The sequence below is a fragment of the Lampetra fluviatilis genome, chromosome 30 (genome assembly GCF_964198595.1).
Source record: "Lampetra fluviatilis chromosome 30, kcLamFluv1.1, whole genome shotgun sequence".
Classification (NCBI taxonomy): Eukaryota; Metazoa; Chordata; class Hyperoartia; order Petromyzontiformes; family Petromyzontidae; genus Lampetra; species Lampetra fluviatilis.
The window spans coordinates 2,797,283-2,869,371 of record NC_136304.1 but is presented as its reverse complement, the minus strand read 5'-3'; the positions used below and the strand labels follow the sequence as shown (position 1 = coordinate 2,869,371).

Sequence of the window (72,089 nt, the reverse complement as noted above, 5' to 3'; positions counted from 1 at the left end):
TTTCGACAGAAGAAGAAACACTCATTAAACGACCCAAAAATATGCGGTGGCAGCAGAATACAATCAACAGATGTGTTATATATATAGCGGCAATAATAGTAACTGTTTCATTTACTGAAATCCTTAACCCGTATGGGAATATCTGCACTTTCTCATTCAGGATGTGCATTTCAGCAACAGCAATTGACAGATTAACATTTATAAAAATGCATGGCAATGCTCTTCGGGTCAGAAGCTTTATTCATACAAAAATAAAGCCCGTGCGTGCCTTTGGCTCCATTTTGCAATTATCATTCATGAATAATTCTTTACATGTTTTCCGAGAAATATCCGCAAAACTTCTTAGTGCTCATAAATTGCTCCCACCCTCTGCCCTACCCCCACCACTTTTGCTCACTGGTAATGTATTATGTAGGCCATGTCTCTACAGGTAAGTCAAGGGTCTGAAGATGAGAACCATCTTCTTAAGTAGGCATTAAAAGCATGTCATTCCTAAATTTGAGAGTTCACATACACGGTGGTCCATATATAGATGCCTCGTTAAAATTCAACAACCCGATGAGATTATAGAGAAGGCAGCAATTGAATAGATGTTCGAATCGATGTGTGTGAACCACAGATCTACAACGCTCCACCCGTGTTACCACCACCTTCCTTTGCGGTTCCTCTGTAAGATGCCGAGCCATCGCATCCACACGAGCCAATCACCTGCTGAGAATACAAAGGGCCATTATAAATCAGTCTGATGTCTATGAATGGATCACCATGTGTGTGTGCACCGGTATTGGTAAGCAGTAGAGCGTGTACGTATGTTGAACTTATTTCCCACCGTACGTAGCCAAACGTGCTAATCGGAGGTGTAGGGGAAGGACAACAAACTAAACACAAAAAGCAGTTGTAAAAAAATATAGTTTTCAATTTAGATTTAAAAGTCCATAGCTCTAGTGGTTTCCTAATATTGGAAGGAAGAGCGTTCCAGACGGCCACAGGAGCGCATCTGAAAGTGCGCGATGCAGTAAACGGCTTTGTTTGATGACACTATGTAACACAATTTTTGTTCCTGGGTAGTAAGTGTTATTTCGTAATTGCTTTTGCCTAAAAAGTACAGAAAATGGCTATGATTTCCCACAAACTTTGCTTTCGTGACCAGGACAGTGATATTTAGAAATGTAACTATTTTCAATGAGAAAACGGGCGAATTTGTGTCTTTTCGTTCACATAAAGTCAGAAAAAAACAACATATGGATGAAAATTAACATGTATTTATACGAAAGTAATACAAAATGTACTACAGTAGTTTTTTGTTATTTTCATAATTTTCTTTGAACCTATCTACGTGACTTTACCGAAAGACCCAAAGAATAATTACCACTAAAGATTTAGAAGTTATTTCGGTAAAGTCACGTTGGTAGAAAAATAAAACAAAAAGTAACACATCACGATGTTCGATCGCAACACAAGCGGTCGTCCTCAAGCGGAAAAATTATCCAGCAGTGGAACTGCTGAACCAGCGAGAGAGCTGTTACAACAAGATGTTATTAAGGTGGCGATGGGCAAGCAAGCGGAGTCTGAGCTGGAAAGGAATTACATCCCCGGACGCAAGCTCGTCAGTTGTGTTAATGGGGGAGATTAGGGGAAGAGAGATTAGGGAGAGAGATTAGCAGTTCCACTGCTGGATTATTTTTCCGCCTGAGGACGACCGCTTGTGTTGCGATCCACGTTCGTGATATATTATTTTTGTTCTTTATTTTTCTACCTAACAAAAAAAGATTCCTGCAGTCACGAAAGCTTCAAATCAAGATTTAGAAGTGAGTAGATTTTCGAGAATTACGATTATACTGTAAATCACTTTCACGAATCAGCCCCCAAATGTTCCCGTTATACCGCCGTTGGTAGCGGTGTTCAAAGTCCAGTATATCCTGGTGGAAGCACTCGCCTTGCTCCTCCGAGCACGCTCCCATGTTCTCCTCGAATTTATCAAGATGGGCATCAAGGATATGGACTTTGGTCACAAAAGCAAAGTTTGTGGGGAATAATAGCCACTTTCTGTACTTTTGAGGCATAAGCAATTAGTAAATAACGCTTACTACCCAGTAACAAAAAAATAGTTACACAGTGTGATTAGCCAAACCTTGCTGCGAGGATGACCATAATTAGCGTAAAATAATCACCACGTGACAACTTCAGTCAACAGACTTCGACTCCCGGATATGGATAACAGAGGCGGCATTTGTTATGAGCCCTAAACGAGTACCTGGCGTGGTGTGAAACTATCAGCACTGGGAAGACAAAAGTGGCCATGCACATTTCAGGCCACATCACTTTCTCTTGTACCACACCAGGCATGATCAGGGCCGGATTAAGGCACGGGCTTTAGGGGCTGCAGTCCAAGGGCCTCCGTCATCTGGGGCGCCCTCCAGAGATGAAGTGAATAGTTATTTAATTTGTGAATGCTGAATTTTATTTGTTGTTTGCCTTGTAAAAATTAATTTTATTCTTCTTTAACTTTGTTTTCCTTTTGAAAATATTACTGAGGGAGCCTCACAGTACCTGTAGCTCAGGGGCCTACACAATCTTAATCCGGCCCTGGCCATAGTAGAGTATTGCTATCAGTACATGCCTGTAAAGCTTATTATGGCTAAATTGAGGATCTTTACTTTGTTTGGCCTAGCGGTAATGCGTCGACTGCTTGTTGCAGAAGTTTATGGTTCGACTCCAGCGTCTACCCTGATTATTACTGCGAATGTAATAACCATAATAAGTGCAATGTGATCCACAGTGGATGCGAAAGATTACGTGATGTCATTCGCAAAAACTAGGCCATTATCACGGTCCAAATTTGGCAAATTGGAAAATTACCCTCAAATCATCACCCCCCTACTGGCAGCCTAATGCCTGTTTGCAATCGTACATGGCACTGTATCAAGAACAAATCATAATTATTTGACCTGGGGAGTGGTGTCACAATGGCTTGTACACACCGCTATGATCCCCGTGACCTGGTTCCTAAACCCCTCCAGGCACAAGTGGTAATTGCTATCTGAACCTGGCACAAACCTTCCCCAAGATTGGCTCAGCCGAAAATAAATGTCTTCATTAGCAATTGCAAAACAAAAGCAGCCGAGTGTGGTGCTGGTCACATAACCACATTGGCGTGATGGGCCAGTCTTTATAGGCCATTGCACACCAACATTCGTCTGCAGCAGTCTGTGTGGCTAAACGGGAAATCTTGCTGCTTTATGCGTGTAAAGTGTGGCCTGTAAAACTGCTGATGGTGAAGTGTGGTCTCAAAACCCCGTGACTGACATAGCGGGGAGTCGCCTTCATCCATTTTAAAAGACTCAAACGACGAACTACCAGGGGCCTGTTTATGTTGACAAAGTAACAACATGAGGTCGGAATTCCGTGATTGGTCTTGAAGCTCGTCCCCTTCCCTAGAACGTCCCCTTCCCCTCCTGCTCTCCCCTTTTATCTCTCTCGAGCACCCCCCCTCTCTAGAATCTTCCCTCACTGTTTTCCCCCCCAGCCAATCACCGTCCTTCTCCTCGAAAGGATCCCAACCATCGCCTCTGGGCTTCCGCTCTGGTTCCCGGCTATTCTCGTTCAAACCTTTTTCCTCCAATCACGTCGAAAGCCCCGCCTCCCCGACCAATCACCGTGGAAGCCTCTTTCCGCCAATCTGAGACCTTGGCCTAATTTTGAATAACCGTTAGGCTGCACATTGGCTTCAGTTTCATTTATTTATTTGGTATAGCCCTGTGAGCCAATCGGCTCTTGAAAGTGGAGTGAGTGCCTGTTAATTTCGGTCATTACACAGTGGTGGAATGAAAATGGCTGTAATTCGTTGTGTATGTATTTTATGACCACCAATGTAAATCCGAATCAAAGTGAGTTCCTGCTCAAATGAGCATTGAGGCTGTGCTCGTCTCCTGTTTCGAGCTCCCGGAGCTAGTGGTGGAAATTCCACATTCCTATGGCAAGGGGGGTAAGTCTTAAACTACGGACAACTGATGTTGATACAGTGATCCCTCGTTTATCGCGGTTAATGGGGACTGGAACCCCTCGCAATAGGTGAAAATCCGCGAAGTAGGATTGGCCCCCTAGGAATTTCCGTATATGTGTGTGTGGGTACCAGTTATGTTTAAAATATGTATATTTATACTTTATATATATATATATTTTACTTAAATCTATTTAGTTATAAAACCTTAATATTATACATTCACTCTCTCTCTCATACGATACATATTATGGTGTTCTACACTCACCAATGACAGTAGTATCTTGAGACTTGACTCCAGTAATGACGACGACGACGACAACAATGACGATGACAATGACGACGATGACAGACCTGTGCAGTTCGATGAATGTGATGATGAATGATGATGATGATGGTGTTACTGCACAGGTATAAATGAGGCCTTTAAATCAGTTCGAAAAATCCGCGATGCACTGAGGCCGCGAAACTTGAACCGCGAAGTGGCGAGGGATTACTGTACATCCAAATAAATGGGAGTTATTTTCTTGACCCCGAGGGTATGATGGGTCGAGTCAAAACCCCAGCAAGCATTTGAGCTCTCAACCTTCCCACGACTCGACTGCTGAGCAACTCGGTCCGGTCGTTGTTTATGAAAAATAATTTGTTTTACCCAACAGCCTCTGTTAGATAACAAAACAAAAATCACACCGTTTTCGATATTTCTTGTTTGTGTGTGCATATATATATTATATATGCATAATCGTAATCGACTGCAGCATTGTCATATAAATTCACCCGGACCCTTAAACAATTTTCACACGTGTAGAGCAGTTGAATTGTTTTGCCGGCTGCTCGCAGATTATGATTGCATCCTGCAAAGGACCCGTTGTTGCTAATACCCAGGACGCTTCGTCATTGTGTCCAAACGTGGCGTTGGCCTCGCTCTTGGTGAAGAATGCCAAGCAATGCTTCAATTGCTAATGTGAGCAAAATGTAAACCGGAGGCTTTGGAACACATGCATGCCAGTGGCAATCATTCTCCAACCAACACGGGCCGTTCTCATCGTGCATGATAATGCTAATGAGTAACGACTACATGAATATATTACCATCGTATTAGCAGCTATGCTTACAGAATTTGAAAAAAAAAATTGTTTGCTCCATTTAAAGGTGTCCTGTATAATCCCCAGAGGCTAAATAGTGTCTGAGTGTGTGTACAAAAGACGACCGAAATATATGTAGGAGCATGCTAGCGAAATAAAACATTCCCAAATGCAAATCGCACACAATGAATTTAATATAATTGTGCCTTGAATAATACTACTGCTCTATATTTAAAAGTGACAGACGTTTTTGAATCTTTGTGTAATGATTTTGTATTTTTTTATTAATTACTTTATTCTGCTTTGCAGGGCATTTGCATACAGAATGTCTTTTTTCTGGAATTTTTTTGTTCGCAATCTTTTCTTCATTTCCATTATGAAAACAACAACAAAAGAGAGATGCACCCCATGATGTTGGAGCGCATTAAAATATAATTGTGAGGAGCAAAATCCCTTTGTGACTCGCTTGCAAGTTTACGGGGATGGGGAAAATTAGTTTCAGGCTGCCGAATGGTATTTTAAGTACGCAGGCAAAAAGCAGACGTGACGCATCTTCAGAGAGTTCCCTTCAATGACGGGACAATGTTCTGTGGACCTCCGTGAAAGGCATTCTTTTGAACATGCTGAAGCTAAATTAATTTCGAAAAATTTGACGAATTTATAGCGACAACGGGAACACATTTGGGCAACTGTAATGTTTCAATCGCTGACATTAACCCAGTGCTCACTGCTCAGCATGCGACGAAGGATGAATATTAAATTTAGCCTCTTCTGATCTTGAACTTTTTGTTTTCAGAATAGCTCAGAGTATGATGACTGTGGCCACCAATCTCAAACGACACAGTAACACCACTAACAGCGACGATCATTCGCCAGCATTTCAGATATCCGCCTAGCTCTTTCTGAAGTCGTCTAATGGCTCACTTACCAAGCTCAACCAGAAACATGCAACCATTACTGATCAACTCCGCTCGCGAAATCAAAAAGGATGGATGCTCAGTAACGTCCACATTTACGTGTACTTACATTTCTCCGAAAACTGGCTTTAGACTATTGACGATAAGTGCATCCCAATGGGCACATAACCATTGTCTGTTCGAAATGAACGGACAATGTGCCACTCGAGTAGCTTAACTCCAATTGCGGTGGATAACAATTGGCAAAAATACATCGACATGAATATCAACTATTTACTTTCACAATACCTGGAGCTTTTCAAAATGCAGTAAAATTTGAAAATATAATAAAACCCCGAACGCAGAAAACAAATGACTCAATAGCTAAGCATACTGATAAATAGATGGCAATGAAGGGATGACTAAATTGCGTGTTTCTAGGAATCGCTGAGCTCAGAGCTGCGAAGAACAGGACGGGGAGGCATGGCCGTGTCAAGTGGTATTGATGAGATGGTTCGAGGCGGCGGGATGGAGGCAGTTGAATTAACACATTGGGTCAAAACAACCTGTAAGATGACGCCATGCGGTAGGCGCAAGCATGAGGCATAACAAGAAGCAGCAGCAGCAGCAGCAACGGCAGCAGAAGCAGCAAACAGCGGCATGCCATGCAGAAGCAGCCTCTCATTGTGAGATTAGATTAAATGTCCTCCTATTGAGGCCATGCCGGCACGCATCTTCCGCAGGAGCAGAGAGCAGAACAAATTGGATTTCCGCGTGCGCGGGGAGATTCCCCTAGGCCAGAGGAGGGGAGGGGGGGGGGAGAGAATCTTGACGCCGACTCCGAGAAAAATCCAACCATGACAAATAATCTGCAATTTCTATAAGCAAATTGTTTATTCCGTAGCCGCGGCGGCGCGCGAGTGAAACCGAGCAGTTGTAACGCGTTTTTTTTTTTTAAAGCCAGATACATACGTAATTGAAGTCCTGCATGCGTCGCGTTAACGCACGTGGCGCCAACGCTGGCGCGCGTAACACGTCGCGTCGCGTTCCGTGTCGCGCCGAACCGCGTTGTTGGAAAATCCGTCAAACGCGTTAAGAACCACACGCGATTGCCTGCCTTTGGGAACGGCGACGCACATTTCGGTCACGCACGCGGCCGATGAACGACTTACACATTTTTTGTGACATACTCGGCGAACGCATTCGATTCGCTGTTTGTGAACTATATTTGCCGCGCGTACTTTTGAGACTCGTGTCGATTATTAGACCACACGTCGTTATAACAATTGCGCCGTGGGGTCTCACCGTCGCCATGTAGATCAAGGCGAGATGCAGTCACACCAGTCGCGTAGCCCAATTGTACGCGGCCAAACTGAAAGGTTATTTAGAGCGCTAATGCCCGTCGCTGTTATGTAACGCCACCCCCATAACCTTGGGCAAACCAACGTTATTGCAATCATAACAAACGCCGTCCGCATATAAACGACAACGTATAAGTATCACGAGTCAAATGATTTTGACTCCATAAATCAAAGTGTAACCCGTGTGGGTTTAACAGCATGCAAATGAGCACTTTTAAAATGTAATGCCAGTCAACACATTAAGTGCCATTAAAACACACGCACGCACACATTCACATATTCCGGTACGAGTTATCACTAAATAAAAAGGGGTGGGGGGAATAAATCATAACATTAGCTTTAGCCTGACAAATAACCTCGCCTGACAGTATGTCCTGATAATTACCGGCACAGCGATATGAGATTTTCACAAAAACTCATCATCCGTGCGTTGCAGGCTGTGAGCGAGTAGTAATTCGATTCGTATAGTTATTGCCGGCATGCGCGGGGCATCACCATCAATTTAGTGGAAGGATGTCCAATATTGCTGCCATATTGCACAGGCAAGCGTCGCGTTATTGTCACTCTGCTGGATGGCAGGGCATGATTTGTTTTCGGGCGGACCTAATTTGTCATTTCAAAACGTGGTGCATGCATGCTTTTTTTAATCTCTGGGACTCCAGTTTTGAAGACGCATTTAAGAACGCCGCGTGTTTAATGCCACGTATAAGCGGTGGCGCTCTGTAACGCTGTACAGTAATTTATAAATCACATTTAGACGGATGGATAGATATATCTGTACACAACATAAGCTTGAGGCCCCCCTTCCTCCCCCCGCTGTAAGGCCCACGCAGACTGTCGTAGCAAACCGCAGTGAATTGAGCACCAATTAAAGACTGGCACGGTGCGTGAGGAGGTGTTCAGGACAGCACTACGCCGATCTGCCTTTGTCTCCCCCGGTGCTTCTAGATTTGAAGCTTTCGTGACTGCAAGGATTGATACTCTTAGTTCTTTTGCTAAAGTCACGTAGGTAAAAAAATTCAATTAAAATTAATAAAAAATTAAATTAAAATCACTAAAATGAGTATGAATCCCCCGGTGCTGTTTGTTTTAAACACTGCATCGGGATCTCATTCAACGCTGAGTCAACCGAGGGGAGGTCCAAGACCAGTTCAGATGTCCATTCACCACTGATATCAGCCGTAGCCTGGAATAAAAGTCAGGTCACATGCTTCGTAGCTCTAACCACGCGCTAACCACTGTGACACCACTCTCCATATGCCGTGCACACACGCACACAACGCAGATGCGCACATATTCTAGTACAGAAATGCAAAACCTGAACGATATTAACCCTGCCAGAATGTGTGCAATTGTAACGTAATCCATTAATTGTGAGGTACATCAGCGAATCTGGAAGATGCAATGCATCATCCGCACCTAGTTTACACAACAAAGGCTCATTCCTAACAGCGTGCTTCAGCCGCACCGAACCTCAAATAAGTATAACCCGTAAAAACAAAGTTTTTCACTATAAATCCTTTATATGCGTGGCAGCGAACTTAATATAAAGGATTTAAAAATATATTCGCCTGTGGAGGACGCGGGGATCGATCCCGCGACCTTTGGCATGGGAAGCGAGGGCGCTACCAACTGCGCTACTCCGCCACGGCCTGTGGAGGGGTTACGCTCTGGGCTCTTACACTGTGACGTTCAGTCAAAGCCATGAATGAGTTCTATTTGAATATATGTAAAATAAATTTTTTTGCCTAAAAAGTGTAAAATTTTGGGATTTTTTTTTCACGAACAATAATTGTCTCGCACAACGAGTCTGTGTGGAAAATGTCAGCTCGATTGGATCACGGGAAGTGGGTTAAAAACGACCGAAAGTTTTGCACGGTCGTAAGCAAGCAAGCAAGCACGCAAGCAAGCACGCAAGCAAGCAAGCGAACTTAATATAAAGGATTTAAAAAATAATATTCAGGGCCTACCTTGGCTCCTCCCACCCTCAACCAGTATATATACAAGGACTGTTTTCTTGGAATTTCTCTCACTTGATACAGCTATCGTGCTGTGACGGTTCCACCTGAAGACGGAAGCTTGTGTTGCCTCCGAAACGTCGTGATTTTTATTTTATTTTTATTTTACTTTTATTAATTATAATTTTTTTACCTACGTGACTTTACCGAAAAAACCTAAGAATATGCAATGCATCCTTGCCGTTGGCTTAGATGCTTAAGTTGTGCGTGTTACAGTAGCGACCCCCCAGGTAGTGTGTGAGTGTCATTATAAGTGAGCCAGTACGGCAGCTGGAGATCGGCTCCAGGGAACAGGTTCATTGCGATCAGTCAACAGGTGCACAGCAAACATAAAGGACGTTCATTACTAGAGCCTTCTTATGCTAATTGTTGCTGCGGGCTTGGTCTTGACGAATATCAAAGTACAGTGGCTCCACCTGTTTTCCCATGGAGAGCCTGCCAGTAAAGACTGCGGCCAAGCCCTTATGAATTGCTTCTTCAACTTCGACCGGCGAAAATCAGTAGAAAATAAGTAGTACCTTTTCTCAAAATGTAGATTTTTAAATAAAAAACGGCATTTCATATTGTCTGAGGCCTGTGTACTTGCCCCGTTGATATGTTTGAAATTACGAGATAAAGTCGTTGAGAATTCGTTGTGAGAAACATTTATAGTTTCAGAATATTGTAATTTCAAAGACAAAAAATTGTTCCCCATGGTAAAACATTCCCTCCCAAATGTTTTTTTTTTAAAGCAGGGATTATTTTTGATAATTATTGTTTTCGATGCGGTGTTAATATTCATAAAATAAGACAAACGGTGGCCTGATGATATTTTGGCAAAATGCTGCCTCTGGCACATTTCAAAGGATACCCTGGATACCTACCTCTCACCTACAAAATCGTGGCAACATTCTCGGGAGACACATCAAAGCACGCTGCGCTGCTATGCACCCCAGGCCATGGGCTGAAACACTGATTTTAGCAGCGGAGATCTTGTTAAGCTGTCAGATTCTGTCGGTGTCATGAAATAAAATTGTGCCTTTTTATTTTCACTGCATTTTTTTTATTTTCACAGACATTGTTGGCTTGTTATTTATTTATATTTTATTCACTCGCGCGCACATGCACGCACGTGTGTGCTGCATTTGACTTGAGAAATCTGCAGCAATGTACATACTTGTGCGAATTATACTTCAATTTCGATTTAAAGGTTTCGTGACTGCAGGGATTCATCTTCTTGGTTCTTTCGGTAAAGTCACGTAGAAGGGAAATAATAAAATAATATAAATAAAACATTAAATAAAATTCTCACGACGTATCGGCCACAATGCAAGCAGCCGTCCTCAGGTGAAGAACAGGGCTGTCAGAAAGACAGCGTCCGAATGAACACCACCAAGCTTGGCAGCATGCTCATTCGGACGTTTTATTTTATTATGTTTTATTTTCATTATTTTATTATTTCCCTTCTACGCGACTTTTCCGAAAGAACCAAGAAGATTATACTTCCATGCTACATCTACATGTATGTATTATTGATTTGCTTAACTCTTCTCTGTCTCATCGCTCTATCATTTCTTCTACTTTTTGTCGATGTAACTTGCTGACCCACCCCTCCTGGACATACGTGCAAAAAGAGCTGAATAGCTCGTCAGATTCCTCCAGTATGAATAAAGAGTTTTGATTCTGTGTGCGCCTGTGCGTGCTTGCAGCCAATTGACTTTGGGCCGGAGATGAAGGCCACACAGTTAATTACCATGTCGATAGTTCTATCCAGACATGAAACCACCCCTTCTCTGTCGGCTGCACCTGCGGACATTAAAAGCAACTTAATATATTCAGAAATGCTGGGGTATTAAACCGTGGCCAGCAGGGTAAATTTGAGGTCCTCTTCAAAATTATGAGACGGGTTAGAAAAATGACCGACACCCATAAAAGGTACATCGTATATTTTATTTGAAACAACCGAGCTAAAATAACTTTTACAACCTCTGTCACTTCATTCATGGGTCTTGCTTTACGTTTTACTTTTTAAAAAAAAAGTTGCCTATTAAATTGCAATTTCCTGTTCAAAAAACTCTTTAGGAATGTAATTAGCTTCGAGCTTGCATTACTGTGATGTAGCAAAGTAAATTTCACCTGATTGATTTTATAAAGTGTGACTTTTATGCCAATGTAATAATGCAGCTTGCAATTTTAATGTAAACTGGTAGCTAATGTTTAATTGAAATAATTATTAGTGTTTTATTGTATTGTAAGTTGTGAAGGATAATATATAAAAGGCATCGGAGGAACACATCATACCGTATTTGTTTCAGGATCTAAAGATTACTACAGCTGTACTAAGGTAATGCCTTTTGTATTTAAAAGTTTAAATTAGAAATATGCAAACAAATCTAAATGAGGCAAGTCTAATGGAAAAAAATATGTTTGTTTAGGATTACTGTAGGATTTTGCAGCATCAGGCTCTGAGCACCAAAGCAAGCCACATAAACCACATTCCTGCGGAGGGAGCTGGTAGGAACGTTGGGTTGCTCGGTAAATGGCCAGGGTCAACGGCGGCGTGGTGTATTCCGCAAATATGGCCGACTGTGAGGGTGGGCACAAGCCGGCGTGAGTAGGTTAAACGTTGAGTTTTATAAGGGCATCACGGGGTGACCAGCCCCTCCCCACCCAGCCCCACCCCTCCCACCACCTACCCAGCCTCACCCTCCCCACCCAGCCCCTCCCCACCCAACCCCTCCCCACCCAGCCCCACCCTCCCTCCCTCCCCACCCAGCCCCTCCCCTCCCCACCCTCCCGTCCCCACCCAGCCCCTCCCTCCCTGCACGACGGACGGACACAATAATCCCCTGTGGGCTGGTATAACCAGGAGGTTCCTACCAGTATAAAACAAAGCAAATGATAATTGACACTACGTAACATCAAGTGGCTAATTTTAAACTGGCCACTCTGAGTAGTGTGCCGTGAATGTTGTTTATTCTTGCTGATGTCATCGGGTTCTGGCCCTCAATGCTCAGGTCCCATCGAACGTTTGGCTAACCATCGAAAAAGGACATTCACTTAATCGTGCACTTTCAGGTGCGCTTCTGCGGCCGTCTGGAACACTTTTCCTTCCGATATTAGGAAGCCACTGGAGCTATGCAACTTTAAAGCTAGATTTAAAATGTATTTCTTTAGAACTGATTTTTGTATTTAGTTTGTTGTCCTTCCCCTGCACCTCCGATTACGTATCGTGCGAAAAAAGTCAACATACATACATCCTGTCTTCTGTTTGTATATTGAAGATCGAGTGCTGCTCTATGAAAAATAGCAGAGTTGTTAACTCCCCACCATGTCCTAAACCCTACGCCCTTGCCAAATGAGATCTACGTGGCAACTGCTGCAGACTTCTTACCTGAGAATGAGATGCCCTTTTAAAAGAGATGTATGAATATTAGCAGACCCTTTATATTATACATCTCGTCAAAGTAACATATTACAGCATCAACCTTTGGCTGTTTCTCCAACAAAACCTCGTATGTGCCTATTAATGTTAAAATTGCACGGCGTTTTAGTCGTGCATAATGTTCCGTTGGAAAAGCACGATTTACAGAAATGCATTTACTATTCGGGTGCTCGACTGTCACTTCGTTGCTCACAGATATAAATTACAACATCACATTGCCCTATTTGAATGTGGTTTTTTTTCATGTGTATACTGCCATACATTAAAAACAAAAAACAAATTACTGTGCCCAAAAGGGCATCTGAGAATCCATCTGTCACTGGCACAGTTCGTTGTTTTGTGTGTCCCCCAACAGCTAGTTTAATGGTTACTGTCACTTAATTTATGTTTCCGCCCCATCCATGTTTCGCTCTGTCCATCGCTCTACGTGTTAGCGTGCCATGCAACTTTTAGCAAGTATCATCGCTGGAGACAAAGGGCATCTCCTAGAATGCGTGTGTGGCATTTTCACACCGGCACCCACCGGCTCGTGTGGATGACGATCAGGGCCAGATTAGGTTTGAGGTGGGTCTGGGACTGCCTTTTTTATTTTTTAGGGGGGGGGGGGGGCGGCGGGGAGGCACTACTTTGCAAATTAAATTCATTCCCTTGGCTCTTTTGCCATCACACCCAATGCCTGAACCCAAAACACTGCAATTATTGTAATGTACCTCGGTTATTTCAGTTATATGAATTTTTTACGTGATATATGAATTGCAAAAGCTAAATCAAAAGGTTCACGAGAAAAACATTTTTTATGTTAATACAACAAATAACTGTATAGTGGTACAGAGTGATGTTATAATTTTTATTACCAGATTTTTTGACAGTATCTGATCTATCATTGTGCTACAGTGTTGTGTTTCAACCATTTTAAAGCAAAACAAATTTTTGGGGGCGGGGCTCCTGAAAAATCTGAGCACCTAAAGCCCCTTCGTGAATTGGGCCCTGAAAGTGATGACTATGTCCACACTCGTATTGTTGATTTAATGCCGGTGTTATTATCTGTGCAGTGACCATAGGATACCCATGTGCACAATCATCTACTGGCGATTGAATGTGCTTGTCTCATTCCCACGCTGCTTAGTGGTACAGCAGACACTTGAGTGAGCTTAAAAAATGTGATTATATTTTGAATAACCATGGTCAATATGTACAAATATATTTCGGATATGTATACCTCGCTGGCTTTATTTTTGTGAAAACTGCACTCACCAATATTCTGAGGAAGGATATATTTTTTAAAGCCACAGACTACTCTCATGTTCATAAAAAATGATGGCGTAGCATTCTGTAACAGCCACTGGGCTCTTTTAAGCTATCCATCCACCTGAATGTCACCATTGCGGCTGATAGTCGCTGTTTACGAATCAACTTTGGCAACCTGGCACATTATGACGGAAATAACATAACAACGGAAGGGACATTGCCTCTACCTGCTTGTCAATTGATCTGGCACGCTAATAGTTTGAGACTTTTCGCAATGTAAAAAAACATTGCCAACATTTCCATTGCAATGAATTTGCAATGTACATCACACGCTATGAACATGTGTAAGGAAACAAAGTCTCTAAAAGGTTTCACATTATTTCAGTGTATTCATTCACGACAGCTGTTTAGAAAAGGCATTCATTTCATGTCAATATTGACCGCTGGAGATTGTGTTCACAATGTTCTGGCATTCAATAAAATATGCATACTACCTTTTGATATTTGTCAAAATGTATAAAATATATCACCAATGTAGCATGGGAACTTTTGAGTCTAAAGCACAATGGGTACCCAGAATGCAATGCGTCATTTTCTTATTAGTTTACTCTAAACACAAATTAGTCTATGCTTATATTTTTTGACTGTGTTACTAAATATCTATAAATTGATAATTATTCCAAAATAAAATAAAGACTGTTGATGTATACACATTTTTGAAATAAAATGTTGATGAACGCCCAATGCTGTAGAGTGAAGTCTGCAACTATTAGTCATTGAATGTATCTGGCCTCTCAATCTCTGCTCTGAAAAAGGACCATGTCTTGAAACGCTGCCTATCACATATTTATTTTCCCTTTGGGGCAGTGTAATTGATTAATGTGTCGACTTTTGTTGTTGTTATTGTTGTTTTTGTTGTTCCTGCTTGTGCACCACTGCCAACGCAGCATCACGAATTCACTGCTGTCATCATTTACTTGACGCAATTAACGCAAAATAAATTCAAGCCAGTAAACTCAACTATGCGTACTGTACATGGCCGTTTTTGTGGGTGTGCCTTCAAATTGGTTACCACTGCCGCTGCAGAGCCCGGTTTGCATTGCGACACTCCACCTCACGGATCACTGCATGCAATTTCTGGACGTTCCAAACTGAATCCCAGCTGGGAATATGGAATTGCTGTTGAGCATCACGTAAGACAGACGAATAGAAACATGGAAAATTTGGAGCACAAAGGCTGCAAAGTGTTGGCAAAAGAAATATATGCTGTGGTTCATACGGATATCATACTTCGATGTAATAATACTGGTAAGAACCTCCTGGTTACACCAGCCCACAGGGGATTATTGTGTCCGTCCGTCCGTCGTGAATCCAGAAATGGGAGTGGATGGGCTGGGTGGGGAGCGGCTGGGTGGGGAGGGAGGGTGGGGAGGAAGGGTGGGGAGGGGCTGGGTGGGGAGGGTGGGGCTGGGTGGGGGGTGGGTGTGGAGGGGCTGGTCACCCCGTGGTGCCCTTATAAAACTCAACGTTAAACCTACTCACGCCGGCTTGTGCCCGCCCTTACAGTCGGCCATATTTACGGAATACACCACGCCACCGTTGACCCTGGCCATTGACCAAGCAACCCAACGTTCCTACCAGCTCCCTCCGCAGGAATGTGTTTAACCACTAGATTGATGTAGAACCCTTTGTCAATACATTGCAGGATGAATGCCTCCCCATGACATTTCAGTCGTGTGACTTGTCTGACTATACTTCGCCACGCTGGCCAGTGTTGTTTAGTGAAGGAGGGAGCACACTGATGTTAACCATGGCCACACATTGTGCTCAGGTCACCCGGTCCACACTGCGGTGCACGAACCACTGCGTCATCGCTCTTTAACTTTACATATTTTCCGCAGAGATATATATATATATGTTATTATAATTGTTTTGTTTTAATCAATTTCCATTACACGTTAAATAAAATAAAAATGATTGTTTTTATCTCACAACATTTAATTATTCATTTCCACGAAGCCTCCTCTTCTCGATTGCCATGCAAGACCCTTGTTACTACAGGAAAAGGAAAAGGCACAAAAATACAAAAAAACAAAAAACCACTCCACTCAAAAAAAAACCAGAGTTGCAATTTCATTATAAGATTTGAGAACGCTTGACTGGATTGATATTACGTGGCTGAGTGGCTCACGCTGCTGCTCATCGCAGGATAGTTACGCTTCGGTATTGGTACCCGGTGACATGCAGCCCTGCTGGTGGTGAGGTGAGACGGGTCAGAATCAGTGTTGGCTGTGCACACCTGCCGTTGTTATTTTCACCCTGCTGGGCCCGGCATATGCTGCTCGGGGTCCCCTAATCATAGCCCATCCCGAATGCTTATTGATTAAATGTGAATTACAAGGGATATGCAGTTAGCATCTTTGGGGGATTGGAAAACAACACTATTAAAACTGTATGAAGCCAAAACGATTGTTCACCAAATCTCGCTTGTACAGGCGCTACCAAGCCATGGATCCCTTGTTGTATCAACAGAGGGATAGAATGTTGAGATGAATCGGGCTTGATGCCTCTGGTTTATTACATTGTTGGATTCCATGCCAGGCATTACATTTCTCTAAATATTTTTGGGAAGAGCTCAGGTGCCACGATAAACGTTTGATTAGTGGATGCTGTTTCGAGTCACCAAAAAATATTAAAATAATCTGAAGGAAAAAAAATGCCTTCCAAATATGAATAATGCATTAGCTGCTTTTAATTCATGGTTATTTATGCTTTTGTTATAATTTTCATTAAGCGTGTCAATTTCGTCTTTTTTTAATATGCCCCTCTGTATTGTGCACTAGAGAATTTGGCTTTTCTAAAATGCAACTTTTTTTCTGAATGCTGCTTAAAATACACATGCTGATTTTTCGTAGTTTTAATTGGAATGGGTCAGATGTAATTTCGTAACAGGTGTTATGCACACTCAAATTCCCAAAAACCTAACCGTGCATTGAGGGTTATATTCCATGACAGTACTTTTAAAAGCATTGCACTTAGTCTTAGCAGTCATCCATTCTGACAATTAAAATGCATTTACCTTGGACAGCCAGTTAATAATTTCCAAAGCAAATGAACCTTTGATGCGCACATTAATTAGGGCTCCACTCTACTTTAATTAAATTGGATTAGCCACTCTTGGGGCTTCGTTACCGAATCGCAGGCATTTTATGCTAGGGTTTTTTTTTTCGCTCCCTCTTTTCTGGGACATTAACTCAGTCACGAGACAGGCGAGTGTCTGCTCTCTGGACCACACTGCTCAGAAAACATCTGCTGCTCCATTATATTGAAAAGAGCCTGGTATAAGAACCCCCCAATTATGAATTCTGATCAAGATAACAGCATGCACAGTAATAGTGTCATGGCCAATGAATGCCGCATTCTGTCAAAGAATTGGGCTTATTCCATTGAGCCATTACATGTAACAAAAAAAACACTCAATGTATCATTGTTGCAAAAAATATATACAGAATACATGAAGGGAAAATAATAGTTAATGTTTAAATTTGTGGGCCTTACATAAATCCTGCCCCATTGTACTCTCAGCCTATCTTAGCAAGATATGCAGTAACAATCCAATCATGCGTGCCACAATAATGGCAAAACATATTTAATCTCGAGCATTCTTTGGAGATAAGGCCAACGTAATTCATGGTGGATGATATTCCCATTCAGTTTGATGCCTCAGTTGCCCCTTCCCGTGGGTAATTATAGCAATATTACATACGTGGCCCGTGTATTACATACAACGTATCTGCCACACGACCGCCGCTTTTGACGTTCCGAAATCTTTTGTTGTTGTTGTTGTTGCAGGATGCCACAAATGGACTTGTCCACACGTGGGAGCTCTGTTAGCGGCAGTTAATTGAATTGGATGCATTCAAGCATTGATTAGTAAGTGATCCATATAAATCTTCCCGACAGCTGCGAACGTCCTTCCAGAAGCGGACAGAGTCCTTGTTTGTAACAAACAGCAGGGCAAAACAACTATTCAGCATTTTTCTCACTAGGCGGGCAAAAAAAAGATGTAAGCTTTGTCTCCCCACCCTTCATCAACTGATGTTTTTGTTTCACTGCGATGCTTGTGCATTCGTGCTGAGTTTTATATTTTCGTGACTCTTTGCTGGGAGACGAACACGATCAAAACAAAGTTTCACGCGCCATTTACCGTTCCGAAGAACACTCGCGCACGCTTTCGGCAAGAAAAACAAATGAGTACGGAGCCATCTGTTTCGCGACAGTTTTGGAGACCACTGGCTGCTGGCTTGTAATTCCATGTTATGTGCTGCTCAGGCCAACTTAAAGCTAAGCAGATAGATTCATTAGCAATGTTTGCAATAACTATCACAAATACCAGGAGGCCATGGAAAAAAAAATCTATATTTTAGTTCCCACCCCTCTCCCCAAGTGAACGTGTAGTCTGTGCTGGGGTCATTGCCAAATGCAGAGTGGCGTATTTGCTTACAACTCATTAAACGGCTTGGAAGTTGCAATGAAATAGCAACAACAACAATAAAACAAAATCTACTTGCCTTTTGGCAGTGATAAGCAACAAACTGCAGGAGCCGTGCAAGGGTAGAAAATGAAAATAAAGATATATATATAGAATAAAAAATATAAATATAAAATTACAAATATCGAATACATAAATAAATAAAAACATGCCAGCCCTTTCAACTGTGTCCTAGCATGCCGAATGACTAGATAAGGGAAATTGCAAAAAAATATATTGAGCTGGAAAAGTATATGGGCAATTACATCATGCTTCTTTGGTGGTGTTTTTTTTGCGGGGGGGGGAGGGGGGTGGTTTGACTCTCGTTGCAACAGAGCTTTGTAGTTTGTATTATGTATATTGATGACATATAAACAGCTCGTGGTTTTATTCCGAATTTTTTTTTTTAGGTGAAAAAAAAATCTTTAAATGGCGCATGCAGTCGTGTTATTGTTGTCCAAAAGGCTTGTATATTTTTGTTCTTTACAAGGTACGATTGTTTCGTTACTGGGAAACGATATGTTTTTCTTTTGGTGCTCAAGTCAAGTATTAAAAAGGCATGTTAAATGCGTTGGCAGCTCAGAGGATGGAGGTTAATAAATACAAGTTGGTTCGCTATTCTTGCCCTAAAATCAATGCACTTACCTGCACATTTGGCAGCTGCTGTTGCAGCATTTAAAGAATTTGTGCCAATCAAGAGCTGTGGAATGCACCGTTTGTATAGCAAAGATTTGTTCAATGTAATCTTACAAGGCCTTTAACCGTTGCCTCTCTCACCCACCTTTTACCTGACACCGTGAAGGCTGGATATGAGCACACCTAATATAAGCACAGTTAAAGTATAAGTGCCACAAACTTTAAACATAGGTTTTCATAGCCAATATGATGATCCAAATTAGTTTTTTTTTGGTTTGGCCACATGGTGGTGGCTTTATGACAAAATTGGTTGGGGGTTAATGCCAAGAAATTTGGCATGAAAAACAACACGTGGCCTCCTCCTAAAACAAAAATGGATCAACACATGGTTACATTAAACGGTTGAAGGAATCGTGAAGGGCACCATCTGATACAGGTGTAATGCGGGCGTAAGCGACCTTCCGGAGGTGACGTCACGGGGGGTGGAGTCATGTGACGTGGGGGTAAGGTTCGGGGCTTTAAGCGGGTAAACCGGAAGGGGAAGGGAGTCGGGGTGCGAGCGGAAAAGAGTGAGGCCACGCGGGCAAGTGTGGAGAGGGGGGGCGCCGACGGCGATCGGGAGCCAACCCCGAAGATAAGAGGAAGCTGCGGAGTGGTGTGCAGCTGGGGAGGAGACAGCCAGGAGGGCTGCGTGTTAGAGGCAGCGGTGTGGCTGCCAGGAGGAGCTGCGGAGAGAGAGAGAGAGGGGGCTGCTTGTTAGAGGCAGCGGTGTGGCTGCCAGGAGGAGCTGCGGAGAGAGAGAGAGAGGGCAAGAAGCTGTGAGAGCTGCGGAGGGAGAAGAGCAGCAGAGAGTACAGCCAAGGGGGGCTGTGTGAGAGAAACAGCAGCGGAGCTGCTGTTGTGGATCGGGCCGACATTGGAGTCAGCACCGTGGAGAAGCTACAGAGTAAAGACAGCCGTGTGGGTGTACAGCACGAACCGAATAATAAAGGACACTGGGACAGACATCGTGGTCCAGTCGTTTATTACACTGGTGTCGGAAGTGCAACGGCATGTCGAAACAAGTGAGGAAGAAAGTTAATCCGGCGCCTGCATCGGCTTCTTCGTCCGACGACGACGAACTCCCTCCAACCACGGATCCTGTTGGGGTGGTGGAGGAGAGCCAGGCTGAGGCGACCACGGGAACGGGTGTGGAGGATGTTGGCGCGGTGGCGGGTCCGTCGACATCATCAGACGCGGATCAACGATGGCAAGCGATGGCGGTACAACTGGAGGCACTTCAGGACGTCCTGGCGCATCTATGCCATCTCGTCGCGCCAGGGACGATGGATGATGCAAGTGGTGCTCCGCGGGCCGCCACGTTGCCTGTCCTGCCGCCGCCATTGCCCACGCGGCAAGAGGCCGCCATTTTGCGCGCTCCGTGGCGCCAAACCGCCATCTTGGCCACGCCGCGGGCCGACGCCATTTTGAATTTGCCATCACAACCACCACCATTGGAAGACGGCGGGAAGAGGAGTCGGAGTCGCCACCTTACAACAGTTAAAGAATTTTCCGTCGGTGGGGACTGGAGCGCGTTCGCCTGCCGCTTCTTGGCGGCGGTACGCACAGCAAGATGGACCGATGCGGAGGCTTTGGAGGTGTTGCCGACTCTCCTGGACGACGAATCTGTCCGATTCTTCCGTTCCATAGCGACCGATAAGAAGGCAACTTTATGTGGTGTTTTTCAAGAAATGGCCGATGCTTATGAGCCACCAGATGATGCGCATCGGCGATTCGCTCAACGACAACGAGCACCAGAGGAGTCGCCCGTGGCGTTCAGGGGTGCGGTGCTGGAGCTGGCCATGGCAGCTTATCCTGAGACGCCACAGGACCTGCTTGAGCCTCTCATATTAGGGAAGATGTTGGAGCTGTCTCGGGATCTAGGGATCCCCATGCCTGTGTGTGGGCATGAGAAGCTAACTTCCCGGATGGCTGCTAAGTGTCTCGATGCGCAATTCAACCTCCGTCGCTGGAAACAAGTGACGGCGTGGACGGGGGGGCCCGTCAAAGAAGGGGATGCGCTGGGGTGGAACCCTGCGCAGGCCGTCTATGTTCCGGATGACCGGGGCCCTCAACAACTGACGGCCGCCTCCGCTCCATGGACGGGACGCGGCGGGCCGAGACCGCGCGCGGTGCTACCAGAACGGGGCCGTCAGGAGGCGAGGCCTGCGCTTCGGCGCAACGAGGCCGAATGTTTCCGCTGCGGGCGTAGGGGCCACTACGCCAGAGACTGCTGGGCCCGCTTCCCGGCTCCGCCGCAGCAGGAGGCCTCGGCACCGGTCAAGTCGGCTAAAGATCCTCCGAAACAGGCATGTCGGCACGCACCAGACACTCGGCAAGGCTTTCCACCTCACCCACCACCTGTGTTGCGCGATCCTATTGTTGTTGTTAAAGAAAGGCCATCGACGGGGGGCCTTGTCATTCAGTTACGCAGTGGCGCAAATTGGCACGGAGAGTTGTCGCGGCCGCTACGGGTTCGTCCACTGTACCGGGGTCCATACAAGGTGTGGACGTGCGCATTTTGGTCGACTCGGGGGCATCTGCGACTATTATATCGGATGTCATTTTCCATCTGTTGGGCATTCCGTCGGGGGCTGTGCGTCCGGTTTATGGGTCGTGCGTCGCTGCGAACGGGGGTAGCATGGGCATCGTGGGTCAGGTGGATGCTAAGATATCTATTGGGGATGTGTCGGCCTCGGGTGTTGTGTTGATATCGAGATCTTTGGCGGTTCCTTGTTTGTTAGGCACCGATTTTTTGGCTAAGATGCCCATTTTGATCAAAATCAATGAGAATTGTATTGAACTGCCGGGGGGCCGTCAAATCTCGTTTCTGCCGTCGCCCTGGGGGCGACCTGCTTCGGCCGTACAAGTGCAGGCGCTGTCCGTCGCATCTGTGGACATTCCACCTGGTACACAGATGCTTATACCCTTGCGGTATCGGAAGCCCCTGCCTGATCGGCTGGGAGCAGTAGGGGTCTTGTTGTCACCGTCCGCCACGATAACAACCGGGTTGGCGTTAGTGGGGGCACAGACCATCGTCCGGCCGGATCAATTACCGTTTTTACAGGTGCTTAATGCGGGGGGAGAAAACGTCCGTGTCCCGGCCGGTACGGTTGTGGCACATGCCACTACGGCGTTTGCGACCCATGATTGTCCACATAGCCGGGGAGTTGTTGCTGGGGTTTCCGAGCCAAGGAGTTCGGATGATCGTTGGGTTGCTCAATTATGTGACGAAAATTCTTCCCTGTCCATGGAGCAACGTGGTGCGCTGCGTAAATTGTTGTTGACATATTCCGATGTGTTCAGCTCCGATGATTTGGATTTGGGCCGCACTTCCTTACTTTACCATCACATTGAGACGGGCGATGCTGCCCCTATTCGATTAAATTCGCATCGGATGAGTCCTGCGGAACGAGAACACGTAAGGGGGGCAGTGGAAGACATGTTGGCTGCGGACATTATATCGCCATCTAACAGCCCATGGGGCGCTCCAGTCGTCTTGGTTAAGAAGAAGGATGGCAAATTGCGATTTTGTGTTGATTTCCGCAAATTGAATAAGATATCGGTGGCAGATGCGTACCCCCTGCCGCGTATGGATGACTCCCTCGACGCATTGTCGGGGGCTAAGTTCTTTTCCACACTGGACCTCTCTTCGGGATTTTGGCAGCTTCCCCTTGACGAGTCCTCACGGGAGAAAACCGCCTTCCGTACGCCGCAGGGGTTATTTCAATTCAACTGTCTCCCGATGGGATTGAATGCGGCCCCTGCTACATTTCAAAGATTGATGGAGCTCGTTTTGACGGGGTTGCAGTGGGAGACATGTCTTATATATTTGGACGATATCATTGTCTTCAGCCGCACATTCGATGAACATTTGACGCGGCTGGAGACAGTGTTCACGAGGATGCGTTCTGCCAAATTGAAATTCAAACCAAAGAAATGTCACCTACTGCAACGGTCCGTCCGCTATTTGGGGCACATTGTGAGCGCTGAGGGAGTGTCCACGGATCCGGAAAAGACGGCGTGCGTCCGGGATTGGCCGACTCCGGCCACCGTGGGGGATGTTCGGCGGTTTTTGGGATTTGCCTCGTATTACCGAAGATTCGTGCCGGGTTTTGCGACGATTGCGAGGCCTTTGCATCTCCTTACGGGTAAAGGACGGAAGTTTGGTTGGGGACAGCCGGAGGAGGCGGCCTTTCGGAGTCTGCGTGATCTATTGGCCACGGCCCCAACATTGGATTATCCCGATTTCGATCACCCATTCATTCTTGATACGGACGCAAGTGACACAGGTATTGGGGCGGTGTTATCACAGTCTAAAGGGGGTGTAGAGCGTGTCGTGGCGTATGGTAGCCGAGTCTTGTCTCCTGCGGAAACCCGCTACTGTGTCACTCGCAGAGAACTATTGGCGGTTGTTTTTTTCCTACGGCAATTTCGACCATACCTCTACGGTCGTTCTTTTATTGTGCGTACGGATCATGCGGCCTTGCAATATGCCCTTAAAATTGACCAGCCATCCGGACAGTTGGCACGTTGGTTGGACACGCTACAGGAATTTTCCTTCCAAATTCAACATCGGAAGGGTGTGCGCCATGCGAACGCTGACGCACTTTCCAGATTACCGCGGCGCGCCCCTTGTAAATGTGAGTCGGGGACGCATAGGTGTTCGCCGATTCCAAACCCCCCTCAGCCGCTCACGTTGGCCGTCGAGAAGTCGGACACTCCGATGGAACCGGGACCGGCTGACGGGGTTTTGAATCTGCCGCGGTCTGTCTGGATCCGGGAACAGATGATGGATGAGTCATTGGTGTCCTTGCGGAAGCGGTCTGCTAAGGACAATGGGAGTCCGAGTACGGCTGTGGGGCCGCAAACCGCTCTCCGAGATGGTCTGCTTATGTGGCGGGAGGGGTTCCAGGAACGTTGGCGCCTGGTGGTACCAACGTCCTTGCGGTTCGAGTTGATTAGAACCCTCCATTGTGACACTCTCTTACATTTAGGGGTGCAGAAGACCTTGTTGACGTTGCAACGTCATTATTTTTGGCACGGCATGGCGACAGATGTCGTAGGGCACGTGCGCGCGTGCCCTGCGTGTGCACAACGTAAGCCGCCGAAACATCCTTACGTGCCGCCTCTCCAGTCGATTCAGGTGTCTCGAGTCAATGAATTGGTGGCACTGGACATATTGGGACCTTTTCCACCATCGGCGAGGGGTAATAAATATTTGCTGGTGGGGGTTGAGTACCTCTCCCGTTGGCCGATGGCCTGGCCGTTGCCTGATCAGTCGGCCGCGGCCATTACCGACGCCTTTTTGTTTGGGTATATTATGGATAAGGGGGCGCCTGAGAGACTCCTCACGGACCAGGGCAGGAATTTCTCTTCTAAATTATTGGCGGAAGTGTGCGCGGGCCTTGGGACTAAGAAAGTACGGACATCCCCATACCATCCGCAGACGGATGGTATGGTTGAACGACTGAACAGGACATTGTCTGCCATGCTTTGCCATACCGTGAGTGAACAACAATCAGATTGGGATCTGCACATCCCCGGGGTGCTTTCGGCGTACAGGATGACGCCTCATGCGGCTACGGGATATTCGCCGTTTTACCTTATGTATGGTCGGGAAAACGTGCCGCCGGTGGATGTGCAATTGGGAACTGGGGTGAAGGGACCTCGGAAACCACTTCCTGAATACATTCAGGACACGGTTCGCCGAGTCACGGAGGCGCGGGAGAATGCCCGCGTGGCTACGGCCAAAGCCCAGGCCCGGAACGAGCGATATGCGCGACGGTCTGAGGGGGAGTGCCCTTGGAAGGTTGGGGACCTAGCCTGGCTTCATTGTCCACAGGTACGTCCGGGGACCTCGCCGAAATTGCACAAACCCTGGCATGGTCCCGTACGCCTCATTGCGGTTCCCAACCCACAGACAGCACGCGTCCAGATTGGGTCTCGTCGCTGGGTTGTGCATACGTCGCGCTTGAAACCATATGTTGCTCCCTTACATGATGCGTCATCCCCCAATGTTGCCTTGCCGGGGTCTGTTGCTGCTGACTCTCCCCTGCCTGCGTCCATTGATTTTGCTAGAGCGCCTGTCGTACCTGTTCCAGACAGGCCGGCCGTGACATTGCGGGGGACGAGGGGCCCTGCTCGGAGGACGCCTGCCAGGTCTGCGGAACCTTCGAGCCCTGCAGCCCTTCCGACCCAGCTGCGGGCACGGTCACAGGACGAGCCCAAGACTAACTCTTTAGAGACACGGGACGGCGGTGGACTTCCAGCTGCGAGAGGGGGATTACCCCCTGTCGTTCCTCGACTTTCATCGCGTTCCCGTTCTGCGAGTGGGCCGCCGACCGTCCGGGACGGGCCGGCGACCCGCACACGTTCCAAATCGCTTACGTTTCGTTGATTGTTGCTGTCTTGTTATTTTCTTCTTACAGTTCTATTTATTGCATGCTTTTGTACGATCGTTGATGTTGATTGCGTTGTTGTTGTTCTTGCTGTTACATTATATGCTTAGTGTCCTTTAGGGGGGGAAGCTCGGTTCGCCGCATTACGATTGGCTATTGGTCAGCCGAGGTCGGCTGGGATTTTTCTACGGGGGAGGGTGGTGTAATGCGGGCGTAAGCGACCTTCCGGAGGTGACGTCACGGGGGGTGGAGTCATGTGACGTGGGGGTAAGGTTCGGGGCTTTAAGCGGGTAAACCGGAAGGGGAAGGGAGTCGGGGTGCGAGCGGAAAAGAGTGAGGCCACGCGGGCAAGTGTGGAGAGGGGGGGCGCCGACGGCGATCGGGAGCCAACCCCGAAGATAAGAGGAAGCTGCGGAGTGGTGTGCAGCTGGGGAGGAGACAGCCAGGAGGGCTGCGTGTTAGAGGCAGCGGTGTGGCTGCCAGGAGGAGCTGCGGAGAGAGAGAGAGAGGGGGCTGCTTGTTAGAGGCAGCGGTGTGGCTGCCAGGAGGAGCTGCGGAGAGAGAGAGAGAGGGCAAGAAGCTGTGAGAGCTGCGGAGGGAGAAGAGCAGCAGAGAGTACAGCCAAGGGGGGCTGTGTGAGAGAAACAGCAGCGGAGCTGCTGTTGTGGATCGGGCCGACATTGGAGTCAGCACCGTGGAGAAGCTACAGAGTAAAGACAGCCGTGTGGGTGTACAGCACGAACCGAATAATAAAGGACACTGGGACAGACATCGTGGTCCAGTCGTTTATTACACAAGCACATTACTTCAGACACAAAGACACCTCGCCTTGCTGAGAAGGGGAGTGTTTATATACAGCTTCCACTGTATATGCAAATACATCGAATGCACGAGTAAAATGTCTTGAAGTCTTTAACATCCGCAAGCCAGCAGCTAAATGTCACCTCCTAAAGATTTAGTGCTCCCATTGTGAAGAAGTTAAAAATAAACAAATATATACGCATACTCTTACTCTTAGTTTTCGGTAAAGTCACGTAGGTAAAAAAATGAAATTAAAATTTATATTTCATTTTTTTATCTACGTGAATGAAATTAAAATTTATATTTCATTTTTTTACCTACGTGACTTTACCGAAAAAACTAAGAGTATGAATCCTTGCAGTCACGAAAGCTTCAAATCTAGAAATATATACGCAACAATCCTTCAATTCCCTCCTGTACCGGTTATTTATTTTCCACCGCTGAAATAAATATGAAAAGCAAAAACGAAGATTCACCACGCGAACACGTGTTCAAATGTGGGCCGAGGTACCACTGAGCGTATCGTGTCAGGTTCCATTTTGTCGACGTTACATTTTTAAAGGGCCCTTCTCTTTTTGCAGGGCCCCTTGGCACTGCCACCTGTGCTGCTCCCAACATTTGACGGGCGTGCATCGCCAGGCTCCACAATCAAATCAGAGCGTCCCATTTGCTGTCGCCTGGGCTTTGCTTATCGCCCCCGTCCAGGCAATTTTCAATTACTTGCCGCTCGCGAGCGTCCCCCCCTTCTCATGGAAATGGACCACAAGTTGGGATCCGTCTCCTCACTATTCCCAGGTCAATAGAAGGTTCCATGGGATTGAGCGGACTTACCGCACCAGAAGATTTACCTAGCGGCAATAAATACCGCCAGGCAGGCCGATAACAATGACGCGGTGGACGATGTTTACCAACAACTCTAACGCTGGCTATGTTACCGAGGGGGGGGGGTCAAAATTGTATCGTACAATTGTGAGCTATATTTGGTGGACTCGCATTCAGTGCCATTTATAAATCCACTGCTGGATGAAGACCTTCCCATGGCCTTTCAGTTATAGGATTAAACAAAATCTCCATATTTTACCAGGTTGGTGAGTGCAGATTGGCGAGTGCAGATTGGCGAGTGCAGGTTGGCGAGTGCAGGTTGGCGAGTGCAGGTTGGCGAGTGCAGGTTTGGTGAGTGCAGGTTGGCGAGTGCAGGTTTGGTGAGTGCAGGTTTGGTGAGTGCAGGTTGGCGAGTGCAGGTTGGCGAGTGCAGGTTTGGCGAGTGCAGGTTGGCGAGTGCAGGTTGGCGAGTGCAGGTTTGGCGAGTGCAGGTTGGCGAGTGCAGGTTGGCGAGTGCAGGTTTGGTGAGTGCAGGTTGGCGAGTGCAGGTTTGGTGAGTGCAGTTTGGCGAGTGCAGGTTTGGCGAGTGCAGGTTGGCGAGTGCAGGTTGGCGAGTGCAGGTTTGGCGAGTGCAGGTTGGCGAGTGCAGGTTTGGTGAGTGCAGGTTGGCGAGTGCAGGTTTGGCGAGTGCAGTTTGGCGAGTGCAGGTTTGGCGAGTGCAGGTTGGCGAGTGCAGGTTGGCGAGTGCAGGTTGGCGAGTGCAGGTTGGCGAGTGCAGGTTTGGCGAGTGCAGGTTGGCGAGTGCAGGTTGGCGAGTGCAGGTTTGGCGAGTGCAGGTTGGCGAGTGCAGGTTGGCGAGTGCAGGTTTGGTGAGTGCAGGTTGGCGAGTGCAGGTTTGGTGAGTGCAGGTTGGCGAGTGCAGGTTTAGTGAGTGCAGGTTGGCGAGGCTGGGGAAAGGGGGTGGCGGCCCCGAACCCAGGACCGGTTCAGAAGTCACTCGTGACTGACGTTAGTTGTGGCCAGGAATAGAACTCATGTCGCAAGTGCAGCAGTGCTCAATTGTGCCAATGCTCCACCCCATTATGATTTGTAACACTAAATATGCATATAACACTGTGGATTATCATTCACCATCATGAATATCATCAGCCATGATTAATCTAATTCTGGTTGGAGGTCTTCCAACGCCACCATCTGCAACGAAAAGACACCTAAATAATACCGCGTAATAATATAATACTTTCAAATTGTAACGTGTACATTATCACTCTTTTTAATTTCACCCTCCTCTGAGAAAGAATGTATTGCTTACAAACATGCATATATGCATGTGCCCATTTATGAATGTATGCATGGGGAGTAATTGAATTGTAATTACATGGTAATTAGCATTCTGTGCTGTGATAAAAACCAGGATCAATTGCCGGCCGTACACATCAAGTAGAAATTGGTTTCTGCACCTGGCTTACACTTTTCTGGGTCGACATACCAAAGGGAGCAATGTGTCACAATCACCGCTGAGAGAAATTATCTGGGAAGCTGATCCCACCAGAACATCATATAATGTGTCATGCCAGTTGTAATGGTACATGCTGACAGTCCTTGCCCCAGAAGTTTAGTTAGGCCAAAAAAATGGCTCCACGTCTTTTTTTGCGGGTGAGATTGTACATTCTTGGGTACAATGCGGTTAACTTTCTATTCTCGACGCGAGGTTGTGGCGCTTATGTCTGCCAAAGATAGGACCCCATCTGAAGTTGTCGTTATTGTAACGTTTAATAAATGCCCATGCGGTGTTTAATATCCTGCTTGATATCGCAGGTAATGCCGAGACCAGCAGACATTTAACTTTTTGTGAAATTCCATGACAAATATGTGCCTTGGGTTTATTGGCACACGTTAATTTGGATTAATGTTTCAAGCTGCGTGTCGTTTAACATCTTCCGTTACTTCACAAACGAAATGTTATTAAAATAAATGTGCATCTCTCTTTGGCGTCTGCTGGCCTTTACAAAAAAAATTCAGTATCTCTCGTGACCAATGCCTGTGGCTTATCGCACTCCTTTGTGGATGTGACTGCTCTGTTAAGCAGCCCTCATCCACAATCTTGCAGCCAAAGTTTAGTCGAAACTCCCCCAGGCTCAAATGAGTATTCCATGGTGCGCATATCCGAGGCGCTATGAACCTCGTGATATTGAGTTCGATTCCCGACCATAGTTAATAATTATTATAATAATCAGTGGCGAGCGATATTTGAACTGGTTCTGAGCGCCCTTTTCACCAACCCACACTGATGCGAGTGGCAAAGTATGGTTGAACCCCCCCCCCCCCCCCCCCGTGACAAGACATCATGTGGGGAGTCCGTTATCTAGCAGTGGATTGCCAGAGGACTGTAATTGTTTTTGTTTTAATTATCTCCAGTGGATTTGTTTTCAGCCAGCAGGTGAAATTCTCCATTCCTATGGCAGAGACCACCTTTGACCTCCCACCCAAGTGATGCACCTTCACCAGTTGGTCCTCATTTGGTTGATACTAAATCGTGCATGAGTTTGTGGATCTTAGTAATATTTCATGATGAAATATTGCTAAATGTACCATCTATGCTATGAAAATAATGATCGATATAAAAAAATATATTATGGCATTAATTAAACACAGCAGTACCTGCATTAATTACTTATTCATGTCTTTCGTAAAGGATCTATATACAGAGCAAAGCACGTGCTTTAATGAAATTTAAACATCATTAATCACACCGCTTTGTAGTGTTTCCAGGGAATCAACTGCAGCCACAAGTGGTGCAGAGGGTAGATGAAAATTATTGTCCGAGTTGATTAGGTGGCCCTAGAGGTTAGAGCTCAAAGCGTAGCATCGGTGAGGTCCTGGATTTGAATCCGGGAAGCTACTCGTGACCAAAATCAGCTTCACAAGCGAAGTAAGTTGATAGCCATCACCAATTACTGGACACGTACACAATCCATGTAGGCAAATGTGACTCATATCCGTGTCAAGCAAAAATAGATTTACCTGAAAGATTTTATGGGGTAAGGCCCTGTAAAAAATGTATTCTGCAGCTATTCCCTGACACATGGGGCACACTGCTCTGTGGGATTTCCATTTCCAAAATGTATTCATTGTTCCATGAAACAATGCCAGTGGCTCCATTTTAACAAGTTGGCTCGGAAAAACCAAACAAAATTAAATAGAAATTTAATTTCAAATTAGATGTAACCGTACTGCAAATGTGATCAGCACCATTTTCTGTTAATATGTCATCAAAGCTACGGAACAAAAACCCAAAGACCTGGAACACACAGTGGCTAGCAAAAGAGTGTGCAAATAATAGCACAGCAAGATAAAACATAACATTGAGTAAGGTTATCGGAACTTGGCAAAAGCGACGATGGGAGGGATGTCAACCATGAAGTAGTGTGAGGACAGAAGGAGGAAGATATATTTATAGTTCTTTACAATACTATAGTCTTACAATAGGTAAGCTTCTTAAATCCCATGGCCCCTGTCTACTGTTCAGTATAAATGGGTACACCATGGTTAGTTTATCGTAAAGTTGCTTAGCGCTACGCTGCGCTACGAACCTGACGACCCGGGTTCGATTCCCGCTTACGGCCAACACCAGTGACGATTATATGAACCGGTCCTGGGCCTCCTCTAGGTCGACTCAGCCTCAAATTAGTACCGAGTACGATGTGTAAACATCGCCACTGGGGAGACAAAGGCGGTCGAGCGTGGTGCTGGCCACCAACCCCCTCGTGTGCCGTGCCGTGCCGGCCTCTTCATAGGTGCTCGCTAACAGCACTTGCCCCTACGGTCTGTTAAGGCGATACGGGGGGGATCTTTGTGGGCACTCCCTGCTCACCCGAGACATCTGACCAGCGTGAAAGAGGCCCAAATATCCTCTAAAAGGGGCCAGGTGGAGCTCCCTCCAGTGGAGTCCGCTTCTTCCAGCAGTGGTGTCAGAGGAAAAAGCTTTTGCAGGGCTGCGCCTTTACCTTCTTTATAATCCGGAGGGTGGGAGCAGACAGTCAATCTGGTGGAACGACTTCTTTACGTGTTGCTCGGAGAGCATTCGTGCCACATGTCCCGCGTCCCGTCGTGTTTGGGGAATGTGGCCTTGCCCCTCGCAGGACGTTAACGCATTAGCATTGCTGCCAGCGGGAATCAATGATGGAGAGAAACAACTCCTCGATGGCATTGCAACTAACTTATTGATTGTGTTGTGCTCCTGAAGTACACTCCAATAAATTAACTGTAAAATGCTTAATTACGCCAATGCCAGATGGTTGGAATACAAGATAAACTTTAATAGCACGATATAAATTCCTACATCACTGCTGTCTACCTGAGAGATGCCACGCGGCAAAGCGGAGTGCATAAAATTAATGAATTAACAAGTTAATAATGTGGAGTTTAATTGAATGCGCTGTGCAGTGCACTGCAAATTCCAACATGAATTGCCACAATAAATACAATACTTCATACCTTGTAAGAAATTAGCCCCGCATGAATAACAACACTCTGACTCGGTGAAAAACAGTGGTCCCATGTAGGATATAAAAATCAATGGATCTCTTAATTTTAAAGCGATGACTTGTACAACTGCAGATACATATTCATCAACAAAAATGTTCGGTGTAGTGTAGGTTTTTAATGATTGGAAAAAAACGAAAATAGAGTGTTATTATAGAACGGGATAATTCATAAACAGGAATAAGCGTAATTCAATTCTACTTCATTGGATACATCGTGAACGTTTAATCGCATATTTCTTTACAATGAAATGAAAACAATGGCCATTTTTAGCTTCTGGCAATAACCGCAGCCAGAAAATGATGTAAATTTATTCATGTGGGCAAAGTACTGTGCAAAGTTAATTTCTGAGAGTCATTGAAGTAGCTGTTATATACTATATTACATATAACATCAGTAGGGAACCATAAAATATTTTCAATAATTCAAAGAATTATACTACAATATTGGTCCTGAATATATTCTCAATACTTATCTTTAGATATATCATTCGTTTTGGGGCTAAATGCCCTATCACATCCATATTACGAAATATACAATAACTTTGTAGATAATTATTATCGTCATCATCAGCCATAGTTTATCCACTGCTGGATGAAAGTCTCCCCACTCCGTCACAATCTATTATGGCCCTGCGTTTCCACAGTCCTGCGCATAACTGCTATCATCACTCTCACGTCTTTGTGGTCTTCTTGGGTGTGTTTTATCCATTGGCTGCCGTTCCATGACCAGTCTTGTCCATTGGCCATACTCCTTTCGAAACGCGTGTCCTGCCCGAACCCATTTACTTATCTTAACAAATCAATATTGTCTCTGATAATTGCAGTTGTTCCCTGATCAAAGTGTTCATATTTCTGTCTCTTGGTGTGATCATTCGTGTATTTGCCACTTCTTCATGCAATTTTAAACCTTGACAGCGTTCAAAGTTTTTGATCCAAACAGTATATAGGTGGCAATATGGACAGATTGAAAACTTGCTGCTTCAGACGCCACGGCATGCTGTGACTCATTATCGCGCTCGCTTAAAAATAAAATACTTCCTCCTGCTCTTTTTCATCTCTTTTTTTATTTCATAATTTTGATTCCAATCATCTTTCAATAATTTACAACTGCGATTTCCATTTGCGCCTTTACAAAAAAAAAAACGTTATATTTGATTGGCATCGTAAAAATAGTATTCGTAGACATATTAGTATAGTACGATGACCTGCCGGGTTGCTGCTGTGTTGTGATGGTGATCACACTGCACTTGTCATACAGACGTCGCCGGCTCTATCTCCCGGCACGGCAGTAGAAACAATGGGTACGTTTCTTACCCCCCCCCACCCCCTCTCACGTCTGGCCAGCGAGAAGAGTAGGCCAAAGTATGAGTGGAGGACTCTTAAGAATATTCTCTGGTGGAGGCCGCCCCACCAGCAGTTGTGTGAGTAAACAATTGTGGGCCACAACTTCCTGGTTCTTTCGGTAAAGTCACGTAGAAGGGAAGTAATACAATAATAAAAATAAAACATAATAAAATAATTCTCACGACGTCTCGGCCACAGACAGAGTCTGAGACAGACCTGGTCTTCACCTGAGGACGGCTGCTTGCGTTGTGGCCGAAACGTCGTGAGAATTATTTTATTGTTTTATTTTTATTATTTTATTACTTCCCTTCTACGTGACTTTACCGAAAGAACCAGTAAGATTAATCCATGCAGTCACGAAAGCTTAAAATCGAAAAATGTGGGCCACAACTTTACTTTATTACCCGAGTACAATGGATATCTGTGAAAAAGCGCTTCCAAGCTCATCGCATTCTTCTAGTGTAAATACATATTCTGATGAACACACGTTGCGTATTGCGACCGTGTCTTTGCCTCCTAGTCATGCTGCTTGCACAACATCTGGAGCATTGTTAACAGATAGTCACGTGTCAAACATTGCATGGAAATTGTCAGTGCAGCTATTCTCACCTAGTCTGGAAAATTACTCGATTATCGGCTTCGCGTTGAAATGTATGCTGTACAATACATTGTTTGTGCTTTACGTTGGTTGCATTCAAGAGGAGCGTGTGGAATATTAACCATCTGGCTACCAACGTGTTGTGTTCTCCCAACTTAGAGGGATTATAATCGTTTATAACGCCTCAGGATTCGTGATCAGCGTATTCAATGTCACCGCTGATTTTAACTGGTGCACATCAATATTTCGATTTTTTTTTAAAAGCGATATTTAGAACTCACAATACACATCCGTATGAGCCGTATACACCATGTTGACAGTGATGTTCAACCACCATAGGGGGCAAAATAAAATGTTTACAAATAAGTCACGTGACGGGAATTTGGAAAAGGCAGGAGATCCGATTGAGCTGTAGTGAGATTTTAGCCAGAAGGCTAGGGTTAACCCCCCTGCTCTATTGAAGCAGCTCACATGATCTGTGATGTTCATACTCTCTATTGGGTGCACATATCCTCGCGTCGCATTGCGTATCGTCTGTAAGATGGTTCCTTCTGGAGCGTGGCACCCACCCCTTCAGAAGTGCAAACACCAAACAATGAAAAGCAAAGTACAGAGGCCATACTGGGCAAATGGAGGAACGTGAAACCTGTGAGCGGGTAGCACACACACTCGCAAGACTAACTCCACTTTACACCAACTCAACGCATCCATCAATAAGAATGCCCCCAAAAAGGAAAACAATTATAGAATAGGTGACGTTTCAGGCAATGCCCTTCTACTTAGCATGATGGCGAAACGTTATTTTTTATGAGGGCAGTGTTATTGACGGATGTGTAGAGTTTTGGTTATATGTGCTGCTCCCTGTGCAGGATGACAATACCAGCTATTTTACACATATCAAAGCAAATTATATAACCAGCTCATTATCTCCAGCCTTACCCATAACTCTCGCCCCACGTCTGGGGCTTAACACTGCCCTGTTTTGACTTTGTGTTTGCTTTTTAATTTATGTAAACGGAACAGTGCTGGGAAATTGGTTACATCGGAGCAGATGCAAGAATGTGCAGCATATTAAGCATCGCATGCCGTTCAACCACAGCAGCTTAACACAGCATTAACACTACAGCTGGCCGGCATAGTATAATGCACACTTTAATGGATTAAAATCGATTATCGTATGCAAGATACATTCGTTAAATTAAGCATGTAGGTATATTTTTGTAGGGTACAGGCCTAACCTCGCCGAACGCGGTGGTTACATCCCTAAAAGATGCTGCGTTGGGCAAAACCGCGTTCGACGAATAATAGACCTTAAGGGAAAAGCAGGGTTGCGGTCCTGGGTCCGAAATGATCACCCCCTCCCTCTTTCTTTAACTAATGTTATTGTACAAAAAAATGTAGATTCGCTCTCCATTTCTTCTATGTGTGTGTGTACACACTTAGTTTTCAATTTCACCGCAGCACAAAACCCCCGTCTCTACTTCTATTACACATCGCGGTACTCAGGGCCAGCACTCTCCCCTGACACTGAATTCTCAGCCTGACTATCGTTCCTAACACAGTCACTTGCACGTTAATGATTCGAAATCTAGACGTCCGTATGACTAACGTCCTCATTCGTCAATGTGTGAACATTTGCGTACATTTGCGTTCTTGCTGTTGTGTCGTTGTCTTGAGAGCGTGTTGATGATTCGCCATCTAGGTGTAGTGGCATAGAATAGTAATGTAGCAGCATAGCGCTGGCTGCTGGCAGGGAAGGGGATCTGCGGCTTACGGCAGCCCTGACATCAGCAGGCCACGTGATACACCAGAGGATCTCGCGGAAAGGTCACAGAAAGGTCACAGAAGGGGCACACCCAGAACCCGCCGGTAGATTCTAGAAAGGGGGCGTGGCCGGGGGCGGAGCCAGGCCACGTGACAGTATGAGAAAGGCCCCTGTAGGGGACCTCGGGGCTGTTGATTGTAAGTGGGATCCCGTCGTGCTGCTCAAGTCCATCGTCACCATTCTTCTCTTAGTCGCCGCAGTCGTCGTCGCTTGATATTGCGCTGTTATACGGTTGTTGGCGGTATCGGTCAGCACCATCGGTATTAGACGGCTAGTGTTGTGTATAGGCGAGGGTGTGTGTAGCCTATGTAGGGTGTGTGAAGGGAGATTGTGAGTATAATAAAAGTGGCTCCAAGAATTACTGCCTCCGAGTTGAACCACTACATAGGTATCCATCTGACGTCTGCAACGAGTGGACGGCTAGATGTGTTCGCCAATGTGTAAACACTTGTGTTGTGCGCGTTGAGTGTTACATTATCACGCAAAAACATGCACAAGATACACATGGTAAATAAACAGCTCTCACAGTCGATTCATTCACAGATCCCAACAGATGCACCACTCTGGGGGTCTTACTTTTTGACGCGGAGATGAGATTAGCCACATTAAACCGCGTGGAGTGGAAACATCGCCCCCATGTTCCAGAAAACAGACCTCACTAGGTAAACCGTATATAGCCGAAACACGCGTTCAATGAAGCCGCATCGGGCAAGGCTTTCCTGTATATGTAAACCATATAAAACATATTTCATATTACTTCTAGGACAATCGAGCGAACAAATTATAGATAAGAAACAAAAATGAGACGCGTTACAAACCAGATAATTACACGAAAAAGTTTAAAGCCACAAAAAGCAATGTGGTTTAAATTGAACCACGACCCTGGATCGTGTCCGTGTATTGAACTGCTGTAGAGGTGAATCATCACGTGTCAGACAGCCATCGTTCTTCTTAGGTTCCGCGTTGCACAGCAATATAGGATGTCTGGACATTTGGCTGCAGGATATTAAAAATTGTAATCTCTGATGATGAAAGTGCAATTCTTAGTGGCATGACGGTGACTCCATGCTAAGCTGATCACCAGTCTGACACTTCTAATATTACACCACCTTAGTGGGGCATTTTAAGGTGGGTAAAAGTAAGCATTACTTGTCAAGTACTGCACTTCAATTTTCCTAGCTAATTAGCCGAGATAGTAAGGTTATTATGCAGGCCGTCACAGTATAATTGCCTTTAATGCCATGCTTGCCTAATATTTCATTTATATATGCCACCAGTGGAGGCAGTGGTACATGCTGGGGCCTCAATATCCCCAAGATTGCCTCTGGATACCAGTCCTGTAATTATGCCATCTCACATTGTTTTTAACGTTATCTGTATTGTCCCATTAGGTCAACCCTGCAGTCAAATGTTCCAGATATATATATTTTTTTTACACAGCCTAGTATTACTATGGCAACATACATTTCTGCCCAATGAGGTGAGCTGCGTTTGAAAATTGAATCAACGCTCTGGATAAATTATCTTGATGATGCCCTCAGAATAATATCCATTTTTCATGACATATGACCACCACCGCCGGTGCACTGAATGCGTCGCAAAACTTAATCTTGCATTTCATGAGAAGACATGGGGCTAATATTAAATGCTTAACCTGACGAGGTTGGCATTTGCACCATCATACACCCGAACTTAAAGCAATTATTGCATCAAGTTCGATGCGATTGAGAATCACAGCAATTTAATTGTTCATTAATATCATAATTACCTTCATTTCTGCAGAGAAACCTCTCAGCTTGGTGCCTTACGAATTGAATTACTCGTAATGTAATGTTGCCTAAACTGCACACTGTGTACCAAATTACTGCCCTGGGTCTAATGCTCCCTTTCCATCGATTAGGTGTACACTGGCCCTTTAACAAATCTGAGCCTGTTTCAATCATTACAGCTCGGACAGAGGTGGTTCTGGGGGCCTTCGACGAATACAAATGAGACGCTGACGCCACCTGCAAGGCTAGTCCGACCAACACACCAGCAAGTGCATATCTCCTGATCGATGCAATAACGAGGTTACATCACAGGCACGACAGACTGTCAAAGTATTGATCAGAGTGACTGACAGATAACAGACATACACATTCCGTGCATGGTGGCCTCTTGGATTCCGAAGGTTACTCCCTTTCATAGAAATCTCCGACCGTGGCCACATTGATTTTGTCAATGTATCCGAAGGCACGATCACCCTTTTTTAAGGGCCCATTCATTATTTAGTAGTTAATATTTCATTTATTTAAAAAAACAAAAATCTTTGTCTATATGCTACGAGTGCTTTCGCATTCTAGCAGATTAATATTTCATGGCATGCTGGAATATTAACCTACAATACACTGGTGCGTGAAAAACCCCACATGTTGGAAACTGCCAGAGCGTGGAAGCAAATAAAGGTTATGAAGTAGTGTCTGTCGACAAATATTTCACACAAGATAAAGGGACTAAGTGTAACTTAGAGAGGGTTTTAGTTGAAAGCTGCTGAGTAATGGCTTTAGCACTCAAGAGCATTGTGAATAAGGAAAGTTTGGAATCCAAATCTTTTTGTATGCAGTAGCATCTTATTACACCCATACATCTTGCTGATTTCAGGCCCAAAGTGTCCCATCAGTGAGTGGTCCATTTTGCTGCTTGTATTTCCACGCATCTGTAAACCCTGTTGGGTGCAGATAAAAATACACCATGGACACCATACATAACATGCATACATGTGGTTACGGTGGTGTGCACGTGTGGGGAGCGGTATTGTGGCGGTTATCGCACTGTGCTACGAACCAGGCTATTATCTGAACTGGTCCTGGGCCTCCCCGACATCAATTCAGCCTCAAATGAGTGCCTTGTGCAATATGTAAACATCGCTACTAAGGAGACAAAGGCGGCCGGGAGTGGTTGCTGGCCACCCACCCCCTTTGTGTGCCGTGCCGGCCTTCATAGGTGCTCGCTAACAGCATTTGCTCCAACAGCCTCTTAAGGCTACACGGTGGGCTCTTTGTGCACAGATACATGCGCAGTATGTAATAACAATTTTCATACACACATCTAATATGCACGAGTGCGAAGTGCAAATCCATTCCCATTTTTCACTGCTGAAATAAACGATCATTAATTTCCGGGTGAAGAGACACAAATAGAATTTATATCCAAGAGGAACAATGCTCACAAAACAATCAATTGTCTTACACGCCCAACGCCTAATGTTGGTGCTGATATTACAAGTGTATTGCATAAAAAATATATCTTTGTAAAACACAAGCGTACAGGATAAAGCATTTAAATTACAAGAGCCTGATTTTTATTCTTTATTGTGTGTGTGTGTGACCAGCAATACTGTCAGCATAATTTCAGAAAACTACATTTAATTTGGCAGCAATAGCCAACTCAATGCCCCAATACCCTGGTGGCAGCATGCCATTTCGAAATCAGTGCCCCCTGCCCAATCTGTGTCAAGGAGCCAAATCCCAAACATAAATCTCAACTACAGCAGCACTGCTGATCCAATGCACTCACAAGAGCTCAACTATATTTGAGCACTGCCTTGGGAGACGATATGGAATGTTAATACAGTTTTTTTTGTTTTGTCTATTGATGCAACGTCGAGCTGGTCCACAGCCCACAAACCCGTGGTGCCAGACAATTACAATAGTCCGCAATTCTCCATGGCCACAATAAACATTGCGTGTACTTTCATGCCAATGTCCGAGTCACTTGCTTAACAATTGCAAAGCCTCTGATGCAACATGCATAAGTACTTGTCCTGTCAATCCGAACGTTAATGAAAACAATGAGTGAAGATGTTTTTTTTTTAAATCAGGCTCCCATTTCAATAATGAAAACTGTGAGACATGAAGACAATGTTTAAACAATGATATTCATAAATATGCAAATCACTTTTTGGATGGTTAATACACTTCTATATTTCATACATCACTATTATTCACTTGTTTATCTAGGAAATCCTCACCGAGTCCCATTCCTTCTTTTCAGGAAGGTCCTGCTAATTTTTGCGACGTGTATTTCTAAATATGTAATTTGCAGGTAATATTTCAGCATTGGGATGTTTGGCCAAGGCCAGTTACGTTGCATTTTTTTCAGAGTCAAGTGGAGTTTAGAGATTACATTGTCACATCACAAATCATGTTCTTGTCTTTACGTGATTTAAGCTCAATTTGGTTAAAACATTGAGCAAGATATGAAATGGTGGCTGTTTACCGATGTGAGTGGCTGTGTGGATGTGTGTGCACACAAGTATAAATGTAATTTGGTATCTGTCAATGCAAGTACGTACCCTGTAGCTCATGCCAGAACACTGGAAATGAGCTAAGAATTGTGCCTATGCACTACACGCACCATATCCCAAAATTACAATAGAAAAAGGAAGATCGTATCTGAGAAGTTGCATTTCTCAACCGCAATCATGTTCCCCATGGTGCAAAAGCCAATATATTGTGTGCTAGGGTTCTGATACATCAAATATATCCTACCATTATGCCAGTAAAGTCGACAGCAGCCACTTTCGTGATGGAATTGAATATATGACAAAAAGCACTGCTTGTAAAAAAAAACACAAAATCCTGAGATAGCTAGTGATATTATAAGTCTAAACCCTCAAAACATAGCTGGCACAACAATGCATGGATTACATTTATGCTCATATTTTTATTCAAATAGCTCTCTTTGCCCGCTGTCCTGCTGGCTTTCCGTTTGTACTCATTGTAATGTTATATCTAACGATGCATAATTGGCAGGCAGATTACAATTAAAAAATAATTAGGCAAAGGTTGTTTGAGGTATCGTTTTTTTTGTAATTCCTTAACCTGCATTTATCCACCTGAACATGAATGACCTTGACCAAAGAGATTCCCACCACATCAACCACGGACTCCTGCTGTGTCCCTTGATCTGTGGAGCATTTATGTTGCTATCTTTATTGAACATCTGGAGACCCTTACACGACATGTTGTTGACTTTATTGTTGTGTCACAAATCATTTTCTTGTCTAAATGTGATCGTACCTTGCTGTGAGCGTGGGCGCAAAGCTGCGCTAGGCCGACTAAATTCCTTCCGTTGTCATATATTAACAGAAATTACGTGATTTTATCATTTGGTATACAATGGCATGCCCATTAAATTTTGGTCAATATCAACAGTGCTTTTTTTCCTTCCGCATTGCGTCGGGTCTGCAGGGATGTATATTGAATAGCTGTTTAGTTATTCCCAAATGTGTCTTGGCCTCCATCTGTTGGAATAAAAGTGCCAAGGCAATGCTTTAGAATTAACAGAATCTGCCTCATGAAGTCAGTGAAAAATATATATCACAGTCTATTTAATTTAATGACAAAACTGTAGTTAAATGGTATGGACTTCCATTTTCAACCAATAAAACGTGATATAGCACCATTAAAAGTGAATTTTACTATGTGTTTTCATTTATTCAAAACCATGAAAATTATTCACTAGATTGCCTATGTCATTAAACATCCGCGAAAATGGGAAACAATATATCTGCAATAACATTTGTTAAAGAAAACGCATAGCTAATAATTTTAATCTTCAAAAATAAATGGTGTGAGTCTTCTTGCATAACGTGCCAAGATAATTTTGCCAATCCATTTATAATTGTGAATATCTATACAGTGTTGGGTTTACTTCGTGCTGTGGTAGTAATTTATACGTACTGTACTTCAGATTCAAGTTTCATTTATGAGCCATGCGGCTCTTGAGTCGGGTGCAACGGCAACAAACAAAATTAGAACAGAGAACATCTTAAAGCGACGACGCGCAACAGAAACATCCTGGATAAACCAGAAAATCTTTCAGAAAAAAAACACCGTATTACAACGCTGTGTGCAAAAATTCCCAGTGTGATGCAAGTCAAACAATAACAACCATAAGACAATTTAGATTAAAGTAATCAGGCCAACTCCGCACTTCCGCAAGAAACATGGCTTAACCATGTTTTCGAAATCACCAAAATAAAGCTATAAAATACAATGTAACAACCGTAATCATAGGAACTTTTATTCATATTTAACAATAAACGATATACATCACATGCACGACCAAACTTGCAGCCATATCTGGCAGCATGACACTCCCAGTGTATGATGTGTGAGTGAGTCAGTGTGAGTGAGTGTATGATGTGTGAGTCAGTGGTAGTGTGAGTGAGTGTATGATGTGTGAGTGAGTCAGCGTATTATGAGTGAGTGTATGATGAGTGAGTCAGTGTATGATGTGTGAGTGAGTTAGTGTATGATGTGTGAGTGAGTCAGCGTATGATGAGTGAGTGTATGATGAGTGAATCAGTGTATCATGAGTGAATGGGTCAGTGGTTGTGTGAGTGTATGATGTGTGAGTGAGTCAGTGTATGATGTGTGAGTGAGTCAGCGTATGATGAGTGAGTGTATCACGGCATCCTCCACGCCATCACGGCCTCCTCCACGCCATTGCGGCTTCCTCCCCGCCATCGCACATTCACATTCACCAGTACTAAAAATACCATACATAAGCCAGATAATGAAACACATCCAACTATAAGTAATCTAGCCATGATGGCACTTCATTAATGTAGCCTGTAGTTGTGAATGATTAAATCAATAATTTAAATTATGTCAAATACAACATAATCCCATGGTGCCAGGTGAGAGCACATTAAAAAAGCTCGTCTTTTTTACGAGATTGGGAAATATATGCAATATAGTTATATGATTTGAAAAAGGCAAGGTAATAAACTGCTAAAATTATTTCATGAGTTTGTAAAATTCCGTACGTAAAGTACAAAATACATATTACACAGCATTGCCTCAATTCGCTGCTGGATGAAGGTATCCCCTATGCCATGTCGGTCACAGAGGTTTGTGTGAACATACTTCACCACGCTGGTCAATGTGAGTTGGTAAAGGAGGGACCTAGAACCGGCTCAGACCATCACCTCGCCACTGATTTTTAGCTCTGAGGTTGCCGGGTTCATAGCATGAGCCATTGAACCACGACGTAACCCCCGCACAATACATTACGTAAAGTTTTGTTTATCAGCCTTGATCGGAAAAGTGTAAGAAGATTAAATATCAGAGTGGATGGAAAACAGATAAAACTGGTGGTATAGTTCAGGTATGTGGGTAGTAATTTCAAGGAATATGACAGTTGTTCGAAGGAGATTAGAACTAGAATTGTCATGGGCATAGCGGCATCCACCAAGTACAAAGTGCTGCTGATAAGATGGATGAGTACAGCATGACAGAAGAGACCCGCAAAGAGCCTAGTACGGAGTGTGGTGTTATATTCAACACAGACGTGGACATTTATAAAGTAAGACATCGTGTATTATTACTTCCCTTGACCAAAAAAAGGTTTGTCGCAGCCTCTACTCCAGCCAGTCACTCACACGAGTCCATGGCTCCGGTGTAGCGCAACCAGGTGTGACGGGGCCAGGAGTGCTACATCCAGGTGTGACGCAGTCAGGAGTAATGAGGCTAGCTAGCTTGACACTTCTCCTCGACACTTAGTCCCCACTGCGCACCTTGACTTTACACACAGCTGTAGGGTGGCATGCGGCCAAACCTCTCACTGATCAAATGTTTGATGTTTCTTTGACTGGGCACTCAACACTGCTATTGTGTTGAAGGAAGACAAAAGAAAGATGGATTTTTATTTGGATGGATGTGTCGCATAAAATGAAGCAAATTAGCTGGACATAAAAAAATTGCAAAAGGCTTGAGCAGGTTCACAAAGAGAGACATTTAATTCTAATTAATAAAATGCAAAATAAATTTGGATTGGATGTATTGCCAGGTGAAGACTTGCTGAAGGAAGCTTTAGAAGGGTTGAAAAATGAATGTTGCTCGGCAACTTTAATATTTAATGACTAATTGATGAGTAAAGTGTAAGATTGGAGGAGGAAACTTGATATAAGAACCTGCCCTTCGGCAGATAATTAAATAAAAAATACGTTTTCCATTAGCATTTGTTTGAACAGGGCAGCCTTTGTCCAGTTTCAACTTCACGCTTCATCAGCATGCCTTTTAAACTAATGCCAATGGAAACTTTAATGTTCTTACGGGAAATGTTTTATCTAATTTCAGTGTCATCAGTGATTAGAAGTTAATATCACTGGGTGCCTTTAGGTTACTGGTAGGAGACATCAGAAAGCGTTTCAAATTAAAGTCTTATCAGAAAAGTGCAGCCCCACGAACCAATGCTGGTGGTTATAGCCTAAAATTAAGATTCCAAATTTATCCTAAAAAACTCTCTGCTATGCCATGCTTGACACTATATGAAACTATTTTAATAGAGAAATAAGGTGCATTATTGTATCACTATTAAGCAGGAGGATATGACCAGCTATGAGATACAGATCAGCATCATGGACAATGACAAAGAAAATGGTAAAACTGAAAGTAAACAAAGAGATTCATGCTTGAAATTACTTCAAGTCAGAAGGAGTAACACATGGATCAGAGAAGAAAGGTAAGTTAGAGGCTTCATGACAAAACTTGGTCCAAAACTCAATGGAGAGGTATATGGTAATGCAATTGGAAACATATTTTAAAGGAGTGTTGGCCATTGTCACATTTTGCTTTAGCGTGTTTGTTGTGACATTTCATCTTAGCAAAGTTCATCACTTAATAAGTATAACCCGTAAAAACAAAGTTGTTCACTATAAATCCTTTATATGCGTGGCAGCGAACTTAATATAAAGGATTTAAAAATATATTCGCCTGTGGAGGACGCGGGGATCGATCCCGCGACCTTTGGCATGGGAAGCGAGGGCGCTACCAACTGCGCTACTCCGCCACGGCCTGTGGAGGGGTTACGCTCTGGGCTCTTACACTCTGACGTTCAGCCAAAGCCATGAATGCGTTCTATTTGAATATATGTAAAATAAAAAAAATTTGCCTAAAAAGTGTAACATTTTAGGAATTTTTTTTCACGAACAATAATTGTCTGGCACAACGAGTCTGTGTGGAAAATGTCAGCTCGATTGGATCACGGGAAGTGGGTTAAATAACGACCGAAATATTTGCACGGTCCTAAGCAAGCAAGCAAGCACGCAAGCAAGCAAGCAAGCACGCGAACTTAATATAAAGGATTTAAAAATGGACTAGTGGGGCTCTAGTGGAGACCCTTCCTTCAGCAGTGGGGTGCACAAGTAATTGCAGGGTCACACCTTTACCCTTTCTTTACAGCCCCAAGAGTTATTTCTTTTACTCATCACGCCATACCTGTCAATCCCTTTTCAGTGCCTACCTTATTACAGACCATTTCAGACCGTATTGGTCACCCCGTGCCCTTATAAATCTCAACGTTCATCCTACAAAATCCCATCACAAGGGAAAAACACAAATAGACAATAAAAAAATGCCAGTTTTGAAACGGCTGTACGCCATATGGACTTGAAAACTCAATTTCCCTGTGCAAGAATACGGGTACACCGTAAGGGTTGACAGCTATGTCGTCCTATACTACCCAATTATATTCAATCGTATGACAGTTCAGTAGCGAAATGCCAAAGTCGAGGTCTGCTCGCCATGGGAGGGCTTTATGAAAGAGTTTGTGTCGTTTTGCAAATTCCTTCGTTAACTATACAACACTTTAAAAAAAAAATCTTGCTGTGGTTTTCACACCTGATGATTGCTTGTGTTGCGATCGAAACGTCGTGATAATTTTATTGTTTTATATTTTTATTATTTAATTGTTTCCCTTCTACGTGACTTTACCGAAAGAACCAAGAATATACAACAGTGGTTTAGTTTTAAGTTTATACCGTAGTTTTGGGTCACAATGGCCACAATCGCACGCATGCGACTTTTAAAGTTTCCATTCATGAAGCTGTTGTGCATCGGCCGGTTGACGTTCTCATGCGGTTGATGACAGCAGCGGTGTCTTCGATGTTAAAGCGAAATAAACATGGACTTGTTACCCACATTAATGGGGCTTGGGCATCGAACAATGCTCGACGCATTTGTTAATAACACTGCCATTAAATAAAAAAAATAGGCGACTTTCGAGAAACAATCCTTTCTCAGTACATCGCGGTGTCGAAGTCAGGCAATGCTTGGACGCTGTGGTTGAGATTAACGAGTGGCAGGGATGTTATTAAAACACCAAACTCGTGGTCGAGGAAGGAGCTAGATCTTGTGGATCGCTGCGAAGGAGGACGGCGACTGCTTTTGCGAAAGCCTGGACAAGAGAGCATTCGCTGACGATGTTTTAAGAAAGTTTCCAGAGACGCTCTCCCCGACACCAGAGTGGCGAGTGGTAACTGCGAGACCTCGCAACGCAGCAGTGGATCGAGCGTGAGTGGTTGCCACAGATTGCCCCTACCGCAGTGAAAGACTGCTAGCGATAGAGACAGATTTTTGGGGGGTTCGAGGGTGAGAGGAGAAAGGGAAATCCTCACGTGCAGCAGTGGACAGAGCACGGCCGCTGGCGAAGTTGACGTCGGATTGATGGCTGGGCCCCGGCGGATCGCCGTTTGAAATTGGTAGCGCGCTCAGGGACGGCGTCGCCGCCGATTGGAACGCGTTGCGAGGCGGTGGCCAATGGAGTTACGCGCCCTCGCGGCCGCGTGGTGGGGGGGGGGGGCCTTCAGCCAATCACGATGGCGGATCGCCTAAGCGCGCTAGGGAATTGAACGCGCGTGGAACGCTTCACGACCACGGTGTTTCTCGCCTTTTTTTCTGCCTCTTCGGCCAAAATCCCATCGGCCGCATCGTCACGTTTATACTTCGCAGCGAGAATGGCTCAGGAAATCTCCGCCGTCTGCGAGGAGCTCATAAGAGCGCTCTACGTGGTCATGGACTCGGCGTCGACGCATCAGCAGCGTGCGGAGGCCTTGAAGGTGAGTGAGCGTACTACCCCCACACCGCCGCCGCCGCCGCCCTGTCCCGTACATGGCACGGCCGGGATGTTCAGGAAAGGCCGGGGGGCCCGCAAAAAGCTGTAGGCCTCGCTCACTCAATGGGCCACGTTTAAGGGTCAATTTTAATTATTATTTTTTTGTTTCTAATGCAGCAGCAAGTTATTATCAGACGCGGTTCTGGGCTTGTCAAAAAATGCATTGTTGTACTGTACCATATGTGCTCCCAAGTCAACGGGCCCCGGCGTGTAGTGTGGGTTGGGGCAACGGGCCGACATCCAGCAGTGGATTGAGAATGTGGCAGTAGCAGCACTCCGTCTTGTCGCATCTTGGCCTCTGCCGAAGGCCATCATTGTACGTTATGCCGGCGTGCTGTGTGTGTGTGGAGTTATTGCGTTTTGTGCGGTGCACGTGGGAGTTTCTGCGTGCGAATTGCGTGGTGCTTTTGTCACACAGATGTGATCTCGACACCCGGCGCCACCTCATTCATTCGACATACGTAATGCGATTTTATGCTGACGTTCTCAGCCGTGCATTGTACACTGACGTCGTAGTATTCACGTAAAGCATTGTCGCTTTGGTTACTGATCGTTTAAGTGTGCGCCGTGCGTGGAGCTGAGCGCGCGTAGTCGTTTTAAGCTCGGCTGCTCGGTGCGTGAATAGTTCACGATGAGCAACAATCAGCCAAATTCAAGCCGCTTCTGTGAAGGCACACGAGCTGATTTTATCGCACGAGTTCAGTTTAATTCCTCCATCTCCTCGGGTAGACGACCTTTTAGACAAACGTTCCATGGTTCGGCTGACACTCCGTCATGTCTTGACCATCTGCCAAAGTAAGGTACACCCAATGTGCAAAAAAAAGAACGTGTTTCATCAGTGTGTTGTACCTTCTGTTATTACGTGCTTCAGAAACATGGGTCATTTACAAACTAGGATAGAACAAAAACTGAAAAGTGTCCAAATAAGCATAAAGGGACGCGTGCTCGCAATTACAGTGAGTGACAGAAAGTGGAACATGGATTAGAGAGGTTAATGAAATGATATAAAATATAAAAAGATAATAACGGAATGACAGCAAAGGAATGAAATGCGCCCGAGAAGTCTTTGCAGCGGAGATTGAACGATACAATCAGTTTATATGCAGGTGCTGGATGATTTGTTGCATTACAAGATTGTGAGTTATAGCGGCGCTTTGCGGAGATCTTGATCGAGCAGTGGATTGATCATAACTCATGATGGTGATGATCTGCCATCATCTTTGCGAGCAATGTGTCCTGAATTATGTCATTAACCCGGACATATCGAATCCAGTTGCTCCTCTTTAAGTTTCTCAATGCAATTCCAAGAATGAATGTCTGCATGCTGCTGATCACACTTGTATTTGTTCTATTTTCTTCGTTGTTACACGATATTTAGAAGGCGTTTTTTTGTTTTGTGTGAACGATCCCAGTTTTGTGAAGACTTCAAACAGAACTCCCCGCAGTGCGTCCAGTGCGGAATGATGATGGCAGACAAAGACAACGCAGGCATTGTGAGACACTTGGGCCTGCAACTGTTGGAGCACTGCATTAAGTAAGTGACTAAACTAAACATTATATTAACTATTTTTATTTTACCAGGTAAAGCCCACTGAGCTATGTAGCTCTTTTTCAGATGCGACCTGGCCACGTATTTTAGCTCAACGAAGTGGCTGATCACATGGAAATTTCGTTCGTTAATTTCTCAATCCGCTTGTCCTGGTGAGGGTCGCGGCAGCAGCGTATTGAGTAGGGCGGTCCAGACTTCCCATTCCCTGGTGACAGCTTGCAGATTCCCAGGCTTTTATAAGCCAGCCGAGAGGTCTTCGCCCAGTGGGACATGCCCGGTAGAGTTCCAGGGGGCATCCTTACCTGGTGCCCGAACCACCTCAACTGGCTTCTCTCAATCCGGAGGAGCAGTGCCTCAACTCTTGAGGCTAAATTCTCTAAACGTATGTTTTTAATGTGGAGGGAAAAATCGGAGGACCCACAGAAAAATCCACATGACCACAAGGAGATCATGCAAACTCCCAATATACAGGCATCAGGGTTAGGATTGAACCCACGACCCCTGGATATCAGGCGAGGTCGTTAATATCTTGCCACCATGGTGCCCCCAGCAGTGGATTCTCCTGCATTGCATGTGTGTTTCATTCATGGTGTTGATGGGCATTTTTTTTTACTCCAGGTTTCGCTGGAATAACATGAGCCAGGTGGAAAAGTGTCAAGTGAAAGAAAATGTCATGGGGCTACTTTCAAAGGTATGGCAATTACAACACAATGCAAGTGTGACAATGAAGCCAAACAATTATTCAAATATATAGGTATTACTGTATTTTTTAATATTCATGATCAGAGTAAACTCTTTAGTCATGGGTTCTGGATATTTTGCAATTTGTATGTATATTTTCATAGCTCTCCGATGCATTTTTTGTACCATGTGTTGTCGTACGATGTATGTACGATGTCTGACATTCTGCACAACTTTCTGGGAGCTTCAGGAATGAATAATGAAGAAGCTTCCACCATGTGGAGCGAAATGTCTGCAAACAAATCCGAGTCCTAGAGCTTGACCATCAAATTCTTGCAATGCAGTTTATTATATTAACAAATAAGTGTTTTAAGTTGTTGCTTCACTCATCTGTGTTAGGATTTTCTCAGGTATTTATAAAATAGTGACTCACTGAAGAAACCACCAATTTGGAAGTGTCAACTTTTATGAAAATGAAATGTATAGGTATACTAAGCTTCCGTATATGTGTGTACGTGTGTGTAGGGCACTAAACACCTTCTGGAAGAAGAACCCTACATAAAAGATGCTGTCTCACGGCTAATGGTAGAGATGATTAAACGAGAGTGGCCTCAACAATGGCCTGAGATGCTGCAAGAACTCTTCGCAACCAGCAAATTAGGCGTAAGGATTTAATTTGATATTTTAGCATACATACTAACTATTCAAACTTATGGTTAAAAATGTTTGTTGAAGTAAATTGCACATTTCTTTGCTTTTCTGTGAGAGTTCTCTGTCTTACCAGTTAGTTACGCATTTCATGATACAAGATTGATGAATGATGTACATTCAGTACATACATTTACAATACATGATAATCATTAATCACACTTAAATAATACTGTTATACTTTCTAAAGATTAATGTTGTTTTAACAAATTCCATCGCCTTAAAATGGCCATGAAATGGCTATACAAATCCTATAACGGTATTTTAAAGAAATAACCATGACTGTATTGTATGATGTTCACGTTACCCCTTGTAGGAGACACAAGCGGAGCTGATGCTGCTAGTATTGCTGAGATTGGCAGAGGATGTGGTGGCTTTCCAGGCGCTGCCCCAGCAGCGACGGAGAGATATCATGCAGGCGCTTACCCACAAGAATGTGATGCTGCTGGGCTTCCTACTGGATATTCTTATAGAACACTCCAACAAATTCCAGCAACTCGTAAGTCTAACTAGCTATTCTATTCTGTTTTTATTTTAACCAAGTAAGGCCCACTGAGCTATATAGCTCTCTTTGAGAAACAACCTGGCCACAAATGATAGCTCAATGAACTGGCTTAGCACGTAGACATTTATAGCAGCCAAATACTCTTAAACGCACATTTCTAAATGTGGAGGAGAAAAACCGGAGGACCTGGTGAAAAATCCACGCCACCACAGGGAGAGACATGCAAACTCCGAATATACAGGCGTTAGGGTTGGGATCGAACCCACAAACTTCTGTATCTAGGCGAGGTAGTTAGCATCTCGGCAAATGAATTGCAAACTAATAGGTGAAATATTCCAAAGTAATCATTATCCTATTTGTTTTTAATGTGGGATTCTTTTCAAAGTATTTATTCCCCCCCCCCCCCCCCCCAATAAGTTATTGCCAATGTTCATGTAGACGCAGCAAGCGGTCCTCAAATTATTTATATGGGCATGCCTTTAAATGTAATCGTATTTGTCTTAAAGTCGTCATTGTCTTCACTGAATTATTTTCAAAGTATAAATTATGATTTAGAGAACAATAATTAATCGCTTTGTTACAAATCGGGCATTAATAGGCCGTCTTAAGAATCATTATTTGGTCGTTCGTGAGAAATTGCTGACAGGATTGCATGAGCCAATGCACCAGTATTTTGTGTTCATGTTAAAGGAAAGGATACAGGTTGGGGGGGGGGGGGTTGGACTCGGGTCCATTTTAATACCAAAGTGCATTCAGTTTTCATTATCCTTTCCAATGCAATAAAATCATACTCCAAACTTTGGTTTATTGGACCACATGTCCTTTTGTCCTTTCCATCATTGCCTAGTTTAAATTATCCAGAAAAATCTAATGAGTGAAAATAATTCCATGGGTACATCCATTTTCATCCGGTGCAGTTTAATATTATGAAAGTTAAGTTGGACAGAACATGGATGCTTTGAATTCTGACAATTTACTTTTTAATTTTCTCCAACAGAAAGACTCTCCAACAGAAGAAGCGCAAAAACAGGTGAACTAAATTTTTATTAAAATGTTCTCACACTTCACTGTAATTTTAACATTGAGGCATTCACATGATTGCAAGTCTCACGAGCTTTAGTAAATGTGTTTTGATGTCGGACAGGCCACAACTCATTGCCGGGTGGCGTGCGCAACGCTTGCAACTCTTGCCGGCTTTGTGGAGTGGGTGAACATGACACATCTGGCGTTTAAGGACTGTGCCCTTCTCCGCACGCTTTGCTCACTCCTGGGAGAGCCACGCTTTCAGTTGGAGGCTGCGGAGTGCTTACTGCTCATTGTTCGTCGAAAGGTAAACATTTGTGTATTCAATACATATTTTTTATTAATATAATACACATCCGAGCTGAAAAATATTAATTACTGTGGTATTAAGGTCATTGGTTCATATGGTAGTACATGTGGGACAGATGGCCATTTGTAAAATGGAGTGCATAATCCTGCATCACTTAAACGAGTGATTACTTTCAGCTATGATGGATCATTACAGGTGTGCGCGGAGCGTGGGTTTTTGTGTAAAAAAAATGCATGAAAGCAAAGGATGTTATCTGATTATGATAGATTTCGAATTTGTATGACGGGGATTACGTACATTGTTTATACATAGGACATTATTGTGGAGAGTGATGTGATGCAGCCCTGGAGCGTTGTGGAGGCTGCAAAAATTTTAGTCAACTCAAATATTTTTTTAAATTTATTACACCAGTTGAAATGTGGCGGTTGTCACAGCCTCTTCTCATACATACCTCTGTATGAGCTAGAGCAGAATTCATTATCGACAAAATCTGATTATTTTGTTACTCATCTTGCTTAGATTTTAACAATTATTTAAAGTTCAACATTGTGTCGTACCTCCCCTGAGGTTTTGGGATGCCTCCCCTTTAAATATTTCAGGTCATGCTACAGTGTTCATGTCAATTGTTTATGTTGTGTCTCTTGACCTTTTGGGCAGGGTAAGATGGAGGAACGGAAACCGCTGCTGGTTCTATTTTCCAAGCCAGCCATGATGTCCATCCTTCAAGCCGCTGTGTAAGTCTGTTATGCAGTAACAATGCACGTGTGATCTAGACACGCATAAGTAGTGAAGTTACTGCAATTTTTTTGGTACACTTTTCATCAAGATATTTTTTATGGATTTCCCTCACCTCTGATGGTCAATTGATGCTGCAAACATGACCAAAATTCTGTGACCACTTTCAAATGAACATTCTAGACTTGTATGTGTCACTGTTATGGTGCAAATCAAAATATTACAAATTCCTTTACATACATTTTGACGTTTCTAACTTATTGAAACACATGTTCCCACATATGCATTTATAATTATATCTTAACAGCCCCTAGTTCTAAATTCATGAATTTATCTCGCTCTGGTATGCAACTGCCTGCTCATAAAATAAGAATAAAGAATGCCCTTTGGTCCAGCAAAGCCTCTATGTCTTGTGACTATAAAAGCCGGTGTTTCATTGCTTGGATTTATATGTATAATTTTAACACCCCACTGTCCATGGCGATATGTTCCGATGGTCCAACCAGGTCTGCTCACGATGCGGGGCTCGAAGAGAGGCACTATTTCTTCCTCAAGCAGCTGTGCCAGGTGCTCATAGCACTTGGGGTGCAGCTCAATGCGGTTTTGGTGAGTTAATGCACAATCGACCTCGGGGTTAAACATCATTTGAATGCGTTGTCTAAAATGCCTTTTTGTGCGTGTAAAAATGTTTGCGTGTTATTTCTCACAACCCCTTTGCTGCTAGGGCGTCGATAGAAGTGTCGTGCAACCGGCAACTTTTCACGAGTATCTTCTCTCAATTTTGGCTTTCACCAAACATCCCAGTCAGGTGAGGTGAAGATGTAAGCAAACAAATACAACTCGTGCAACTTGATTCTTATATTGCGCTCAATCGTAATATTTTACAGGTCACTTATAATCGGGTGAAATTTTTTTGCTTGTCATTGGTTTTTCTTTTCAGTATCTCAGCTTCAGCACGATGAGCACATGGTGTGCATTCTTTCGCCATGAAATCATCTCTCAGGATGCTTTGCTTCTGCAAATCCTGCCACAATTGCTGGACATTTACACGACAAAACTGCTGAAGGTCAGTACAGCCTAGGGCATATACGTTTAAAAATGTGCCATCTTTATTTATTTAGTTTTATAACGCTTACACTTTTTTTTGGATGCGCACAGGTTGGCTTTCCTTCAAAGAATGACAGCCCAAGCTGCGAGTACTCTCGTCTGGACTTCGAGAGCGATGAGGAATACAACAACTTTTTCTCAAGTGAGATTGCACCTTCACCCACAGCGGGAACTCTAAACATCTGAATATGATGGAACCTCCTCCGTTGTGTATGGTGTATACCAGAGGTGTGGACTCGAGTCATGCGACTTGGACTCGAGTCAGACTCGAGTCATGATTTTGATGACTTCAGACTCGACTTGGACTTGCCTCATCTTTGACTCGACTTGACTCGGGACTCGAGAGCAAAGACTTGAGACTTACTTGTGACTTGCACAACAATGACTTTGTCCCACCTCAGAGGTGTGGACTCGAGTCATGCGACTTGGACTCGAGTCAGACTCGAGTCATGATTTTGATGACTTCAGACTCGACTTGGACTTGCCTCATCTTTGACTCGACTTGACTCGGGACTCGAGAGCAAAGACTTGAGACTTACTTGTGACTTGCATAACAATGACTTTGTCCCACCTCTGGTGTATACCATGACTTCGCATTTTTTTCTTTCATACGTTGGTTAGATTTGTGAATAGTTTTTCTTTCATTTTGGGTGGACTTGAGTTCATTGAACCGTAGTGCTGGAAAGTGATGGCACAGCGCCTCACGCACTAGACTCTCAAGCTGGTGACCAGAATTTGATTCCTGGTCACAGTGGGGAGAGAGATCTGAACCATTCCTGGCGAGTTATATTTGTATCGGTCGTGGGCCATTCTTCTCATGAACTCAACCAACAGAATCGTGAAATATGGTCACACAGCTCCTATTACTAACATGGCATGGGGAGGCATTCATCCAGCAGTGGATTGACAAATGCTCTCAATTGTTATTTATATGTTTATCTTAAACATGGCTGAGCTTGATAAAATGTTGTTATGGTGTTATGTCCTACTGCTCTAATCTCCTGACCTGAGATTATTGCCAAGTTTGTTATTGATTCACCTTCCATGTGAATCAAAATGTAGTCCTCTTATTATGGAAGAGTCTCTCTAAATTTACATGAAATAATTCAGTCATTTATCGATTTAGCATTTCAGTGAATGGTTGCATATGCTGTGCTTGTTGCAGCATTCCGAGCTCAACAAGGAGAAGGTATCCGATGGGCCTGCCGTATAGCCCCGGAGGCAACCTTCCAGGTGGCTAGCAAGTGGCTGCAGTTTCAGCTTACCGCTCCAATTGAACCAGGCACAAGTAAGTGAAAATTGGTCGCGTCATACAAATATGAACGTGAATTAATGTTGATGGTTAAATGCAGTGAAGCTTCCTCTGTACTCGCCCGTATTGTCTACGACTCGCGTAGTTGTGGCCGCTAATAGATCAACGTGAGCTTCCGTTCACTTTATTTTGCAGGCGAGAGGATTCGCATGATAAACATGAATCCAATTTGTGTGTTTTTTTTATCAATAAGAGGAATTGTGCAGCAAATTTGTCCCATTATCACTCATCGGAAAGTGGTCGCTGAAAACATGAAATTAATCTATTGCCAAACAAAAAATTGGATAAGGCATCACAGCAAACTTGTCCATTCTGTTATCCCTGTTTAATCGCGAGTGAACACGCGACAAAGAGTGGTGTCACTGTATTTTCTAATTGTCCACACATTAAATATATCAAGAACACATTTGTTTATTTGGCACCGTGTACGACTGTGTTACGCTCCTGAGTGAGTTCTGACTCGTGTGTGTGTGTGTGTCTCTGATTGTCATAGCCAACGGCTTGATCTGTGACGACGAAGCTGGGACCTGCACCACGTACTCGCCATCTTTCATTCAGTGGGATGCTCTCAACACCTTCATGGATTGCACCATGAGCCATCTCCTCAAAGCCCTGGAGAAGAAGGGGCTGCTCGCTGTGAGGTCTTGCACTGAAAGCACAATCATTTGTACTCTGCCATTGCTTGGGGATAAAAACACGACTTTTTCCTGGCTAGATTAAATACCTGGGTGACCTTTGTTATAGGCTGATATATTCTGCAGAGTAATATTGTAATTGTTTTTAAACATACGATTTTCTTCGACGGGATGTCATTTGTTTTGTCTGTATTTAGTGTAAACATACGTTAAAAACACATTATAAACGTGGGCATCATAATATATCACTTTTGTACCTGTAATAAAATAAGTTTTCTGCACAAAATTGTTATGGTGCCCTGAAAATTCGAAACTTTAATAATATGTGACCTTATCAATCCTTGCCAAACAATTCCTTCCCACCCGTATGCCCTGTCCCAGGGGAACACAACAGAGCCAGGCTTGAAAACGTGTTTGTTAGAGGGGCTGTGTTTGAGCTAGTAGATGAAGGTCAGAGGTAAGTTCCCATCTAAAGATTTTTGTTTTCACTGGCTGCCCTTTGTGTGTGTGTGTGTGTTCACACCTGCTGTAGCATAGCGATTAGCGCCCTGCGCTACGAATCTGGTGATCACCACTAACATTGGTGACGAATATCTGAACCAGTCCTGAGCCTCCCCTAGGTCGACTCGGCATCAAATGAGTACCTGGTGCGGTGTGTAAACGTCGCCACTCGGGGACAAAGGCGGCCGGGCATCATGCTGGCCACCCACCCCCTTATGTACCGTGGTGGTCTTCATCGGTGCGACCTGCCAATGGCCCTTGCCCCAACAGTCTGTTAAAGGCAATATGGGGGATCTTTGTCTTTGTCACACCTACTGCAACCTCCTCGACAGCAATTGGTGGAGGAAGGCATCCGCCTACTGAACCTGGTGCTGTCCTATGAACCTGGCGACCCGCTGGTGCTGTCATGCGCCCTCTCGTGCATGTCGACGCTCATGCCCTTCCTGTCGCATGATTCCTCTGCTGTGCCACGGGTGCTCGACAAGGTGAGGTGCCCTGCATAATCTGTCAGTGAATTTTAGCAGAGAGTTTCAGTGTGTTGTTTTTTGTCGTCCCTAGAATGTTAATGTGTTCGATTGTTTTAACATATAATGTGTGTTATAAACTTAATACTGTGATGCTTATCGATACTGATATGCTTAAACAATTACAGTAGTACTAACACGTAGCTCGAAATTGATTTGTCCACAGTTGTTCTCTTCCGTGACATTTTGTCAGCAAGAAGGAATCAAGGCACCTGGTGCTTTTGTAAGTCTTTACTGACCATACATTGACACACACACACTTCACCATTTCAGTTGTGTGGGTTTTTTTTTTTCAAATAATTTTCTTTCAAAGTTGCCATAGAGTTATATTGCACTTTTTTATTTTATGTTATAAACTTTTTCCAGGTGCCACGCAGCCGATCTGTGAAAAATGTTCGACGCCACGCTTGCTCGTGCCTCGTGAGGATCTGCAGAGATTACCCGGAGCTGCTTCTGGTACGGAAACGCCGTTCTTTGAGAGATGACCATGTCCGAGCCAGAAATCAGTTTATTTATTTATACGGGAGGAATCCGATGAGCTATATAAAGCTCTTTTTTTTTTATATCACAGATGTGTCCAATAGGGGCACGGGGTGAGAATGTTACAACAACAAACAATACAAAAACACGATAGCAGTGCAATGTAAAGGCAAATAAAGCTTTAACTCTTTTTTTTATCTTACCACGTAATGCCCACTGAGCTATGTAGCTTCTTTTTCAGAAGCGACCTGGCCACAAATGATAGCTCAACGAAGTGGCTTATCATGTGGACATTTATAGCAGCATCTACCCTATGGAGTGCATTGTGAAATTTCACATAAAGCCTCCACAGCCACAGTCTCGTTTTTTTTCTCTGGTACTCATTAATGTTTACCTATAATTATATGATCTTAATATTAATAACCACTGAAATGTTTTTGAAATTATGTTTAAGCATGTATAATGGTGTTGAACACCTGATCCAGCGCTTTGATGGTGAAACTCCTAAAGTTTCCAAGCTGTAAATTGGCTTGTAAATTACAGTTCAGCAAGTGTGATAATGAACCGTTCATTGTAAATCTTTGAGTATTATCCCTTCATATGCAAGCCCCTTCAAAAATAGGTCTTCAGACTTGGCGGTGCTTTCTTAGATAAGTACGACATTGTAACGTCTCATATTTCAAACACACCTTTGAATTCCTCACTCCTTTATCATTCAATGTAATACTTTGAAGATGGCATATAAAGAGCTGATATGAAATTTCAATCAAGATTTGAAGACTCACGCAATTATTTTTAGTTTTAAATATTTCCCTCGTTTTGTGCTCTGCGCATTGTATTTGCTCTTCAATAAATTCCTTTTGAGTAATCTTATGTGCCACGTAGGAGGCATGGTATTAACATTGACGACAATGATGATTCGATGTTTAAAATGTGCCCGTCGCAGCCGTGCTTTGAAAGTTTCTGCGAGCATCTCCTGCGCCTGCATAAGATGGAAGGCATGACCCAGCTGGAGCGAGTCGCCTTCATGGAGTGCCTCGTCATCATCAGCAACAAGCTATGCAACTACGATCGCCAGCGTGCCTTCCTGGAGCAGATGCTGACCACCCTCATGGCGTTGTGGATGGAGCCTGACATGCAGCAGTGAGTGCTGCTTCTTGTTGGGTTTCCCAGGCATCGCATTTGCGTGAGACACTTACGTAGATTCTATACGTAGAAGGACCCTTGTAGAGTAAATGGGTCATTCGCTAACGTTCATTTAATAACTCTTAAAACAGGTGCATTGCGTGGATAAAGATCGAGTAACATTAATTTACAGTCCTTTGACAGTCCACTGGTGGACAAAGAAGACCTCCCCCACCCCATATTGTTCGTGGTAACTTTTGTTATCTTACTTCACAATGGCAGTCAGTGTGAGTTGGTGAAGGGGGTTGCCCAGAACCGGTTCACATATTCACTCGCCACTGATGTTGGCTGTGACCAGGCGTCAATATTCCGGTCTCTGAGTTTATAGCGCAGCGCACCAAAGACCGCACACAATTACTGCACCCAACTATATTTAGCTAAGTTTTTATTTAAAAGGAGTAAAACTATCGAGTTAACCATCAAATTATCATTGGGTTTGTATCGGTGCTGTCATCATTTTTGGTTGCCAGATTTTATAGCGTACCATTGACAAGAGGGTCAAGATAACGTCATGTAGCTTGTTGGAAATATGCTGGCATAGCCACAATCCTGTTAGAATAATAATAATATTTCCCATCAACTGATTTGATGACTGACATATAAGTAATTCCCATGCACAGTGTGGCGTGCTCCCTTTATAGCTGGGTTGATGCATTTGCCACACCAGAACTTTATTGATTATATACTAAGCTAAATCCCTTTGTTGGCTTCCTTGGAAATTGAGCCTTCCAGAATGCGTAAAAGAGAAAACGGTCATGCGTTGTGTTGTACCTAAGTGACTGGATATGCATTGGAAGGACACACTTGATTGGTTAGTTAGTCGACCGGCAGGCTGTGTGTGGTGGGTTAAAGTGTGGCTTACTCCCACCTCTTCCAAGATGTTTGTCTCGCGTAGAAGATTTGGCCAAATACCCTCCAAAGGGGCTCTCAAAAACGCCCCTCACGTGGAGACCCTTCCGCCAGTAGCGGTGTGAGCAAGCAATTGCAGGGCTGCACCTTTACCTTTTACATAATGGGATATGTGTCCTTGCGGCTTACGCCTGGCCGCCTTTATTATTTTCGCCCCAGCGGTTATACTGGGTGATAAAGTCTGGCTGCAGAGACCTCCATCTAATTCTCTCTCTGAAAGTGAAAGCCTACCTTACTGTAATGAGGGTGCAAATGCAGTGCATAGCACATTGGAGGACCCATACATTTTACTCAACTAGATTGTGTTAATATTTGACTTAACCAGAAACAGATGTTGGTGCTTAAAACGTGTAGACAATATGCGGAGGCACATCTGACGGTGTGGGGCCTGTGCATAAATATCCACTGGTGCACTCTTTTATACTTCACACGTGTACCCAGCCCACCTCCGGACCCACACGAACTTGCGTGGAGAAGCATGGTCAAATCCCCATGACCTGTATGGCGTGAGGATGAACACACTCACCCTTTAGTAGATTTGCATAACCGCTGTATATTCTTTGGAATGTACATAAACTTAATTGTATAGGCGATTTAGGTTATGTTGTATACGTACACACTTGGTGCTTTCGTTTTGCACCTTCCTCTCCAATAGAGCCCTGTGGAGCACAGATGGATTTTTGGCGTACTTTGGATTGGACAAGAGCATTGTGCCGGATGGAATGGAGGACATCGCAGGCCTTCACCGTGGTCAGGTACTTGGTCTTGGACCAAAAGTATTAAAAAGTTGCTTTACGACCTCTGCTCTTTTTGCAAGTGATTAAACTAACATTTTACATGCCATGTGCTTAATTTTCACATGGAAAACAAAAATTGCCATTTTAGTGCTTTGTTGTAGAAATTACCCTGTGCTCATTACTGATCAACTAAAGTTTCAACTATCGACGGCCCAGCTCGCAGTTATATTAATTTGAGAAAAACGTATCTCCAATCTAAAGTGTGAATTTACACAACCGTTGTTTGCAGGTGGAATTGTTTCCTGCGTGGTTTAGGGGGAAAAGACATCCCATTGCATGTGTGGGAGGTGCTGTTTCTGTGCATGGGGCCCGGCGAGCGTTGTCAAGGAATCGTTTGTTGTGCCTTTGCAGTTGGTGTACTGCATGAACATGATGTGCATGCTGGTGAAGCGAGCCAGATGGCCGGAGGGCATAGAGGAGGCACAGGCTGGCGGTTTCGTGGTTGGCGAAACGCCCTCGGGCGGCCCTGTCTATCGCAACGCGTGCTCCCAGTTTGTTTGCAAGATGCTGGAAAACATGCTGACACTCTCCAGGTGAGGCTTCGCACGTCAAGTCGCACGCAGCGGGTAGTTACACCGGATGCAAATGCTGTGGACGTCACGTGTTTTGTACGCCCGTGACCAAATCACCAGAAATGCGCCTGATCTAATCGGATCTCAGAAGCTAAGTAGAGTTCAGCCTGGATAGTGTGCTTGCTTGGGTGACACACTTACGTAAGCAGGTGTTCAGGATGCTGCAGGGCTACTTTGTTGACAGGAGAGAGGATTTAAACAAAGTCCATTGTTGGACTGTACTTGTATGTTCCCACGTCAGTGCTCCCTGTCTTCACCAACCTGCACTGACCAGCATGTTGAAGTAACATGAAATAACCCCCATTACCCGCACTTTGTGGGGATGCCCTCATCCAGCAGTGGTTTGACAACAGGATTGTGCAAGTGCACATGTTTATGGTGTAACAGGATATGAAAGTTACATTCTTTATCCTAAGACCAAGTATAATTAATCTTGTACAGATAGGCACACAATAGTCATGCTGTGTGGGCCCAGTTTCTTTTTATAATGTGGCTGTGATTGGCGGCAAATGCCACTGCTGGTACAGTCTTATGCTTGCATTTCAGTATTCAAGAGAGAATAATCGTTTTTTTGGAAAAAGCTCATCAAAAGTTGAAGAATGTGCACGTGTTTCTATTGATCATCAGGATTACTTGACCATACTTCACCACGCCAGTTAGTGCGAGTTGATGAAGGGGTAGCCCAGGTCTAATTCGGATATTGCTCATGCTCTGATATTAGCTGGTGCCAGGGATCAAACTCAGGTTACCGAGTTCATAGCAGAGTGTACGAACTACCGTGCTCACCATACCACTCATTCTTTGTGAGCTTGAAATATATATACTTTGTATATACCAAAGCATTGCTGAAATTCTGACATTACCTAACTAAAGCACGCATTGCAAATGCAGCTTGCAATGCTTGATATATAGTGTATGCCAATATAAATGTATGATAGCATAAAACCTTCTTGGTTCAATTACTTCATTGGGTAAAAAAAAAATCGAATTTCCTATATTGCAGTGCATGGCCAATAACCTATAGTATGCTGAAGGTCACTCTTACATAATTACATTTCTCACACTGTTTAGCCATTTGTGCCTTATGTTGGGACACATAGGCACAACACAGACAGCTGTTCTGGAAACAGCATCCATACTCAGTGGAATTCCAACAGTGTTTTGATTAAAAAGCATTTGGAATGTGTTGTATGTGCACCTGTGTTGCAGGACTTTTCATTCCTTCTGGCTACCGGAGCAACGTGCCAAGTTAAACAAGGACTATGAACTCGCATTTGAGTGCATGGAATCGGAAAAACATAACTTGCTAGGTTGGTGAATGTGTGCAATCTATTAATTGTTTGTTTGTGTGCCTGACCAAGACCACAGCAAAACATTTTTTTGTTATAATTATGAGCTATCTTGCAACAATACCACATGGGGGAAATGTTCACTGTTCAGCTTCTTCGCTGCATCACAATACAGCAGCTCCACCTTTTTTGATTGCCAGCCAACCTTGCCTGCAGGCTTGAAGGACACTAATCAAGATGGGATGATCATAGGTTTTATCAAACGTGTTCTATGTAATCATGCCGCGCGATGCTGTTCAAAACTCTAATTGGATACATTTTATGTTAATTTAGTTTGTGCTTTGAGTTATTGCATTATTGGTCCAGACTAGACAATGTATCACAGTGTGCCCTTTAATACAATATAACAGGATTAATGTGTGTTCTTGTTTGTTTATTGGCCGTTTCATATGGTTGCCTCAAGCCATCCCATTGCCCCTTACTGAGCACCACAAGAAGATCCGAACGCCGCTGGAAAGAATGCAGAGTTTCATCACCACAATGCACGAAAGCTGGTAAATTTCCCTACATCTGCTTCATATTCTCTTCACTATCCCTTCAAAAAATGTAGGAATGTAATATTTAAAGGCATTAGCTTGTCCGCTTATGGGACGTATAATCCACTCGCAGGAAAAAAGTTAAGATGCTGTGACTATAAACTCATTCGGTCCAGAAACGTTTATGTTGAAAGAGGAATGCTAATGCAGTCACCTGGTGATTATCCAAGGTAATAAAAGGGACGAGCATTTTTATGTAGCATCATTCATGCATCTCAGCCGCTACACAATCCACAAACACGGAGGTGCATAGATATCAAGTTAGTTTAGTCAACTAATGGGTGTTTATACATGTGGGAGGTGTTTGTGGTCAACGTGGGCACTGAATTACTGAGTCTCGAAGAGTGAGGAGCAGCTTTTCACTAAAGCGACGTGAGTTAAAGGGGCGAGTGAGCACTGTTAAACCACAACCTGGGTAATTCACCAACGAATAGTCGGCCGTGGATGGTAGTTTAAAAATAGCATGTACAGTAGTGAAACATTGCATGTATTTACAACATTGTGTTGTCATAAAGGAGATTCACATTGGCTATTCAGTTGGCATTATTGTAGTGCTTTTAATGCCTCCTTTTGTTCTTGCTAAATGAAGCATATTTGTGTTCCATCGCATGTGACAGCTACATTATACTGGGCAAGGTAGGGAGTGCCCTTGGACGTGACTTCTACAACATCCCGAATGTGGCGCAGTTGCTGCTCGATTCGGCTCTCTCCCATCTGGACATCTCTACCGAACACCGCCTTCGAGCCCTGCTCAATATCCATTGCTGCTGCTTCCCCGTGTCGTATGAGTGAACAACTTTGCGTTACTTGTATACCAATCAAAATAAGCCTACTACCAACAATTCAAGTCACTTGTATGTATATATGTTGAACTTCTTTCGCACCATGCGTGCAATGATAATTTTTGTAAATTGAATCATTTTCAGATGTGCGGTGTAAAACTTTGTTACGTAAAAAATGTATGCATTCTCGCCGAAAACAAAACTGTTCTGACCGCAAAGGGTGAAAGCCAACCAAGTAATCATTTCTGTACATCAATTCGTTTGCTCATGAGATATTTTGTACGGTTGGATCAATGTTGACAACATTTTCAGGGGTGGCTCATGACCACAATATCTTGCCTCTGATTGCTTTTTAGATAAAAAGGTCAAAGGGAGACCAAGGTTATGGCAATATCAAAAGCCTAGCATTCCTGCTTGTACCCACGACATCTGAACCGTTTGATCATTTTGGACAAACTTTTCAGAGACTCCGAGACCACAAATGTCTTGCTTGGAATTGCTTTTCAAAACGTCAAAGGTTAAGGTCACAGTGCTTTTGAGAACTAGCAGGGAGAGAGGTTGCAGTAGTGAGCAAGCAAAATTCCACCTATCCCTCTTTAGTGTAAGTAAATAATGCTCAATGTGGGAGTGTGTGTGTAGCAGTTGTATTGCTGTATGCCTGCGTGCTTTGCACAAAGTATCAAATGCTGCCATCTGTGGGAATTGTTGCAGAAGGTATTATTGTTGGCATTGTCAAATATGTACTGTTCTTCTATCTGTCTATTTAAACAAGTGTTGGACAGCACCTGGGCGATACAGCAAAATTAATAGTTGTACTATACTCCGATGCTCCCATATGTGTGCTCCCCACTATCGCCCATCTGCACCGACCAGAATGGTGAAGTTTAGTCAAACAACCGTCGTGACCTACATGGTGCGGGGAAGCCCTTATTTATTGGTGGATTGAGGAAAGGGCTGTACATGCACTTAACCGTAGAACATTCTTCAGCCCATTCCTGCGCGACGTCACGACCTCTGTAATGTGCACACGCATTGGCGCCGTCGCTCGCTGCATGCACCAGCATGTCGAAACGATGATGGTGGAGCGTGAACGTTTTCTGTCGTGCACATTGAGTAGAGCCACTTCCCTTGACCGTGCTGCCCACAGTTCTTTCTGAAGCTGTTCATTCAGACGTGCCCCGCTGAGAGCTACAACTCCGTTCTGATTCCCATCTGTGGACCCGTGTTTTCTGTGATGCTGCAGGTGAGCGGCGTATGAATTAACAAGGCGTTCAAAATATGCCCGACACACAACCCTTGCTTTGGCACAAACTGTTGTCTTGTTAAGTTGGTGTTTTAAAGAAGTATTTGTTTAACCTCGTTTATGCAGTCAAATGAAAAAAAAAACACTTCACAGTGTATTATGAGATTGTCGTCATGTTTAAACTTTGGGTTCCGTGTGTTGTGTGTGGTGATGCCTAAACGTATATCATGATTCTTTGTTTCGCCACAGAAATTGAGCATACTGTGGCAGAACTTGGTCCAAAGGTCAATGGAGAGGTATGTTACATACATGTTTAATGAAGCAGTGTCCATTGTTACATATTGCACCCTCCTGTATGTTCATTGCATTATAAACTGTAGTCCATAATAGAGTTTTTTTGGGTTAGATCGCGTAAATATAAATGTGTCGTTAATTTTAATATTGGTCGCGAAAGCCTACGTGTTAAATAAGCCGTAGTGCTATCCATCCCTGGCAAAGACCGACAACATTTTAACGTGGATTACGGCTCCTAAAGGACGTTGCTGATAATGAGCATGCTGGATTTTTTCTGTGGCTTAAACAACTATTCGATATTGGGGAAATCATATTTCCTGTTAAGAAAAGCAAGTAGGCTTGAACAGGGACACATCGCTGGAAAGGACGATTGGCCGATCATTAAGAATGATGACAGATCCCCCCCCCATCCCACCCTTTTCCCCCTTTTGTTCCTCCTCCACATATAAAATAAAATCTAAGTTCCCGCTTGCGGTCCCTTTGCGAGTACGGCAGTGAGCTCGCTTTTCTCCCTGAGCACCGTTTCGGGGCTTTTGTCTGCGGAATTTCTGTGCCCTCTTTCTCTTGTTACTGGTTTGTTCTCTGTATCCGGCCTCTCTTGTCGAGTTAAAAAACAATGACAAATTAATGACGACAGAGTGGCAGCTGTGAACGTCCCCAAGAATGTGAGCGCGTCGTGGAGGTGGAGTGATGAGGTCAACTCGTTGGGATGGTAATGACCTTAGGGAGGCCTTCATCCAGCAGTAGATTGAGCATCATCACTGTTGGTGTAACCTCGTTATTGATGACTGTCTATGCCATTTTGGTAATGCGTTTCGAAAAAAGTTCCGAGGAGGATCGCGCGGATGATGCCCAGGAGGTTCTGGAGGATCAGCTGACGCGGTTGGTGACACGCGAATACTTGGAGATCCTCTGTGAGTCCTAATTCAAATCATTTTCACTACGTTGTTACATCTTCTTGGTTCTTTCGGTAAAGTCACGTAGAAGGGAAATAATAAAATAATACACCAGTGGTTCTTAATCTTTACTGCAGCCTAACGCCCCCTTTGGTTCTCAATCGTAAAAAAAAAGTATGTTAATAAATACATAGGTTTGATGAAATAAAGTCTTGTACGTACGTGCCCGTGCTTAATTTGTGTTTCGATGATTTACGTTCTAAAAAAGATCTGGCCACGTCTCGCACCCCTAGAAGGCCATCTCGCACCCCCAGGGGGTGCGTGCACCCCAGGTTAACAACCATTACTTTAAGCAGATGGCCCTGAGTAGATGTGTTATGTCCCTTAAAATAATCATCAGCAACTCGAATCAGTCAAGCCACTCGTGTGGCCTTAAAATAGTAACGTAAGAAATGCACGACATTCTTTGGATCTTTCGGTAAAGTCTTTACCGAAAGAACCAAAGAATATTAATTCCTGCAGTCACGAAAGTTTTAAATAAAAATATGCACGACAATTGCTGTTATGTGGCCATTGCTGACTGTAATTCTGCTCTGACTATTCCGTCGATTTCTTGTGCAGGTGCTTGTGTCAGTGTGAAAAAATCTGCAGAGCTGCCGACCACGATGGAGAATATGGATGGTGCGTTTTGAATAAAACATTTCACTATTGTGTAGTTCAATGAGCATTGTTTATACCGTTTATTCATTACCTTTTTATTAGCTGTCCGCTGACTGCTGTGTTATTTTCTTTGTTCAGAGGATGAGGTCATGGCGATAGAGGCTGCCCCAAGTGAATCTGATGAAATTAGTGAACTGGGGAAGGGGCTGATCATGAATGAGGTATGTACAAATCTACGCACATAAATGGGAAGTAATGCAATGCAGTATTAAATGTCATAGTCCATAGCAGGGCTAGCCAAATCATGGCTTATGAGCCGCATGCAGATCTCGGGCAGTTTAATTTTAGCCCACGAGAGAAGCAGCTCATTTTATTGTCAACACATTGTTTGAAACGGGGAAAAATCTGCGAAATAAAAGTGACCCGGGGCAGTTGTTCCTGACAGCTTCCATGAGTTATCCTTCTTCAGATTTCCAAATTTTAAAAACTCCGCAGCCATCCAGCGTGAGCGAATTGGCGGTGTGACCACCGTGTGCGTCTTGTGGGCCTAAGCCACGTGAGGCGGCTCGTAAGGCCAGGAAAGTTTGACCACCACCTGGTCCCATAGTGTGTTGTTGTTGTTGTTTTACAACATGGTCCTCTTGTGCAATAGGAGGCCTGCCAAGCGATCCTCTTGAGTGCATTCACTGCCCTCTCCTGGAATGACACTCCCACCTGTCACAAGGCTGCCACCCACCTCTGCTGGCCGGTCCTCAAGCAGGTGAAAACAGAGATGTGCCTTGGGAATGCTTTCCAGTCATAGTATTGACTGTTGGGTTAATTGCACGCAAACATTTATATGGCCATTCTTCACCAGCACATGATGTGCTCTGATGAAGGGCAATTGCTCAATATGTCGCCTATGATATATATTTTTTATTAATTTTTAAGGGAGTATTATTGACTGCCATCCCAGAATCACCGAATAATAACACTTGTTATGTTACACATAATTTGTAAAAATACCCCACTGATTTGTAAGGACTCTCTTGAGTTTATTCTCAACGGGTAGTTGAATAGTACAATTGTGATGGCTCCTTATCTTAGCAGAGGAGAGGGTTAACATATGTATGAGTGCATTTAGATTGGTCGGACTCATGCAGAGGCTTTGTTATAAATTAAATACACTTTTCTATAATTTCCATATTTTGTGTAGAGTAGTTCCAACTGGGTCACCCTCTTAGTACTGCATTCATAGTCTGAGATGCTGTAATGAATGGTAAATTATAGTCATAAAACACGTACTAATTTAGAATCTTGCATTGATTTGGTTTCCTGCGGGTGACCTATGGTTGACCCACAAAACTGGTCAGAACTAAGTTGCTTTTACAGTTAACCGTTCGGTTGCCGGTCAGACATGACGCGATGAATATAGCCCAAGCATCAAGCCGTAAAAACGACTTGGTTTCAACTCGCTTTGCGGGTTACCTGTGGGTACCTGCGGATAACCGACCTGACAGAGCACTCTACAACAGAGTAACACCCGCACCTCCGATTAGCACGGTTGGCTACGTACGGTGCGAAATAAGTTCAACATACATACATATTCTTCACCTGAGGACGGCTGCTTGCGTTGTGGCCGAAACGTCGTGAGAATTATATTATTTTATTACGTTTTGTTTTTTATTATTTTATTACTTCCCTTCTACGTGACTTTACCGAAAGAACCAAGAAGATAAATAAAACACCTAACCACTATACTTGCTTTCACAGGCAGCACAGCACTCGCTATCACCGGAAGCAATGGTGTGGTGCTTCACAGCTGTTCTGCGGGGGCTGGAAGTGCATGGTCAACACGACTGCAGTCAGTCCATACTGGTGAACCTGGCGTTCCAGATTTATGAGAACATGGTGAGTGGCTGCGGTGCCTGTGTACACCATAACCTTGCCCATCGAGGGTTTTCCCGTCGCGGATTTGACTTTTCACGCCAAATGTATTGATCGCTCCGCTGTAGCTCGAACATTCGTGGTTGACCACGGGATGCCTGTACACATTATAAGTGCGCTTTTCGCAATGATGCTTCTACGGAAAAATTTCCACGCCGTTTTGCCTCAAACGCAATTCATCACCGGTCTCATTTCACGTGCTCCCAGTGAGGCAGTGAGGTTCAGCCGCGTGATTTTTCTTACATTTTCATCAGTACCCTTATTGATTATTTTGCAATGGCCCCTGAAACAAAATGAATTGGTAGTGAATCTAGTGAAAAGAAGCAGAGGAAGGTGATGTCTCTTAGCAAGAAAGTTGAATTCCATGACAGCCTTGCAAAAGGTGAGTGCTGCATCATTAACTTGATGTTCATTTTCAGGTTTGCATTTATTTATGTGTACATAACAGTACTGTACACTACATTTTTTTTTATTTTATGCATTTACACTATGAGTTATATGTAATTTTATCTAAAATAATAATTTTACATTCAAAATACTTTCTGTTTCATGTTTGGAGTAATGTAGAGGGACATGAAACAAAAGGGGGAGGGGAGTGTCGTATTGCAGAACGTGAATCAAACTTTCGTTTTCCTATTTGTCATTGGGTTTGCGGATCACGGATTTGCCGATTGCGGCTATTTTAAAAAACCATCCACTCACAACAGTTCAGAACCAAGTGTAATGACAGGTGGCTGGCTGGATTTGAGCTCGGCTTGGTCAACTGACCTCTGAACCACGTGGCCAACTTAGGACTGTGCATATATGTATATATTTGCCACCAGAATGTTTTTTTGAGAATTGCCATTATTCCTTGCGACCAGCTTCCTGGCATAGTGTAGATTCATTTATATTGGCTTGCCATGCCACTGACTTCTCTTTAGAAATGCACCCTTTCTTCTGTGTTAGTGTTGCTCGATAGAACGCACTGATGCATCGCGGTTTCAAGTCGTTTATCAGTCTTGTAGCCCTTGAAACCATCCTTCTCATCAATGCATCTCACTTCTGCTGTACAAATAGCTAATTCTTTGTTCAGCGCCTTAATCAAGGCCCTATATAAATTAAAATAACATAAGTTAAAATCATCGTTCAGCTGTGAAATGTAGCTTTCTTGCAAGTTTATCACTTAAGATTGCACAATTTGTTTTAGCTGTAGTTGCTTCCTAAAATGATATCCGTGTGAACCCATCTCTCAAACCCTGTTTTTCCAGCGGCCCCGCTTCACCGAGCTGAACGCCATAATGAACCAAATCCCCAACATCTCGGCAGACACCCTCAGTATGTACGAGCAGAAGCTGATCGGCGATCTGATGGCTCCTGAAGGGCCTCCGGGGCCCGTTGGACCTAACGCTGTGAAGCAGGCCGAGAGGCGACGCAAGGACACTTTCAAGAAGCTGATTGCTGGCGTCATTGCGGTTGGTTACAACTTGAGATTGTTTTTATTCGTTCATTGTCTGTCTCCTGTACTTGTATTTTAGTCCTAGTCGATCTTTTTTTTTAGTTGAAAAATCTGCATTTAATTTCTCTGCGTTTTTTTGGGGTTTTTACTGCATGTTGTACGTATGTTAAACTTCTTTCGCACCGTACATAGCTAATTGGGCATAATGGCTGATGTTTTGCGCCATGTCCTGAGAACTACAGCAACCTCTAATTGTAGAAGCTCCTGGTATGTCGATCAATACGTTGGACATCATGCCAAACATGTGGTCCAACCCGAAAACACGGAGCTGTACAACATGACCGTGAATTTCAATGCAGTGGGGTGCTCTGGCGTATTTTTTTTCCTGTGCTTTGCTCTTTTACCTTTTCACACTTGTGTCATGACCCTGCCACTGTTCATCTGTTTCCATGTCTGCTCACGGCTTGCAGAAGGACATCGGGCAGAAGTTCCGCAACGAAATTCAGATCCGTGACCTGCCGCGGTTATTTCAGCGGCAAAAGCGGACCGTAAGTATTGAAGACCAGGAGAAAAGTGACATTGGCATCATGGCACTCTTCGTTCCTCAGGCCCAGTCTATATAATTACCACTTGGCTTAACCTAAATGCACATGGGGTATGTACATCTTAATTTCATTTTGCGTGGTTCGTTCTTTGGGTACTTATTTGAACTAAAATAAAAAAATTACTTGCCTATTAAAATGTAATGCTGCAAACGAGCTCATTCATTTCACACAAATGAACAGCGTTTTGATTAAATTAAGTACTCTTGTTTATCTGATTGCCATCAGCACTGCCATACACCTACACTCATGACTGAGTTAATCAATGTCTAATAAAGGCTTTTGATTCAAAGTTGAACATTTTTTGGTGTAATAGTTGTCATCGAATCGGCTCATTAATGGGTTACAAGCCACTTATGGCCAACACAGATTCCTAATGGCTACTTATTCTTTATTTCTTAATCATAAAACCACCAGTCGTCTTAAATCCACATTAACTCATTTTTTATATGGTAACCCACCATACTATGTTTTACCTATACTTTCTCAGACATTGATATAATTTATGACGTTCTGGAGAGCATGACCAAGGGTACACACTCTCTTTAAGCAGTGTCTGCTTAGACATGATATGTAGCCCCCAGGCATTTTAACTGGGAAGATAATATAAATAGCAGTGTTAGTTTTGCCTAAGTTATGAAATTCAAAACGAAGGAATATTTTATAAGGTTTATGCTGCAGCTTTTTTTTATTCCCTTTCATACTGTACTGTCCTGCCCTAAACCCAAAATGTAAGTGACCTTTAATTATTGATTTACGCGTTAAATTTCTATGTATTTGTCTGTCACTTGCATTTTTAAGGGGTGTAAAGAGCTTAAACTATGAGAAGATGCTTCAATCTTTAAAACGAAAATCTTATTTTTTTTTGTTTGATACAGTTGTGTTAGTCTTACTAAAACTTGACTCATTAGTGTTTGGAAAATATCGTGTACAAATTTACAAGCGTGCTGTGACAGGTGATGAGTATACATTTGTATTTTTTATATGTAGAAGCCAATCGTCTAGTTGTAATAACTGATTATTTGAGTGCGCCACATTGTTTTATATGTGTGTTGCCATGTAGTGTTCCCCTCACGAATGAAGCCGTTACTTGGTTTCTCACATTAAAAAAGTGGCACAGTTAAGATTTGGAGACTTTCCATATCCGTTTACTGACACTGTTGTTCTATGAAATCAATAAATGATGTCGATGTATTATCCACACGTGGCCTCGAGATGCACTCATTCCGCACTTCAACGCATCTTGTAAACAGTGCTCACAATTTAGGTCTGGTAGTGATGGCGAAGCATTCAACGTTAACAAGACTGGGATTAGTGCTAATTACAACGGATATCCTTTTAAACGCACACGGGCATCATTGGTGAGTGATGTCAATTCGCGTGAAGCGTTACGTTCAAACAACTTTTATGGGCCATGACCAACAAGGTATGGGGGAGGATTTCATCCTGCAGTGGACTGACAATAAACTGCAATTAGGGGTGTGGAAAGGAGAGCAGGTTGCAGTGCATTTAAAAAGCTCTGGATAATGAAAACCGATGTACCTGGACACTTAAACCGGTGTTTACTGTACTACCTCTGCCTCAAGTGCGGTCGTTAAAACAAAACAAAATCAAACTTGCCGTTTTCAACCAAATTGAGGTTACATCACATTTTAGAAACCCAAATTAACTGTGATACAGTATAACATTTAAACCCCACGAAACTCGAATATACTTGACTGGTACAGCATAGTCCTGGCCAAACATCGCAAATGCAGAATAATTACTTGAACATTACTTAATTGGGCATTACACAAGAATATTTGGAGGAATCTGTTGAGCTATAAAGTTCTTTCCCACATATCCAGTAGGGGTTGGTCAGAACGTTACAATACCAAAGCACGATAGGAGTGCAAAGCATAGGAACGGGAAGCAAATCACTAAAACATAGTGGGTTAAATTCAGGCGCACACTGGGACTTTGGAGGCAACACTATTATCTAAACACAACGGGTAACTCTTAACATTAACAGGATAACGACATAGGGTGGTGGTAACCACCGTTCCTAACTTCGCTAACACACGGGGATACTACATTTCTGGACCGGAGACCAAGGATCGTAGATGGTGGCTTCATCCCAGAGTGGACCCAGCAGAACAGCCCAGATCACCGTCCACACCCCGCTTATAACCACTCCGGCATGGCGGGCTCCGCCCCAGGCCACGCCCCCCTTCCCGATCCTTCGGGTAAGGCCCGAACCCCAACCATGTGACCCCCCTGGGGCCCCTGGCCCCCCTTTATCTGGTCACGTGTCCTGTTGGGTTCACGCAGAGT

The 72,089-nt window shown here is 44.0% G+C and overlaps 1 protein-coding gene and 1 long non-coding RNA gene across 2 annotated transcripts; one reads left to right on the top strand and one right to left on the bottom strand.

Annotated features, from left to right (window-relative positions):
- Nucleotides 1-31,926: 31,926 nt before the first annotated feature.
- LOC144943134 (uncharacterized) lies at nt 31,927-46,092 on the bottom strand. Its single transcript, XR_013639459.1, has 3 exons — nt 46,021-46,092; nt 40,637-40,860; nt 31,927-38,280 (listed from the first exon to the last, which is right to left on the bottom strand). It is a non-coding gene; the product is annotated as an uncharacterized LOC144943134 (long non-coding RNA).
- A 158-nt stretch (nt 46,093-46,250) lies between these two features.
- Nucleotides 46,251-70,971, top strand: XPO5 (exportin 5). Its single transcript, XM_078870336.1, has 32 exons — nt 46,251-46,461; nt 47,930-48,051; nt 48,685-48,757; nt 49,273-49,410; nt 49,772-49,954; nt 50,958-50,990; nt 51,105-51,290; nt 51,951-52,027; nt 52,535-52,634; nt 52,753-52,836; nt 52,969-53,094; nt 53,187-53,277; nt 54,301-54,423; nt 54,941-55,083; nt 55,916-56,068; nt 56,274-56,330; nt 56,474-56,563; nt 57,534-57,730; nt 59,337-59,436; nt 59,830-60,011; nt 61,260-61,360; nt 61,803-61,893; nt 62,553-62,689; nt 63,863-63,960; nt 64,210-64,256; nt 65,080-65,168; nt 65,772-65,831; nt 65,949-66,031; nt 66,463-66,570; nt 67,563-67,700; nt 68,987-69,190; nt 69,645-70,971. Exons 1-32 carry the CDS (start codon nt 46,360-46,362, stop codon nt 69,795-69,797), a joined length of 3,669 nt encoding a protein of 1,222 aa, XP_078726462.1. The 5' UTR covers nt 46,251-46,359; the 3' UTR covers nt 69,798-70,971.
- The last annotated feature ends 1,118 nt before the right edge of the window (nt 70,972-72,089 follow it).

Bases quoted from the DNA above. Each gene is read 5' to 3' on its own strand.
- XPO5 (XM_078870336.1), top strand. From the start codon at position 46,360: ATGGCTCAGGAAATCTCCGCCGTCTGCGAGGAGCTCATAAGAGCGCTC. The intron at 48,052-48,684 runs GTAAGTGACTAA...TTTTTACTCCAG, and splicing joins CTGTTGGAGCACTGCATTAA to GTTTCGCTGGAATAACATGA. The intron at 49,411-49,771 runs GTAAGGATTTAA...TACCCCTTGTAG, and splicing joins TCGCAACCAGCAAATTAGGC to GAGACACAAGCGGAGCTGAT.